At 37.8% G+C, this 72,089-nt stretch overlaps 1 protein-coding gene and 1 long non-coding RNA gene across 3 annotated transcripts; one reads left to right on the forward strand and one right to left on the reverse strand.

The window, feature by feature from the left end:
• Positions 1-20,422: 20,422 nt before the first annotated feature.
• On the reverse strand, positions 20,423-29,419 carry LOC134474074 (uncharacterized). 2 transcript variants are annotated; one of them, XR_010044666.1, is made up of 3 exons: positions 28,866-29,419; positions 28,298-28,399; positions 20,423-20,637 (listed from the first exon to the last, which is right to left on the reverse strand). It is a non-coding gene; the product is annotated as an uncharacterized LOC134474074 (long non-coding RNA). The 2 variants fall into 2 exon arrangements; XR_010044667.1 differs by lacking the exon at positions 20,423-20,637 and adding an exon at positions 24,260-25,784.
• A 10,025-nt stretch (positions 29,420-39,444) lies between these two features.
• Cabs1 (calcium binding protein, spermatid associated 1) lies at positions 39,445-41,453 on the forward strand. The gene has a single exon (XM_003467539.3). The coding sequence runs from the start codon at positions 39,512-39,514 to the stop codon at positions 40,616-40,618; it is 1,107 nt and encodes a 368-aa protein (XP_003467587.1). The 5' UTR covers positions 39,445-39,511; the 3' UTR covers positions 40,619-41,453.
• The last annotated feature ends 30,636 nt before the right edge of the window (positions 41,454-72,089 follow it).

Here is a 72,089-nt window from a genome sequence, read left to right on the forward strand (position 1 = left end):
TAGTTCTTGTTTCCACAAAACTATATTTCTTTTTAAATATTCTATCACTGTGTAATCTGGAATATAGCAACACTAAGCACAAAGCTAATGCCATTTAATTCAGTTGGATAATCGTATTCATAAAGGATGCTTCCACAATAATTGTATCACCCATGAGAATAAAGACACACTGTTCATGGATTCATGACCCATGTAGTGATTGCCACTGATGTACTAAAATATGTTCCAGCTGTCACACATCATCATCTCAGGAGGGTGTTTCCCAGCCCCACTCACTTAGCTTCCTTCTGCTGGATTCCCACGAAACCAAACTTACTCATTGACAGAAATTTTGTTCAGTAGGATAAAGCTTAACAAAGAGATGGTTATTCTCATGCCAAAGAATCAATACTGAGAAAGATGGGTGCTCATTTGGCCTGGCAGAATCCTAGAGAGAATAGAACATAGATGAATTTCATCAGATTTGGCCCTAAAACTTTAAGAAGCCACCTAACTTGAATTTTGATTTTCTTGGATATGAATGAGAAACAATAATACTTAATCTTTAGGAATTCTCAAACGACTGCTTGTAGTAGTGATCTGGCCTATACAAAGTACACACAGAAGGTTAATTTTTCTCTCTCAAATACTTTTATTTTCTCAGCAATAGACTTTTAGCGAAATTCTGAAAAAAACAAGAAAATTGTCATTCCACTTTACATATTTGCAAATGTGTGTTACTGTGCATGTGTGGGCATAAAAGGAGAAATGAATGAATGAATAATGAACGAATGAATATGTATCAGATGGCCCTAATAAAATTTGGTGAGTATTCTAATATTCAAAGTGGAACACAATTCCAAAAATCTTACCTTTTCGAGCATTTAATAGTGTTAACACGTACAATCTGCTGCTCACCCCTGTGGAAGAGTAACCCAATAATCATCTTGCATACTTTCATTTTAGTTTTTACCCTTTTCTCTAAACCAGTGTGTTGAATAAATGCAGGTCTGAGTCACTGACTCATCTCTTAACATGGAACATGAGGATTCAAACACCAAGATGCACGATTTTTTAAGCCTGGCTATTCAGCAGTTAAGAATATTGCATCTCAAAATCCCAAGCATTCATGCAGTCATGTTTAAAATTATGAGGTAATGCAAATCAAATACTTAGAATACACCCAGAAACAGAGCGATTACTCAAGCTTTTCCTTTACGGAGGAGGAGGAAGGAACTAAAGAGTAGACACTGAGGGACGATGAGAACAACTCAGCCTTTCTATTCAAGACTAGAAAATTGGGAAAACTGCAAAGTCAAGCCTCAAGCTGTAATGAGCCCTAGAGTTTGGCAATACGAGGGGATTCAGCAATGAATAACATGAAAACAGGGTGTAATGTACTCGTACATGATATATTTTGGTTCCTCTTTTATTCCCAATCCTCTCTTCTCTAATTACACAGCTTTGTTTCCATTTTACCATTTTTTCCTTTCCTCTCTTCCTTTCTCTTTTCCCCTTTCCCCTACACTAGCTATTTCCTTTTGAAAAGTTTCTTCCATTTTTACAGTATCTACTGTGCATTTTGGCCCTCATTTACTATTTCAGTTTCTCACACCAGGGAGAGACAATGTGATGTTTACACATGTGAGTCTGATTTATTTCACTTAAAAGTATCACCTTAAGTTGCAGCCATTTACTTTGAAATGTCTCAAATTTATCCTTCTTAATATCAGGGTACTGCTCTGTTGTGTAAAAAAAAAAATCCCACGTTTTCTCTATCTGTTCTTCAGTTGATGGGCATTTGGTGTGTTTTCAAGATTTAGCTGTGCTACTATAAACACGGTGCACATATATCATATGTGGTATGATGTTTCCAGTTCTTCTGGGAAAATACCTAGAAGAGGAATAGCTGGGTAAAATAGGACCTCTAATTCCTTTTTTGAGGAATCTCCATACTGATTTCCACAGCTATTTTATTATATGTGATAGTATACACAAAACTTTTTATGAACAGCGAGATAATATAGTAACCATTGTTCATTTTCTGTTAGTTGGTTCTGAACACCCTGTCATACTTTCATTCTCTTGAATGGTTTTACACTGTCTTGCTATGTTTGATACTATAGTGTATGAATGTATACTCAAATATGTCAAGGAAAGAGACACTATGGTAGCTACTGTTGTTATGTCGAGTTGTCTTGCTATAAATATGGGTACACATATATTACTGTGGTATAATGTTTTCAGTTCTTCTGGGAATATGCCTAGAGTGGAATAGCTGGAACAAATGGGACTTCTAATACCTGCTTTTTGAGGAGTCTCCAGACTGACTTTCACAGTGGTTGCACTAGTCTACACTCCCACCAACAGTGCAGAAGAGTTCCTTTTTCCCCACAGCCTCTCCAGCATTTGTTGTTGGTAGTTTTCTTGATCATGGCCTTTCTTTCTGGAGAGAGATGGAATCTCAGTGTGGTTGTAATCTGCTTTTCTCTGATGACCAATGATACTGAACATTTTTTCATGTATTTACTTGCCATTTGTATTTCTTCATCTGAGAACTGTGTATTCATCTCAGATGCCCATTTTTGGATTGGGTCTTTGAATAATGGGGGTCTGATTTTTTAAATTCTTTATATGTTTTAGATAGAAGTCCTTTGTTTGAGGGACGGTTCAGTAACATTTTATCCCAGTGTGTGGGTTTTCTTTTCACTATGCTGGAGATTTCTTTTGACGTGCAGAAACTTTTTAATAAGGAGTGATCCCAGTTATTGATTCCGGAAAGTATTTCCTGTGCGGTTTGAGTCCTGTTTATGACTTCTCTACCTACCCCTATGTTTTCAAGGTTTTTACCCAACTTGTCTTCCAATAGATTTAGTGTTTCAGTTTTAATACTCAGATCTTTTATCAATTTAGATTTTAGTTTAGTATATGGTGATAGGCAAGGATCTAATTTTAGTTTGCGGCATATGGAGAGCCACTTTTTCCAATACCATTTATTAAAGACACTGTCATTCTTCCAGTAAACATGTTTGGACTCTGTCAAAGATAAGATTGTTGAGTGTGTTTGTAGTTGTGGTTGTATCTTCTAATCTATTCCATTGATCTTCAGATCTATTTTTATTCCAGTACTATGTTGATTTTATTACAGTAGCTTTGTATTATAACTTCAAGTCAGGGATTGTGATGCCTCCTGCCTTGCCTTTGCTGCTTAGAACTGTCTTTGCTATTCTAGGTCCCTTCTGGTTCCAGATGAATTTTAGGAGTGATTTCTTTAGATCTATGAGTATGTTGATGGTATTTTCATTGGGATTACATTGAATCTGTGTAACAATTTTGGGAGAATGGCCATTTTCAAAATATTTATTCTTCCAATCCATGAGCAAGGATGTCTCTCCATTTTCTGAAATACTCTTCAGTTTCTTTTTTCAGTGTATTACAATTTTTCCTATATAGATCTTTCACTTCTTTCATGAGAATAATTCCTATATATTTCTTTTTTTTTTTTTTTTTTTTTTTTGGTTGCTAGTGTGAACCGTGTGGCTCCCCTTATTTCTTTCTCTGTGATTTTATTGTTAGTGTAAAGGAATGTTATTGATTTTTGAGTATCTTCATTTTTTGGCCATTTAGTATGATACTGGCTGTTGGTTTGCAATAGATGGCCTTTATCATATTGAGCTAAAGACCATCTTTAAGATTTTCTCATGAATGAATGTTGCACCTTATCAAAAGCTTTTTCTGAATTTATCCAAATGATCATGTGATTCTTACTCTTGGCTTTATTGATATGCTGGATTACATTTATTGACTTACATGTGTTGAACCATCCCTGCATACCTGGGATGAATCCCACTTGGTCATGGTGTATGATCTTCTTGATGATTTGCTGCATCCTATTTGGCAATATTTTATTGAGGATTTTTACATCTGTGTTCATTAGGGACCTTGGTCTGTTTTTTAGTTGAGTCTTTCTCAAGTTTTAGTACTAGAGTAATATTTGCTTCCAGGAATGACTTAGGAAGGATTGCTTCCCTTTCAATTTCATTGAAGTGTTTGAGGAGTGTTGGCATTAGGTCTTCTTTGTATTTCTTGTAGAATTCTGCAGTGAATCCATCTGGGCCTAGGCTCTTCTTTGTAGGTAAGGACTTAATTACATTTTCAATTTCATTAATAGAAATTGGGTTATTCAGCAGTTTTACATCCTCTTGACCTAGCTTTGGTACTTCATATGTTTCTAGAAATCTGTCCACTTCTTCTGTATTATCAAACCTTTGAGCGTAGAGGTTTTCGAAATAGGTGTTAATGATCTTCTGAATTTTTATAGAGTCTATAGTGATTTCACCTTTTTCATTTCTTATTACATGAATTTGAGCTTTTTCTTCCCTTTTTTTAAATAAAGTTGGCTAGGGACTTAACAATTTTATTTATTGTTTCAAAGAACCAACTCTTTGAATCATTGATTCTTTGGATTATTTTTCTTAGTCTCTATTGCATGAATTTCTGCTCTGATTTTTATAATTTCCTCTCTTCTTTTGGCTTTGGGCTTGACTTGCTCTTTTTTTTTTTTTTTTTTTTTTTGATGTTTGAGGTGTAGCATCAGGTTATTTATTTGTGTTCATTCTGTTTTCCTGATGTGGGAACTCAGTGCAATGTATTTTCCTCTGAGGACGGCTTTCATTGCATCCTACCAATTCCGGTAAGTTGTATCTGTATGTTCATTTGCTTGTAGGTATTGTTTAATTTCTTCTTTAATTTTCCCTGTCACCCACTGATTACTCAAGAGTGTGTTATTCAGTTTTCATGTGTTTGTAGGATTTTTGCTGTATTTTTTATCATTAATTTCTAATTTCAAAGTGCTATGATCTGATAACATGCAAGGGATAATTTCAACTCTTTTGCATTTATTTAAATATGTTCTGTGAGCTAATATATGGTCTATTTTAGAGAATGACCCATGTACTGCTGAGAATGTGTATTCTGATGTTGTTAGATGGAACACTCTGTATATGTCTATCAAGTCCATTTGTTCACAGGTGTGATTCAGATCTTTTATTTCTTTGCTGATTTTCTGTCTGATTGATCTCTCCCTTGGTGTTAATGGTGTGTTAAGGTCTCCTGTTACAATTGTGTGACTGATAATTTGATTTTTCATTTAATGCTTATTTTATATAACTGGGTGCTCTGGAATTTGGTGCATATATATATAAGATAGTTATCTCTTTCTCTTGAAGTTTTCCCCTAATGAGTATGTAGTGACCTTCTTTGTCTCTTCGGATCATTATTGGTTTAAAGTTCACATTGTCTGCAAACAGAATGGCTACTCCTGCTTTTTTTTTTTTTTTTTTAGTTCCTGTTGTGTGAGGTATTGTTTTCCATCCTTTGACTTTCAGTCTGTGAGTATCCTTCTGGGTTAGATGGGTTTCTTGTAGACAGCATATAGTTGGATTTTGTTTCTCACTCCATTCTGCCAGTCTGTTTCTTTTAATTGGTGCATTGAGACCATTTACATTAATGGTTATAACTGTTATAATGTTGGTTTATTGTTTTGTTTTGTTTTTTTTATTGGTACCAGAGATCAAACTCATGACCACGCGCTTGTAAGGTGGCACTTATGCTGCTGAGCTAAATCCCCAGCCCCATGTTGGTTTATTGTTGCCATGTTCTCTTTCTGCTATTGCATCTTTATCTTTCTGTTTTGTTTAATTATCTGCTTTGCTTAGTGGTTTTTCCCTAAGTGTATCTAAACTGTCTTTCAATATTTTTTTCAGGTTTGGCTTGGTGATCAGCTGTTCTTTGTCATGGAAGTATCTTATTTCACCATCAATTTTGAAGGACAGTTTTTCAGGGTACATCAATCTAGGTTGCAAATCATTTTCCTTTAAGATCTGGAATACTTCACTCCATGCTCTTCTTGACTTTATTGTTTGTGCTGAGAAGTCTGCTGTGATTCTGATGTTTTCCTTTATAAGTGATCTGTCTTTTCTCTCTGACAGCTTTTAGTAATCTATTCTTGTGTTGGATTTCTGGGATAGTGATTATTATATGTCTGGGTGTAGTTTTATTTTGGTTATGACTATTTGGAGTTCTATATGCTTCACTGAACCTGATGTCAGTTTCCGATCTCATGCTTGGGAAATTTTCAGCTATTAGTTCTCTAAATATCCTCTTGATGTCCTTTTTGTCATCCCCTTCTTTTTCATTAATCCCTATCAACCTTATGTTGTTTTTCTCTGCATCATCTTGCAGGTGTTGAATTGTTATTTCCTGATTCCTTGTTATTTTTAAAGGATATTTCCTTTCCTGTTCACTAGCTACAATCTTGCCTTCGAGGTCTGAAATTCTATCTTCACTTTCATTGAGCAAGTTTTACAGCTTTCAGTGGAATTTTTGATTTCCTGTATATCTCTGTGCATCTGCTTTATGTATTCTGTTTGTTTCTTATATTGCTGATCTAGGGATTCTTTTTGTTTTGTTCCTCCAATTTTTAACTGTGTTTTCTTTAGATATGTTTAGCATCTTTTTCATTTTTTTTATCATTTCTTCTTTTACCTGGGAGATTATTTCTTGTTTGAATTCCTTTAAAGTTTCCTGGAGTTGCTTGTTTATTTCAGTTGCTATTATGTCCAATAGTTGAGGTGTATGGCATATATTGTCTTCTATATATATCGGTCCTAAGGTTTCTTGGGATGGGCTGGAAGTTTGAGATGGTAATTTGGTCTTTCATTTTGTCATTTTCCTATATTTCTGTGTTTCAAGTGTTATTCAAAAGCTTCCTCAGGGTCTGTTGGAAATCCACTTATATGCCCACAGCTCCTGGGACTCTGGCACCCAGTTCCCCCAGGCTGCCGGACCTCTGGAACTGGTGGCCCTCACCTGCTTGCTTAAAACTCCACAGTGCCAAACAAGCTGGGCTCCAGAGGATGTGGGAGCCCACCTACTTGCTTAGAACTCCACAGTTCTCCAAGCACAGCTGGAACAGGGAGGCAGATGCAGGTGCCCCAGACCACCCTAGCTGTTCCAGTGCACCCAGAATGCTTGAGGTTTCCAAACAAGCTGGGCTCCGGGAAAGTGCATGGAGCACTTACCCCAGGATGCCGGGCCTCTGGAACCAGTGGTGCTTGCCTGCTTGCTTAGAACTCCACAGTCCTCCAAGCACACGGGGAGGTGCCCCAGACCCGCCCAGCTGTTCCACTGCACCCAGACGGTGCAAGGGTCCCAAACAAGCTGAGACTCTGGGGCAAGTGGGTCCCTGCCTGCTTGCTTAGAGCCCCATAGTTCTCCACAATATCTTATTTCTAATCTTCATGAATGCTATCATTCTGTACCTTCTAGTAGAACAAATTCACTTACATTTCTGTGTCCTGTGTGACCTCCTGGAACATCACACAGCAAAACTATTCCCTGATACTTAGCACAATTGAAGGTACTCAGTGAGTGTTAGATAGAATGTATTCATAAAACTTTCAGATTTCTTGTTTTCAAACAGAAATCCTTCTTCATGTGTCTGAAATATATCAACAAACAAGTAAATAGCTCCTTCTTGTAAGAAAGGAACCTTAAAATCAGTATTTAAATGTTAACAGTTCTACTCAATTACGTTACACAGCATAGCCACTTGAATAATTTCTTGGCTACTTGTACTCTATCAAAATAGCAGGACCAATAAAATATCAAAGCATGAATAAAATTACATGTGATGAAATAAGTACAAGCATCATAAAATATATTGTATATATTAAACTTTTAAAAATGTGTCACATATTAGGAAACCAAGTTCATCAAATATTTATTCTTTTTTTTTACAATGAGTCAATACACATAACAAAGTTTTATGAACTTTGTAGAGAAACAATTTGTCCTAATCATCAATTCCCACAAATCTTAAGCTGGGTATGTAATGGTTGATACATTGCATCAATTTGAGAATTTTAGAAATTTAGCTGAGTGACTCAGCGAGGGGCCAGGTTTTCACTTTGTAAACATCCTGAGCTTGTGCAACAAGAGGGCATAAAGATAGTGTGAATGCCACACCTGCCCAAGGGTGGGTAGCCTCCATACCAAATAAGGGAGGAGAAGAGGCCAGCCCTCCCAGAATTTTTGCTTTTGCCGCTCTTGCTGTCTTTCTTTGCAATGAACTGTTGTCCCTGTTCCATGCCATCCTGCTTTGGAGCCAAAAAATTATGGACTGAAACCTCTACAAACAAGCTAAATAAACCTTTCATCCTTAACTTTGGGTGTAAGGTATTTTGTCACAGCAACAAGAGAAAAGTAAACAAGACAGAGTACTAGAAGAAAATGTCCTGAAGAAGGAAATGGTAGCAGGTGATAATGAGAATAAACTGTCCTGCAGGGTTTGACACAAGTCATCCAACAAGATTCTACTTGCACAATATGCCCTTCAGGGTCTTACAATGGCTGCCTTTGTCTCCACAGTTAGTGATCAGGAAATCAGCAAATTATTCTTAACAATTTATGTTTCCCCAGCACAAGATCAGATTGTTCACAAGTGGGACTCAGAGCCTCGGTCATGGAAATTCTGCCATCATGCCTGCATAATCTGGCTGAAAATAAGAGCCAGCTTTTTGAGCCACTTGGCATGCCCTGGCCAAGGAATGGACTATGTCCCTTGGCCACTTACAAGGACAAGTTCCTCAAATATCTGAATAATGACTCTGCTCTGTTAAAGTCAGTGATCTCAATTAAACAATGAGAGCAACGTCAAGAAGACCAAACAGTCTTCAGTATAATATGGTGAATTAATGTCATAAGGACCAGTTCCTGACTTTCAAGTTATTACAAACTTTGAAGGGCACTGTCCAACTGGACAAAGGGAGAAATGCATAACAACGAGGAGGGCACAGAGTCAGTTACAGAGTTTAGGATCATCGGGAACTAAGCCTCCTCAGAGCTGGGGAGGCCACGCTGTGGAGTAATTTACTGTCTTCTTGCTGGGCTTTTCTCCAAGTCTTTGATATATGTTCTTAACTTTCAGCAGAAAACTTTTATTTTATGTACCTCCCATTATGTTATTTTAACTTCCTGGGTGTGTGGGATAAGATCCTGCCATTTACATTTAACTACCATATTTATAAAGCAAACATACTCAAGTTAACTGGCTACTCCCCTAGTGAATTCAGGTAATATCTTTCATGCAGCAGACATCTTTGATGGTTGTATTAGCAGGACAGTGTGCCAATAAACCTGTTAATCAAATCTCCCTTTTCTCCTGTGATCTAATGTTGGCATGTGGGCATAGGATTCACTGAGGTACTGTTTCCCAGAGTGTTTCTTGAAACACATATCAATAATAATAATAGAAAATAAAGTACATATTCATCCTTAAAGTATTTCACTTGATAATTTACAATATACTTGCACATAACATCCTGGAAAATTCCAATTTAAATTTTACCTAAATTTCCCAATTTAAATGACCATAGTATAATCACCATCTAAAATGATAAATAAAATGTAATGTACTAATGTACCCATGAGAGATTTTATTTTACAATGTGATCTGCTATTTTCAGTAGGTAGCACATTCATGTAGACTTTACATTAGAAGATGATTCATGGGAAAGAAAACAAAGTTACATAATTTGTTAATTTCCAAAGAAACTAGCCACAATTCCCCCAAAATCTTCCAGATTTTGCTCGTGTTTAAAAAATGACTGTAGTCATTCTGCAGTATCTACAGGAGTTGGTTGCAAGATAGCGCCACGCTAACCTACCCTCTAGAAATACCAAATTACACAAATACCCAGGTTCCTTATATAAAATGACATCATATGCACAAGATCACGAATTTGACTACCAATACCAAAAAAAAGCATCACATTTGTACATAATCTGTGTACAATCTCCCATGTAGATTAAAGAATCACTAGATTACCTATACTTTGTAATGCATAGTATAATGCAAATACTAGCTAGATGTCTGTGACCCCAGCACTCAGGAGGAGTGCTCCTGAGGTAGGAGGATCGTTGCAAGTTCCAGACCAGCCTGGGCTACAAAGTGAGTTCAAGGCCAGTCTAAATAGCATAGTGAGGCCCTGTCTCAAAAAGACCAAAAACAAAACAGAAGACACTGATGAAGGAGCCATGGAAGGTTTCTCTGAAAAGGAGACATTAGGCTGAACCCTGAGAATGAAAGGGGGATCTTAATGAGAAGAACCAGGTGAGGACATTCCAAGGACCATGAATAAAAGTTGTTGGCTCAGAAAAGAGTTTGGCACATTGCACTGTAGTTAGAGAAAAGTCCTCAAAGCAGACATACAGTGGGAGCACAGTGGTACACGGTAAGTTGAGAGGGTAATAAAGTCACAAGACACGCACAGGCTCACCGAGTTTGGAATGTATTCTAAGTGCCACAGGAAGCCACTCAAAGATTCCAAACAGAAGAGTAATTATAAAAGATACATGTCCAGAGAATAAACTTTTTATAAATATATGAAGGTTAACTATAAAGCAGTGAGTGGATATAAAGAGGTCGAGATGGGAATTCCTGGAACGGTCCTAATGGAAGATGCTGGTGTGGGACTCCAGCAACGAAGGTAAAAGTGAACACTGTCACACTACTTTCTAATGCAGGAAGACTACTACACTCACTTAAAATGGGACGTGCTTGTGGATTAAACATTTTGTTGTAATCATGGCCACATGAAATATTTAAAAGCTATTGGACACCGACACCTGGAATTCAGTAAAGTCAATAGCAAGTTGGTGGCATTAAGATAATGAGAGAGGAGTAAGTCAACTAAAATGGTCCTAAGGAGAGAAGAGCAAAAAGAGGGAGAGACGGTGGACTAAAAGCCCTCAGAGGTTCTTCTCAACTTAGAGACTGGAGGAAATAGAAGGAACTAAAAGTGAATTTGTGATCATCCAGCAGCTGGATCCAGAGTTGCACATCAGTCCCAGCAGTCTACAAGGCTGAGGCAGGAGGATCACAAATCAGAGCCCTGCCTAGGCAAGTTAGCCACAACCATACCTCATCTCAAAATAAAAAATTTTAAACGGCTGGAAAAGGGGGGAAAAAGCCTAGAATATACTCAGTTTTAAGGTTCCAGTTTAATCCCCAGTACAGAAGGAAAAATATAACCAGAAATTTAAGAAGAAAAAGAAATTTAAGAGAACATTATAAGCCAGATAGACTAAACACAATGCCAACAGTTACTATAAGCATGAGTAACAGGATCTAAGCAATAGCACTAGGTTTGGCTATAAGAAGTTCATAGTTGACCTGATGGCGCATTTTGAATGATGTTAGGGAAATGAAGGATCCATGGAATAAATATAGGACACAGCTACAACAAGTCTTAAGACCAGCTGGAGAAATGAAGCTTCATACAAGGTGACATTTCTCCTGATTAGAATTTACCTTTTATCTGTGTTCTTTTAATGGCTCCAGAAGCCCTGGGAGCCTAAATTTTTGAACTAAAGAGCATAAATTTTTGAACAGACTAATGCCAAATCTTGTTGCTGTTCAAATAAAATGAAACAGAAGAAAGAAAAGCACATGTATAAGAGCATCACAGGAAGAGAACACATGTCAGATGTGAGAAATGCCAGCCAGACACCAGGGTGTCACCAGTAAAAAGGAAAGCTTCAGTCAAGAGTCACTACTTGTTATAAAATGACTTCTGTCAGTGCTTCAGATATTATCTTCTGAGCTCACAGTGGCCTCTTCCCAACTCCTCAGTGTGAACGGTCTTATGGATGTATGGGTATGACCAAGACAAACTGCAGGACCTGGGGCTTGACCGGGAAGTTCTGCTGGCTCTTTTCCTATAACCCAAGGATGTTTCAGGGGCAGACTTTGCACCCCCAAATGAATATATCACAAGACCAAGGTGACGATTTGTTTCAGATTGTAAAAATTCTACCTTTCAGGACCTTGTTCAACCATCTCATTTTCCTAAAGACACAGTAGCTAAGATTTCTAATTCTCCTTTTTTAAAGGGGAGGGGGTGGGTGTTTGGTTTGGTTTTGTTTGGAAAACACTAAAATATTTGGATATCTCCGATTTAGAGTTTTTTTAGTTATCTCAAAATTCATTGACCTTAATTCAAAACTATCTTTCCTAGGTTGCCTTTAGATCAATGTATATGAAAAACATCCACTGTCGCTAGAATTCAAGTAAATGTTAATGAGCTCATAAGGGTAGGGATGTTTATCACCTTTGATTACAAGTATTTATAAAATGCATAAAATACTGTATGTGTTCAAAGAATAATATCCAGTTTCACAAAGCCCCTAAAAGAATGAAATAAGTATTTGAAGTTAATGGGCTAATCTCACTGCTGAAATGCTTTTTCTCGTAGTTAGGGGCAAGAGTAGGGAAATTTCTAGCTTGTCCGATTGTTTCTGAAATATATTTTCTTTCTAAAACAACACTTTTGAAAGTATTATTAATCTGTGGCACTTGTGAATTAAATAATTAAACACTCATTTTAAAATCAGTATCACTGCTAAATCAATGGCTATAGATTAGACCATCTTCATAATTTGGGGACTGATCAAACCATAATCTTCCAAATATCCTTGACTTAGACCACAAAATGAAATGTGATTGAACCATTCAGATAGCATGGCTGTCTTACACCTTTTGTAGCATGTTTCCTCAGTTTTGAAACTGTACCACGTCTCTGAACAGCAGAAACTAAGATTCTGAGAAACAGAAATTCTCAGCTTACTCTGTGCAGGATTCAACAGTGTTCCCAAGTTTCTCATGAAATAGACATGAAGTAGTTCTGAGAACAGACAATGTACAGAAATAGCTACAATGCTGACATTATTTCTTGCTTACATACTGGCAGTTCTACATGGTTCCTGTAAGTGCTTCAACTTCACACTCTCACAGCCAAAGTGAAGCCACAGCGAATATCCCTCCCGGAAAACCACAAGTGAAAGAAAATGTTCTCTCCATAATTAGGCAGGCAGATTCTTTACTTAGCTATTTCTTTCCAAAATATCCACACTATCGGTAATATCCAAATGAACTGCCCTTGAAACAAAAAATTATTCCCAGTTTAATATTTGACATCCAAAGTGGTTAACCAATATTATTTAGAATATCTTAAAAAATAGATTTAGAAATCTTAAAAAAAAAAAAGCTCACTCTTAAGAAGTTAATAAATCAGAAAGTGTACGCTCATGCTCGCATCAGGAAAACACTGATGAATATATGCCACAGCCTAAATGCAAGTGACTCCCCACTTCACATCAATTACAATGCTTCATATAGGGATTAAATCATGAAATGGTACTCTTGGGCATGTAACAGAGGGTTTCTGAAATCAATAGTTGTAACAATGGAAGATAACAACTACAGTCTCTACTAGATGTAAGATCACTTAAATGAAACATTTAAAATATGAAAATATTATGTTTTGCTATTTTTTCATTTTAGCAATAGCTTTGACTTCAACTGGGATTACTTGAGTAAAGTGTGTGTGTATTTTTAATTCTATATTTTTAAAAAGCAATAAATTTTGTTTCTTTAAGAAGATACGTAAAGTCCTTCAAGCTTTCTAACTGCTACTGCTATTCCCACCTCTGCATTTCATCAACTGAGATTGACCCAAAGATAATCTTGCTGTCGTCAGATCTCTCCTTCTGCCGTCGTCATCCGGTTGGGGAGGAAGTAGGAGGGAAATAGAATGAGGCTCGGGATATTAATACCCCATGGTTGGTCCCCAGTTATTTTTCTTGATCTTCTCTACAGCTGAGAAGCCAACCAAGACCTTCTGCCAACCAAGCCCAGGCTGGCACAGGAAAAAGGTAAGAGCTCTGATTGGGATGTATGTCACCAAGGCTACTCTAGAATTACATTTTCTTCTTTGTGGCCTTCTTGCTAATCTTGAATCATCCAAGCATCTCTCTAATGTTCATTTCTAACCTAAACCTCTGATTTGGGATAGCGTTATAATCAAATGTATTTTCAACTCTAGCTTAAAGTTATGGTTTGATACTGGCTAAATTAGATATCATAAATTCTAAATAAGAAAGTGCTTAAGACAATAATCCTAATCTAGAGACAAATGTGGAGAGCTAACTATTCAGAAAATAGAACCTATAATAATCCAGAGTGTTTCATAAATTACTTTCCAATGTTATTTCCACCTAAAAGTTATGGTTTACATTTTGGCATAACTATTGTTTTAAAGTATTCTTTTATATGCTCACAAAGCTGCATTGTTATATAAATTATGTCATCTCCTTACCAAGTGATGAGGGGGAAAGTTTGCTGGTTTAAGGAGCTGAAATGTAAAGCTTCATTTTACCCCTACTTTTTATTCATACTAAAATGGAAGAACTACTGTCATTATATAGAATGTTTTTGACTCTGTTATAAATATGTTTTTATGTAAGTTGAAAAGGAATCTATGATTCACCATGGAAAGATCATTTTTCAATCAACAATTTTAAAAGGAAACTGGGAAATGAAGAACACATAAGGTGCATGTGTCTCCTTTGCTTGTTCAAATTGGATTCTACACAAGCTCTTCTCCATTTAGCTGCCTTCTTAGAGATGTTCCAAAGTCAGATGAATACACGGTTTTTCTCATCACCCTAGAATTACCTGAGAAGGAGAGAGAAGCAGAGTCCTGTGTGCTGTCCTTTCCTCACCCAGCACTGTGATTCTATGACTCTTGCAAATCTCAGTTTGTGGTGACTCAGATTTACACAAGTAGGGAAGTATCCATAAGTCTAGCAATGTGCGGTTGGTATTTACTTCCCCCAAACACAACACGTACTTTAATATCATAGTTTGAAGGGTCACATTATTTTCCAAAAACATATTTTATTAAAATCAAACAGGCAGGTGTGGTTACCACATCTTGTTGAAAAATATAATTAATTTATTTCTCTGCATACTTTAGTCAAATACACCAAAATTATCACATTTGTCCTTTTTTATAAAGTTATTCATATCACTTACAATTACTAGAGAAATAGATTTAGATATCACAAATGCAGCTTTATGACCCTCTATCCTTTGCTGCATTTTGCACACTCTGTTAGATGTATTATGGATCACAGAATTTCACAATACCTAATTCAAACTCTTGTTACAAGTAAGAAATGTGAGGTCTGAGAAAGGGAAATTTAATGACAGTTCAATGATTCCTCAAAGCAAAGCGGAGTCACTCAGTCTCTAGTCCACAGAGACAAAAGCTGCCTGCTATTTCAAAGCCATCACTCACTCCTCACTCATCATTTAACTTCCTACTTTTTCTGCTGTAAATTTTTCCCAATCTTCACGTAACACTTCAATAAAAATGCCCATTGATATTCCAAAGCTTTCTCCTTTGCATGACATGTTTACTCACTGAAATGTTTGTAAGGAAACCTCACCTAAATGTCATCTTCTACAAAAGAACTTCTTGCTGTTTCTCTTAACTGAAACTTTCTATGTGCAGAAAACCATTTTTGTGCCATTTTCCACTTAATCTCCTCTTAGAGTGATTTGTACACATTCCCACTCCCATCCCTGCAATCAGTGCTATTTGTTGGTAATACCCATATCACACTCACCTTGATATCTCAACATCTGGCTTAGTACTTCATTCCTCGTATGTTCTTGGTGTGTATTAGATGAACAGATGATTAAATTTGTCATGTTTCATAAATATTACCAAAAATAGAATTTTAAAAATTTTACTCCAAATTTCGTGTTTCTAACACTAGTTAAAATATATTTAACTAATATATTTTTCATGTTAGTTGAATCTATCTTTAAATCTGGCTTTATTTTTCTAAAAGGGAACATTATATCCAAATCACTTTGGAATTATCAGTAACAGATTCTCACAATTTAACGTTTTCTTTAAATCTTTTAGGTGCAATGATGAAATCTTTTCTTCTAGTTGTGAATATAGTGGCATTAACTCTGCCTTTTTTGGTGAGTTAATTTTATTTAACCAATTAGTAGTAAAACTAAGAAAATTTTATTTAAGGACTCTATACAAATTCATAAATGCAGTTATACTTCTTGTAACAAATTGCATGCTATCTTTGTACTTCTATTATAAAATTTAAGTAACATTCTTTCTAGATATTTATAAAATTACCACAATTAAGGAATCACATGTTTTCATGTATAGAAAGTCTTTCAAATTCCTGTTCTATGGCCAACCATACACTCAGTGGAGAAATACTGAAAATATTTTTAAATTATTAATGTTCTACTGCTAATTCATTACAAATAAAAAGAGACACCAAAGTTCAGGATCAAAATTTCTCTAATTAAACAGTCATCACTCCTACTCCAATCTCTGTAAGGAGTTAATCTGTAAAAGGTCTGCAGCTGGGTTCAGTTTTCGAGCACTTCCCGAGCCTGGCACTTCCTCCATCACCAGCTTCTCCCAGCCTGTGCTCCTTCTGGTCCCTCACCCAGCCTCCTCCTTCCCAGGAATTTATGTTCATAAACGGCTCCAAGATCAGCTGGCACTGCCTTGATTTAATGTGTTTAAAGACAGACGGAGAAAAAAGTTCTATTTCTTCTTATAATGTCTTGACACACTTTCATTGTGTTGTGGCTATCGGTGGATTTTATTTCTTTCAGGAAGTCCAAGCACTGTGTTTGCCAAGAGAACAAATAACAGCTAATGTCCTCCTGTAAAGACTGTAACATCTGGAGGACTTGCTGTATTTGTTATTAAGTTTAGGTACGCTTTTAAGTTAACATATGTTACATCAGGTAAATTACTGGATTCAAAACCGCTTTAAAATGTGTATTACGAAGAAATACACTTCTTTTCCTTTCACTTTTTCTTTGAAATTATATTTTGCTGTGACCACCTGAACTTGAGGAACTTGGGTTTCCTTGTGAGGTAACAGGAGCAAGTTTGAATCATAAAATGAGCCACAACTCCCAGCAAGGCAGTAGCTTTTCCTTGACCTGAACTATTTTATCTCTAAACTTTTCTACACATTTTCACCAAGGTTTCAACCTCAAGGGACATAAACCAAAAATTCAAAAGAAAAATGAAAAATTATGGACTTCATTTTCTCCTTTCAGAGGTGACAATTACACAAATTAAAAGAATGTGATACCATATTTTATATGATAATTTACGTTTTGCCAAAAGTTAAAATGAATATGAAATGTAACAAAAAAGTAAGCTTTGTCTTGCTTCTTTTAACTTCCTATTTCTTGTTACCTTTTTTTTGGTAACTTTTCAGGCTGCAGAGGTGCAGAACCAGGAGCAACCAGCAGTAAGTTTATTTCTGTTGAAGACGTGGACTCCAAAATGCATTCTGCAAAGGCCAGTGACAGAGAGACACCTTCTGTTTATAAACTAAATGAGCATTTGATCCCCTACAAAATAATCTAATCTTTAAAAAATCAAGAAACTGGGCCAGGGATTTAACTCAGTGGCACAAGTGCCTGCCTAGCAAATGTAAGGTAGTGAGTTCGATCCCAGGTACAAAAAAAAAAAAAGAAAGAACAAGAAAAGAAAAAAAAAGAAACAAAAGTGTACTACTTTAACCAAGAGATAATATGAATTTACCTCAATGTTCATCTAAAGTCTTGGCTCTATGGTGCAGCCAAAGCCGCATATCTTTGGTTTTAATGTATATTTAGTAACATGAGAAAACTCTTTCAATGTTTAATATTAGGAGAAACCAGAAATACAACTAAAGGTTAATACTTCTCCTGTCCACTTTTAAGACCTTGAAGTAATGCCCTCTTTGACCCATCTCAGAATGCTTCTTGTGTGTGTGTGTGTGTTGTGTGTGCGCATGTATCTGTCTGTCTGTCTGTCTGTGTGTCCATGTGGATGACTCCTTTTAGTTTCCCAAATATGCAGGAGTACCTTAACTGTGTTTCTTTTATGAAAAATGCGTGTTTGAAATATAATTGTTGATTTGTTTCTGTTCATTCATGAAAGTCTACTGACACATTTTTGTGAGTGCACTTAATTGGTAAACAGGCAAATAAAAGTAGAGGCCCCTTCTAATCTTTCTTCCCCCTTCTGAACTTTCATGGAGAAAATTAAACTTGTGATAAACTACCTCATCTAATTTGGTTGACATGAATACTATTTTTGTATTATTGAAAGTAACATAAGAAATCGTGAATTGAAAGTGAGTTGCACGTATCCATATCTTATAAAATAATAATGACTGCTAGGCTTCATACTACCAATATTGCATTTACTCAAACATCAAATATTATATTATTTCAAAAAATGTTGTTTTACAGTATCTCTACATTTTGCTCTTCAATAATATCTTTCTGCATGGTTTATTATTTTTTTCAGTGTTGTGGGAATGATGAAAGACTGTTTGAACAAAAAAAAGTCCTGTATCTATTAAGCTATCCTGTGCTGAATAACTACCTTCGTACTGCACCCAGTTACTACCAAAATAGAGCATCTGTACCAATTAATAACCCATACCTGTGTCACCTGTATTATGTACCATCTTTTGTGCTTTGGGCACAAGGCCAAATTCCCAAGGGGCCGGTCTCGACAGACATCCACCAGTCCACCATGCAATATCATCAAGCCAAACACCCTTCATTTATGGCCATTCTGTCAAAGAAAATTCTAGGAAAAGCCACCATCCTTTCTACTGATGCCATCGCTGCTCCAGAGCAAACTCCAGTCTCTGCTGCACAGCCCACAGTGAGCGCTGGGGACACCCCAGAAGTCTCCTCACAGTTCATCGATACCCCTGACACTTCAGTCCTAGCTGAGGAGGCCAGAGAGAGCCCCGAGGACACCCCAGAAATCTCAGAGTTCATCAATGCTCCTGACACTGCAGTCCCAAGTGAGGAGCCCAGAGAGAGTGCTGAGGACACCCCAGAAATCTCCTCAGAGTTCATATTCTCCCCCGAGACCTCCACAGGCCCAGCCATTGCATCCATGGCATAGAAGCAATACGGAGACAATACAGGTAAATGAGTAAATATAAAACAAACATCCAGAAAACAAGAAATGGATGTGTGAGTACCATCATAAATCTAAAATAGGACAAACCACTTGGGTTATGGAAGCAGACCAAATAGACTAATTTTAATTTAGAAGATCCACACAGTACTGATCAATTGTGTTTCTGCAAGAAAGGAAAACTAACTTTACAAAATGAAGAAATTTATCCTGACAATAGAAACAAACATTCCTAGAATCTATTTCACCCTATTCACATACAAACAATAACAGGTGAATGAAATATTAGGTAACAGTCTCGTGGTTTTTACCCCCAAATTTTCTTAGCTCAAAATACAGAAGAGCCTATGAGTTTCAATAGGTTTTAATTCTACAACAATCCTCGAGAATTATAAATTCTGGTATAAAAGGGTGAAAGGAGATGATGCTCTTCCCATGCATTTCTGTATCTCAGACACTATTCATGGGAAGACCCATCAAGGAAGCATCACAAATTCACCCTGAGATACACCTGTGTGGGAAATTTAACACTTAGCTTGAAAAATACTAAAAGTATACTTTGAAAATAGTAAATGTAACACAATATGTTACTTATTATTTTGATCAGTAGAAAATAGCAGGGTAAAGAATAATTTGAAACTTTTCAGAAGCTAAATAAGAGAAACATTAATAAAATTGAAATTTTCACAAGAACTGTGAAATAATTTTGAAAGAAACCTTTACAAATTTGTTTCTTTGAAACAAAGTTTTTAATCAATCAGGCTGTCTGGTTTATGAAACGAAATCTCACACAGTGATCAGAGATCTGCCAGGAGAGCACAGCCCTGAACAGCCTCCGCTTTGTGACTTCTCCAACTTGAACGAGTCACTCTCTGCTTCGCACACTCTCTCTCTTTCTCTCTCTCTCTCTCTCTCTTTCTACCTCTCTCTCTCTCCCTCTCAACTTCCGTTTTTCCATAGCATGTGTTAAAAAATATAAACTGGGTAAATATTTGACTTATATAATGTTAGAAAGCAACGTAAGGGGCTGGAGATTTAGCTCAGCGGCATAAGCACCTGCCTTGCAAGCAGGCAGTCGTGAGTTCGATCCCCAGTACCGATAAAAAGTTAAAAAAAAAAAAAAAAGCAACGTAAGATAATAGAATCAACATGATAGCAAGTGATTTAATAGGTAGTTATGTACTTTATATATCCAAAATTATTATTTTCTTCTGTGTTTCTAGTGGAGTAATCATTACTCAGAAATTATGCTTTTCTAAAGCCTCGTGAATCTGGTGTCCAGAATTAAAATAACTATCTATCAGTTATAATGAAGCATCAGTTATAAAGAAGTCTTCTTTAAAACATAAGATGGGGTCTTTTATTTTCAGCTCACTATATGTCCATTTTAAATATTTAAACTGAAACATTAGATTTGATAAATTCCTTGAATACACACATAAGAGAAAAATCATGGAAACAAAATAAAGTTACATTAGCGAACTATTAGCACACTATGGACTGTTTCTAAACTGTCATTATTTTTTGTAGGTTTTGCTGAAACCAATGACAATTTCAAACCTTGCTTCAGCCATTTTTCATCTTTATTCAAGAGAAAATGTGATGTTCACAAATTCAGCTCCTGTCTCTTCTCCCTTTACACTTCATACTCATGTCATTTAATTTTTATGATGCTTGCACAATAAAGTCAACTGAATGCAACTGAATGTCTTAACTTCAGAAGGGACTGTGGAGGTGGCCTCAAGGCTCTGTAAAGCTTTACCTGCAAAGGAAGCACAGTATGAATTTGAGCACACAGTTTGCCCGCAGGCAGGGATCACAGTTTTGCTGAGTCTTCAGTGTGACCCACAATCTAACAGTGCTTCATAACTGTTTCTAGGCTACCACTGGAACACTGAAACTTCCTAAGCTGTAGAGACCAGAAAAGAACTAAACCATGGTGTCTCAGCCCAGATGAGGACCGCAGAGGGACTCCTGGGAACATCAAATTTCAGGATCCAAATGTGAGGCCAGCACACTCTCAAGAGCAAATTCCAGGCAGAGGCAAGCTACAGATGATCACAGCTACAAATACAGATGCATCATGAAATGTTGGAAATTCATGGAAATCCTAAGTATGTGTGACCAGTTTCCTCCAGGCTAGAAGCCACAGCCTCGCACACAGTGTGTCTACACACCATTTGTTGTGTCTAATTACACACACACACACACACACATGCCTGGGAGCTTCTATGTCTGAGATCCTCAATCACAAAAAAAAAAAACTAATGAGTTTTAAAAGTTTAGGTACATGGCATAGTTTTTCCCTTAAACAAACATTGCAAAAAAATCAGTAGGTCACTTTTGTGCTTGGTCCATAAGCACAAAACTGACCTACTAAGTAAAACCACTCATCTATATATATATGTATATATGTATATATATATATATATATATATATATATATATATATATATATATATATGTTTTCACAAACATTATAGTTAGCAGTTTTTTACAGGCTTTTACCTGCTCTCTGTCTCAAATGCTAGCATCACAGCAAGAGGTATGGCCAGGAATGTAGTATACTTTAGCACCGTCTGCTATCACCACTAACAATGTTGTTAATTTCTTGAAAAAGTCATACATTCAAGTGGTAAAGTTTAGTTTGTTAGTTTTTAAAAAGTCACCTACTGCATACAAGGTATTATGAAAAGTGTGGAGATATGAACAGTAACAATATTTAGCAATAGTAATTATTAACAATTACATAGCACACACTTTACACCATCAACCTTCTATTTCTGCATATTTAGTGTGTACCTACAGGCTGCATATTTTTGTTGTGGTAGTGGTGGTTATAAAGCTTGTGCTTTCAAAAAGCTGCTAACCCTATACTGCAGAAAGTCTCAAGGACACAACTGCACTGGAAACCAGCACTTAGCAAAAAAATCCGGAAATTAATTATAAAAACTAAACAAAAATACCCGTTTTTCAAAAAAATTGTAATAATATTCATGTTAATAAATAATTTAAAGCAAAGCCTATGTTGCAGATTCATGGGATAAAACAAAGGTACAGGAAGAGGTAAAATACTGTCTCAGTTTGCAGTAGTATGTGGGCATTACAACAGACTTGGCAAGTTAAGTCTATTTATGTACCCAGAAATTAATAAAATGGATTCCAAATGATACATAAAAATATAAAGACATCTTAGTTTTAAAACAAAATATATTTTTCTTTGATAAAATGAAAAAGAAAATACTTATAATTAAAATTTATAATCTAGGCCCAGAGATATAGTTCAGCAGCACACCTGACTGGCAAGTGTGAGGTCATAAGTTCAATACCCAGGATCAAAAAATAAAGAAAATAAAATTTATAATCTAGAAAAAAGGATTTTACAATACTCTCAAATAGATACTCGCAAGTTCATACAGATAAAACACTTAAGCAATAGGGATAAAAGCATCTTTATTGACATTACTCATTGTCGTTACTAATTCTTTAAAACATTGCATGGTCATAAAATTTCATGCAGAAAATAATATTGAACATTGCAACACAAATTTTATTGTCCTGTACTTGTTACATCTTATGCAATGAGACTCACGTGGAACCCTTTTGAGCATGCATGTAATTAAATGCTGGGTAGCAGATGTCACAGTCAGTATGCATTTTAAATGCCAATTTTGGGTTTATACAGAAAGTGTACATAGAAACTTTTATTTTATTAAATACATAAAATATAGAAAATATATTTGAAATAAACTTTTTAAATTTAAAAGTTGCTAACGTAAAGTCTTAAAATACATCCCAATTATATATCCACACTAAATTTGATAAAAGTCAGATTAATGAAATCCCAAGAGTGCTAGATGATTGCAACAGTAGACAAGTAGAATTTCCAGCAGAATGAAGAGTTAGTTTTTGAAAAGTTAAAATGGTCAAAGGAAGTAGTGCCCCCAGTGCGAACTATTTAGTTGAACAAAACATTCCATTCTATCATCACTTTCTCCAATTCCAAGGTAACATGTGTATCACTGAATTAGAGATAAAGAACAAATGCTTATCGAGTATTACATTATTTTTCCTTCATGAAATATCTGATTAAATATTAAGTCGTCATTTTCTGGTTCATTTTTTTCTCTTTCTCCTCAGAAAAACAAATTAGAGATAGAAGATAATTTTAGTTTCCTGGCTAAACTGTTAATATATGTTGATAACCACTCACTCATTCCTAGCACTTTAAAGATTTCCAACACTATCTGTGCAGGTGATACCGGGGAGGGTTCCTTTTAGTAGACACGTGATTTTAGTTTATCTCTCCCAGGGATGCACTAAGTCACGTGTGAGATTTTATATAAACTCTAGTCATTTTGTTTGCATAAGCTTGATATGTGAAGAGGTTGTTCTATTTAAAAATTAACATTCAAGAAGTTTTTCAAGAAATATGAACTTCTAAATTATACTTTACCATTAGTTAAGGATACTTCCTCCAGAATTAACACCTTCAATGGAATTATGCTCTTATAAGCAAAATCATTATGAAAATAAGATTTGTCATGATGAAAGCTAGCTTTGATTATCATTCCATAGTTATTTTAAACTATGAATATTTGTTTTATGAAACCAAGAACGTAACTGAAGGGACATAATACAGCCAGAACCATCTTCATAATTTTTCTATGCCTAACAGCTGATGAAATCTCAACGTAAGAGTTTTCTCTTATTTTCAGTCACCTGAGAGTATCAGAAAGTTTAGTGTTTTCTCTCGTTGCCTTTGTATCCAACCATGATTCTGAAGAAATGCTCCTAGAGTGAGATCAGAAGTAGCTATTGAAATAGCAAAATACACAAGTTTGTACACACAATCTGCCTAAATTTGTATTCAAAGCTTATGGACACATTTGATATTACAGTTTCTCCAAGGCTCCACTCTATGGGTGCAAGTACTTATATCACCTTAGTTCTGTTTTTAGATTTTAACACTTTTTGTTGAGCTGTGTGTTTTTTAGTTTTGTTATTTAAGGTCTTCAACTTCTTTCTGGAGGTATGTGCTCTAAATTTCTTTGCGTGTAAATATAACCCAGAATTTTTCTATAAATTACCACTGATTCATTGGAAAAATACCTAATTCAATTTACACATATGGGATACAGATAACTCAAAATACAGCATCACCAGTTCATAGTATATCTTCATTCAGTTGTGTTTTTGGGTTTTTTTTTTTTTTTTTAATCTGTACTGGGGATCGAACTCAAGATTGCCTGCTTGCAAGGCAGGTACTTATGCCTCTGAGCTAAATTCCCAGCCCTCCATTCAGTTGTTTTTAACACATTTATTTCAAAAGAGAAGACAAGAGCTAGGGGTGCAGTGGTAGAAAGTGGTCTTAGCCTGTTACAGGTGCAGAGCCCTAGCTTCAATTCCAGAAGAGCTCAAGAGCGAGAGAGAGAAACGGAAAAACAGTAAGATGTACACGTCAGGACTCCTACATGAAAGTGAACTGACTACATGAAAAAAGCATTAAATTTATACATCATAAATATATTTTAACTCACCCTTTAAGTTTCACTGTTAGCTGTATTTTAGGTGAATATCCCATTATTGCACTTCATCATTGGTAGGCAGGGGAGAGTTCAGCCCCTGTCCCATCAAGGGGATCCAAATTAGCACACACTGAGGTCCCTTGTTTACCTAACACTAGGTGTTTGCTTATAACCTATACACATTCTCTTGTACACTCTACATCTTGTGTAGATTACATGTAATGCCCAATACAGTGAAAATGGTATGTAATTAGGTACAATATTGTGTTGTTTGGAGAATAATAGAAGAGTATATGTGCTCAGGACAGCTGCAATTTTTTTCAAACTTTCTGTATTTATGGTTGGTTGAATCCACAGATACAGGGTCCACAGATATGGAGGGACAACTAGATATTTTAAATGACATATGTGTAAAATTTAGGAATGTATGGGATTTTTTTTTAGCCCACAGGATGAATACCAAACAATGTTTAAAGTATAATTTTGTTCAGTTCAGTAACCCTTGCCTTAGATTTCAAATTAATGGAGTTGATTCAATACTCTCTTTTTGTCCTTTAGAAAGTATATGTCCCCAGGAAGAGAACCAAGAAGCCAACTCCTTCCATAAGCCAGTGGCAGCCATGTGGGCCAAGAGGAGAACCAATCAGCCAATCCTCTCCTGTGAGCCAGCAGCAGCCATGCAGGCAGAGAGGAGAACCAAGAAGCCAACCCTCTCCCTCAGCCAGCGCCCGGGTTAGGAGACAAGAAGAGCTGCGCTCCCCTCCCCCAGCTAGCAACCAGCTGATTCAGAGGAACACAGGCAGAGATGATAGCTACTGAAGTAAAAAAACAACTTGATGTTTGTATTGTTTGACTGGCTTTGCAGGCCTAAAGCCAGTAGTCTGAGTATCTACCTAAAGGATAATAATATGCAATATAGCAACTATGGGGGATTTCCTTCTGTCTTGTTTTTGAAATGCAATGTTGTTCTCACTGTTTTGTTTGGCTCCATTTTATTAATTTCCTTTAAAATAAAAAAATCTAAAAATTAAAAAAAGAAATTATATATTCCCAGTGTTTTAGGGAAGAAATGCTAGATTTCAAATCCTCATTTTAAAATATTAAATAACAATGCTGGCATTAAAGAAAAAAGTGGTACACACCTGTTATCCCAGGACTTGGAAGGCTGAGGCAGCGTTGCGCAAAACTGAATCCAGGAAAGGAACGACACCAGAGGAAGTTGAGAGGCAGTGAACAGCTTTATTTTACACCAGGGGTCCTGGCTGGAATAACTTCCAGCAGAAAGCTAGGCAGTGGGTGTCTGTGAGCCAGCATTTTTGTATGAGGCATACGCAGGGATTACAAAGGCAGAGCAGGACAGCCTGGCACTTCTTCTGATTAGCTAGCAGAGAGAGATCATCAGTTATAGGGCTAGATTGATGACCACAAACCTGAGTACAAGTAGACATCCTGAATATTCAGTCAAGCTATCATGGTTACAGGCGTCAAGAAAGCAGTTACAGAACCATGAAAAAATTACAGAGCTAGGCTGCTTCAAAGAGAATAAAGTCTTTAAAAACTTTCCTGGTACAGTTTTCCCTTTCAGCAGGATTGCTGCAAGTTCAAGGCAATCCTGGGCTACACAAAGAGTTCAGGGGACCAGCCTGAACTACATTGTGAGACCCTTTCTCCAAAAAAAAAAAAAAAGCCAAAAAAATTAAATAACATACTGTGCATCTCTTACACCAGAGAGATGAGAAGGCAACCCTCACTCGGAGAGTCTCGGTATAAATGAGAAGGCCCCCTGACTGTGATGCTCTCCAACTACCTTAGACTGTAGGTGATGTTTAGATGGTGGCCATCCAGCATAGGTTTATGCAGTTAATTGAGCACAAATTCCTCTGCAGAGAAGCAAGAGAAACTGCATAGCAATATCATAAACTAATACATAGCCATGAATAAAAATAAAGATGGTAATGAAATAAAAATAAATAGAAATGATATTTTAACTCTAAAAGGAAAATAACAAATATATTCATTTTAATCTATTTACTGTAGTGAAAACCTGAAAACCAGGTTTTGGAAATCTAGGAAATCAAAGAAGATAGAGACAACGGCCTAAGAGGAGGCACTGGAGGCAGGAGGCTGATATGGAACAAAGTTCTAGGAGCTGTTCAGAGAGCCAGGCACAAGGCAGCTCCAAATTCCATTTCACATGGTCTGCTTTTCTGGGACATAGCTGTTATCTGTAGGAAACTTGACATTCCGAGTTCTGTAAAACTGCTGTTTAGGAAATCTTATGACTCACACATTTTTGCTTTATTTTCCAAGGGATGGGATATTCTTTTAATTGCTAGTATACAAAAGGCATCTTTCCTCCAGAGAACAGAGGAATGCAGTGAAGAGTAACCCTCCACAAGGACTTGGGGAAACAAGAAAAAGTAAACACACCATTCAACGAGGAAGAGGTACCACTTTCTGGAGAACAGTTTTGGATCCGTTAAGAGGTGTTAGTCACCGGAGTCAGCTAAGGGAAAGCTAGGGGAGCGTTGCCAAGGCATTGCTCAGGTGTGTGACTTACAAAACTGCTGATAATTTTAAAGTGAACTAAAAGCAAGTGAAACTAGAGGGTTTTTTTAGATTATCTGGGGGAACAAACCTATTAAAGAATGGAAATGAATCTATCCTGTGGTAAAACTATGAATCATTAAAATTATGGTTAAAGAATTAATATGTAATAGAAATGAATGCCTATATAAAATTTGGGATGTGAAAAATATTTTATAATCACAAGATTAAAATTAAAATATAATTAACCTAATTTTTAAAGAAAGTATTAAGGTCATGTGATAATAGAAGTTTTTGCTATTTCAATTTGTTTCCACTTGGAAGGGCACTGGTGTTGAGACAGGGTCTTGCTGTTTAGACCATGCTGGCCTTGAACTCAAGGCAATCCTTCCTCTGCCTCCCCATTGCTGGGATTACAGGCATGTGCCACCACACCCAGCTCAGGTTTTTGTCTTAATTTTTTATCTTATGCATGATTCCTTTTGAGAAACAGAGCATGTAAAACATTTAGCAAAATTAATTAATTAAAAGTAAGTAAATAAGTCTGTCGAATATGTAAAAGGTGATACTTTTAGTGCTGATAATTTTAAATGATGTCTTACATTTTATAACAGCATGTCAACAAGGATATGCATATATATTCTTATTCAAATGAGTAAAAAATGTATTAAATTGGTAAAAAATAAAGAAACTATTCAAGCTACATTGAGCTTATAATTTATTTTTAACTGTAAACCACAGCAATCTGTCTCTCTGAAATGCATGAAAGCAAACATCTCCTTGTCGGGGTGGGGCTTTGGCTTGGGCTCTGGGGCTAAATACGAAGACTAAAGACCCAGAAATTTGCATCAAGTTGAAATTCCCACCAGCCTAGCTTGCAGGTGTGCTGCCCAGTTGGCTGGGGTCTGACCGTGAGCCCTAGCTGGCAGGAAACCAGAGGTACTGCTGTTCCAAGTGCTGGCTGCTGCCAGTGCTACCTGTGTGATCTTCTCTAGCTGACCCAAGTGGCCCGCCTGTGCCCCCGCTCCCTGTGTGTGCATCTCATGAGAAGCACTGGGGATGCTGGGGAACCAGGTCTCTTTTTCCAGCAGAGACCGTGGCCCAAGCGTAGCTGCCTGCTGACTTGGGTGAAGGGAAAAGGCACCATGTTCAGAGTGGCACTGTTGATAACAATAATAATAATAAAGTGGAGCTGTGCCAGTTTTAGTCTCAGGCTTTTCCCCGTCTATTGAAATTCTTGTACATATCTAACTTAAAATACACTTTGGCTTAGTCACTGTATTCATTGCTAAGACAAAACACATGACACCCACAGTTTAAAAGGAGGAGCGGTTTATATTGGCTCACATTTCGTAGGTTCCCGTCCATAGTCGGCTGGCTCCAAGGTGGGGCGTTGTGGCAACAGGACCTGGCAGAGGAAAAGCTTCTCACCTTGTGGCAGCCTGAAAGCTAGGAGAAAGAAACGGGAAGTGGAGAGGGAGATACACTCTTTCATGCCACACTCCCAATGACTCACCTCTTCCAGATCAACCCTACCTCTACCTCCAAGCTAGCTGTAGTACCCCATGCACTGACTCCCTCACAACCCCCCTCCCTCCAAATGTGTGAACCTTTTGAGGGCCAGCCAATTAGAAACCATAACACACTTAAAAACAAAGCACCTTCCTATGTAAAGAGCACATCAGTTTCTATAACTAAAATGAGAACATAATATGATAACTGATCCACTATCTCACTCAGTAATAGCTTCTGTTCTCTCCTGCAATGTGTGGAGTAAGCAGCCATGAGCCTCAAAACTCCAGGTCTCTAGGGCTATTTCCTTTCTGTACTGACAGACAACTAGCAAGCTGTTTATCCTCAGATTCTAGGAAAAGAAAACTTTTGAGCAGTCATCACAAAAACAAAATCTTCGTACCAGTCCTAAGAAAACTGCACTGATTTCTGCCGAGAATGGCTGATGCCTCCGTTCAATGGTGTAGGACCAGATACCCCACAAGCAAAGTTCAACTCTGAAACCGTCAGTCAGTCAAAAACTACTCGCAAGATGATAGTAACAGCAACGCTTTCTTCAGCTATTTAAAAAAAGTCAAAAACAAGTCCAACCTATACTTGCTATGAAACAGTTACAACTTACGACTACAGCAGCTGCCAAAATACCTCTGGGAAGAATGTCCTTAGAGACTGAAAAAATTCCTTTTCTGTGCCATACAAGAAAAACAGTTACCCAGCTCCAAAAGGAAAGAACCAAGTAAATCTAAAGGAGCTCTCTTTCAAGAAAAAATTTAAATCAGGCAACAACAGTTAAATCAGTTCCCCCCCCAAAAATTTGCCTTCAAAAAATTCTACCTTTAAAAAAATCCAAATAAGCAAAAAATAAACAGTTAACTCCATTCAAGAATAGACCAGCCGAGACAGCATCAGTAACAGCAGCTTTCAAAGCTGAAACAAAAAGTCTAAATAAAACCAAAAAGACAGCACCCACCCCTGCCCAGGGAGAGCTCATTCAGCCAGGAGCATCACCACAGAAAGGAAGACATCTGCAGGAAAATCTAAAATGTTAAAAAAAAATCTGTACTTTACCTTCTGAGAAATAATCAATCTAATACACTTAAGCCAGTACTAAACACTCTACCAACCACTATGAAAGACTGGATCAACAGAGCTCCTTGTTTAAACTTCCAGGAAGCAGCCAACCTAGGCAGGAGGAGGCAAACCTCCAGTTTCCAAAAACACTCTGGCTAAAGAAAAATGTAAAGACTAAGAAAAGAACCTTTTCTCTAAATCTATCAATAAACAACTAAGTCCGTTACTAGTTAAGAGAAAAGCATCTGGAAAAAGTAGCAAACTAAAAATAACATAGAAAGAGGCTATCAACCTCTGCCACACACAAACCATGGACCTACTCAACCACAACCAAGATCTCCAGCCATGAGGAAGGTCCAGATAATGTCTACAGCTGCCACAAAGCAACAGGAATGGCCAACGGCAGACCACATCTGGCAAAGCCTAAAACTATAAAGCTATTGAAAGAGAGAGAGAAAGACAGAGACAGAGAGAGAGAGAGAGACAGAGAGACACACAGAGAGAGAGAGAAAGAGAGAGCACTAGCTCACATCTAACAGCCCATCTCAGGCTAAGCACATCCCAAAAACAGATTGAACCTTCTTAGGAGGATGAGAGACAGCTTAAATTCCTTCAAGGGTTAAACAGATCGCCTCAGTTAGCAAGAAAAAATGGAAGAGTCTTAATGAAAGAAATATATATGTGCCAAAAAGAAAAGAAAAAAGATGGAGATTGAAGACATCCAAATCCAAAGGACCTAAATCTGTTCAGGAAAAGCTCCCACAAAAAAAGAAAACCATTCTGGGAAGCTGCAAAGTCTTTTCCACCACCTTCTCAGGCCTCTACTCCTAGAGCCCCTTTATGTCCACTTGCTAAAAATCCATTCATCAAATTAAACGTCCTAGTTCACAACCAAATCGGTCATGTACACAAGTGTCCTTGGAAGACTCATCAAATTTTGCCCACTTTTCCCAAGATTATAACCAAATTGCTACATCTCCATGCACATCATCACCAAGCCACCATCACCACGCCGACCAGTCCAACAGGCATTATGACTGAGGCGGCTGATTCAAACCATACCTCAGCCTAACGACTGCCAGACATCCCACTGCTAACTCACTCATCACTAACTAACTCACCACATTCAAGAACAAAGTATCTATGTCAGCCTCTTAACTGGTGCAAGTGCCACCCCTAGTGAATCAGATGCAACAAGCAGCACACCTGAAACTGCCCCAGATGACTCCCAACACAGCCCTGGTGACGTCAGCCACCACGCCTCAGCAGTATGTGCTCATCAATAGGGCCAGCCTCCACGTGACACACCCAGCATCCGCGCCAGCCTCAGCAATGCCTCAGTGCAACTCACACCCAGGAGCATCTGCTTCCAGGGCCACAACTACCAGTGTGGGGGCCAGTTCCACACCTCCGCTAGCCTGCGCCTCTGCCCGCCGCAGCATCTGATCCTACCTGAGAAGACTCAGAAGCTGGAGTGCACACTAAAGGTGATGCCACTCTCCGGGCCACAGGTGCTTCTGTTACACCTGAGTGGGCCAAGAAGAGTCCAGGTTCTTGCGTACAAGGAAAGAACCATGAAGCATACCTCTTGCTGTATACAGTGCTATGGTTTTTGAAGATCGTGGTACAGGGGAGAGAGCAAAGGGGAAAAGGAGGAGTATGAGGAACACCTGGTAACTCAGGCTTCCAGTATTTTTTTAAGTGAAAAATTTCCAGTGCGTTTTATTTGTAACGTGGCCATATTCAAGATGTTGTGGGAAGCATCTGAACTGGCTGAGCTCTCAGTAGCAATGAAAGGCAGGACTTCTTTATGCATTCTTTTCCCTTCTCATAAGCAGAAGCAATCTTTGATCATTAGCTATTTCAAAAACTTGTATGATATGCTTTAGCTTTCTTTGTGTGCCGTTTTCATGTTGAATCTCAACATCTTCCTAATAATGTCTCAAAAGTCATTGAGCTCTGACTCTTATCCTGATGCTTCTTCCAGTGTGCTCTTAGCTGTGAAGAGCTGAGGGCTGACACCGTTTAACTCATCATGAGCCCTCTCTTTCTCTGATCTTGCCTCTTGTTTTGCAGAATCTATGGTAGTTTTCAAATTGTCTGTTTTTATAACTGCCTTGTTTTAGACTTTTGTCAACCATTTCCTGAGATTTTTAATTGCTGTGTCTTGACAGTTGACTTTTCATAGTTTTATTTGACGATTTCAAATCACTGAAGTTTCTGGGTTTTGAACTCCAGTCTTAGTGTTGTAGCAACTTGCAAATTCTGTTGAATATTCAATAACATATCTAAGCATTTAAACTTGCTGTGCTTATCTGTCAAGGAATTCTGTTCTGCAGAGTTCTCCTTTGAAGAAATTAATTCCTTCCTGTCCAAGGCTAACTTCCCCTGAAGAGTCATCAATAGCAATGTTTCCTTCTAGACATTTCAAGGGTCTGTTTGGTTTCTTATAATTTTCTCCAGTGTGAGGGGATTCTTGAGCAGCCTCTTCATCACCTGATATAGCTGCTTCTGTTGCTCAGGAACCTTCTGAATCTTCTGCTCCTGGCCTTCAAGTCTACATTTTCACTATGGTTCATTTGCACCGATTTCTTGAACCCTTTCCTTCACAGCATCCTCTGTGGCTGGGGTGGGGCCACTGCTGTCTCTCGGAATAGCAGTCTGCTAACTGAGATCCTGATATTGAGACTGAGAAATTTTAATTTCCCAGCTGCATGAGGTCCATCAGCTGGGAAGGTCCATCTAACTCATGTTTGTTTTTCCTCATGGAACAAATCTCGCTGAGATTTATCCTAAATTCTGCAGATCATTTGATCCTTCAGAGTGAATAATGGCTCTCTCAGACTTTCTGGCCAGGAATGCTTTGTCCTTATCCTTCACTAGAAAAATATCCAAAGAATCTTCTTGTCCCTTTGTATTCACAGGAGGGAATCTGCTCCTACATGGCAGCTTATTCACCACAAGGTCTGCTTTTTGCTCTGCTTTCTATTTCAGCCAGATGTACTCTGAGATGGTTTTCTAATTCAGTAATTCTTTTAGTTAGATTCCAGTTGTGTCTTTCAAGACTCTGAATACTGGAGTTTTTCAAAGACTTAATTCTGATGAGGGAAATAAGTTCCTGGAGGCCTTGCCATCAGGGACATGGTCTGGAATGACTGGTGTTCTTTGCACTTTGCTATTTCAATCTTTGTCTCTTGCAATGAAGTCTGTTCTCCGAAAAGTTTTCTTTAGAGAGTTAGCTCAGTTAAAAGATTCTTGTTTTTCCTCAGCAAACCAGCAAAAGTAGGATGCACTGGGTCAGCTGCCTTTGTGAAGCTCATGCTCAGGTTCCTAGTGGTAACCACTTCAAGAGGCGATTAAAGAAGCCTTTCCAGTGATCTCGGTGGACCCTCCAGTGGATTCAGGAGAGTGAAACTCTCAGTCAGTTTCGTGTCCAGTACAAATTTATGTTCTCTAATATCAAAGAATGAATTTTAGGAACAACAGAGGCTAAGAGCAGAATATAATTATTGAGAAAAAGAAAGCTTCTGTCTGGGAGAAAGAAGGGATCTGAGCGGGTTGCCTGGGCTTCCAATATTTAAAGGGTCTGAGCCTCTGACTCCAGTGCCTCCCACTCCACCTCTCACTGATGTGTGTTGCAATCTCCTAGGCACAGTTATGGATCATCATTAGGGTGGCACTGCGCTTATTGCTAAACGAGGGGAAGGCAGCTGCTGCCTCAACCTCCCTGCTTCTGAACAGCTCTGCCAGCTCAACAAATGTCTCTACAGCTTCAGCAAACACAGGTACTACGTCTCCTGCTGTTGCTGCCACCACCGCTGCAACCACATCATCCACACCTGCTGAGGTCCCTAGTGCAATGCTATGCTGCCACCAGCAGCAGTTCCAGAGCAGCCACTCTGCTTGCTTCTGCTGCCATGGAAATGCCTGCAGCTTCTGCCTCTGCTCTTCTGGGTCTGCCACAGCTGCAACCACTGTGTGATGAACTCACCACACAGTCACACCAAGTTCAGCCAACACTCATGTAGTGCATCTGTCACTCAAACGACAGATGACACAGCTACCTAAGCTGCCAGTGAGTGAAGAAACCAACAGTTGGCGGATGATGCAGTGACTGTAGCTTCCCCCACACCACTTGGTACAGTCACAGCTGGTGCCCCTGATTCCACAGTCACAGAAACAGACTTCACATTTGCCTTCAATTAATTCCCACAATTGCTGGATCCTGACCCCAGCACTGATGAAAACAATTGTCACCAACTCAGAAATAGCTGTCACGACCAGTGCTCACTCCACAACCTTAACCACCAGTAACACAGCTGCTGCTGGCGGCACAGCTAAAGCAAGTAGCCAGGGCAACTGAGTAAGGACTTTGCCCTCTGACTGCTGCCTCTGTGCCCAACTTGGTCTTTTTCCTCAACAAGAATGATTTTAATTATTATGTTTTAAATTTAAATTCAGTTAACTCTGGTTTCCTATAAGTTTCATTTGTTGTTCATTTTTTAAAATACTTTTTAAATAAGTTTCTTAATGAATACATATTAGTACATACTGCTTACATTCCTTGTGGGGAGTTGATACGTGGACCTAATACCTCTTAATTCTTTTTCTCATTTCCTTTCCTTTCTTTTCCTTTCCCCCCTCCATCTCCTGATCCCCTGCTTTAAGAAAGACCTAGCTCCCTACTTTCTAATATCTATAATTCAGTTCATAAATGCTTCTGTCTGTAAACAAGTTATTTTAATTTGGCAAAATTTTGTTTCCATTTGTGAACTCTGAATCCAGGGATGAACACAACAGCAGCCACCTTTAACTGTGAAATAAATTAAATTCATGATTCAAGGTACCACTGTATTTTGCTCTTCATTTATACTTTTTGGTCACTCTAGGTTAAGCCACCCAGGTTTAGGGAGTGACAACCCCAGGGGAAGACTTCCACAGAATCAGCAGATATCACAGCCACCGGAGCTGCCACCTCTCCAGATGACAATGCCAAAGCTTCACTCAGGAATGCCACCGTCCCTCAGCTTACTCCGGAGCCTTAAAATCTGGCACTTCTTTTATATATTCTGCTCCAAGGGAATCACAATTCCTATAACAACCACTTGTGCAGCTCCCACAAGTATTGAGAGTACACTCGGCCTCAGAGGTTTCAATAATTGCCAGTGCTGTGCTAAGGACAATAACTCCTGACCTGTTAGATATCAGATGCACCAAGTTCATGGTCTCACAACATGGAGGCCTGAAGTCTTAAAGCAAGTGTACTGAAAATAATAAGAACAGCTCCAGGCTTTCTAGGAGGTCCCTGAACAGGTGGTCACTGATGCATGTTTAATTTACACAGCAAAGTACATTGTGGATAAAATGTGGCCACACTGTAGTCAACCTAAAAGATTACTGGTATAGCTGCTTAGCTAATATCAACCAAATAAGGAAATGGGCCACATAGCAAGGTACATGGAAAGAAGAAAGGTATCCCTGGAGAGGGCTGGGAGCGTGGGTCCAGATGTTCTGGTCCCCACCTGTGTGTCTGATGCCTGTCTGGGCTCGCTGGGACAGGTGTGCTAATCACGTAGAATTTCAAGTGACCATTCCTCTCCAGGGAAGCCTGGCAATTGTGTCTGCATCCTGAGATCTTGCTCTCTTCAGATTCACCTGTAGCCATGTGTCTCATGGTTTGCACTGACTTCCTCTTGGGTCTAATCTCTATTTACTGTTTTCTGTCATAACTTAGCTGTCTATAGTAGTACCAGTGTCCCAGTTACTGCCTCCACTGTCCAGTGACCCTCGCCTCTGATGCTGAACCTGGTTCCTCAACTACTACCACTACAACCCTTGTGGAACAGACAATGACCACAGCCACCACAAATACAGCCTTAGGAGGAGACACCTCTGTTGCTATTAACAGCACAATACTGCAACCTGTTACAGCTATAGCCAGTAAACTGGCAATGGCCATTATATTACTTCTGCATAGTGAAGGCCATGCCAGGGTTCATCTGCAGCATTTCAAAGGACAGAAACACTGAGAAAACTGGAAAGCCTATGGAAAAGTAAGTGATATATTAACACCCATAAAGGGGGACAAAGAATTAAGTCTTTTTCCATTATAAAAATTTTCAAGATGAAATAAACATAATATGCAAAGTCTTTTTTTTAACACCACTTTCAAATTTGAAAACCAGGAGGCAGAAATTTTAGCTGTCTTAGACTTTGTAAAGACCAACTGGTGCCATATTGGAATTCCACATCTGAAGCTGGCAGCTTACTTGAAACAGAAATCTGTGACATACAGTCTCTCATTGAATGAGCATTCCATTCTTAAGTACAAATTTTTGCACTGGCTTTCCAAACAATTTCATCCATTCCTAGAAGAGTGATATTTAACATCATAGGAACAATATTTTCAAGATACTAAAGTGATATCAGTATAGGTGTTCAATTGCTAACTCGTTGCTTTGATCTAATGGTAATAAGAATACATGTAGACACTTTGTATACTAACATTCTGCCTATTTGTAAGAAAAATTTGATGATGGTCTTGAATGTAATGATGAATATTTGGTATTTGCTCCAATGTCTAATAAAAGAATGTTAGCTGCAACAAAGTATTAAAAAGACCAGGGATGGGGAAAATTGAAGAAGCCTAAAAAATGTAAATGACAAAAATTTGAACTTATTTGTTTTTCTATTTGCTAAGACCTGTATTTTGCAATGACTGAGAGTTATTTACATTGTGTGAAAGAAACCTATATATTTTGTAAAGTTTTAATTAACAGTAAGTAAATTTTAGATGTCTTGGAGTGGAAAAGGATAGCAAGGCAACTGAGTCCAGATTGAACCCCTGTATTATTTGATTAAAGTACCGTTACACTATGCCTTGAATAAAAAAGGCCTCAATGTCAATAATTAAATTTAGGTTTACATGGGTATTTTAGAGTATGCATCAATGAATAGCCTCAGCAGGTGATACTATAAAGGGGATTTGATTCTATGTGTATAGATTATTAGCCTCAGAAACTAGATAAAACTGCTATATTTACCAGTATCAAAATGATTAAAGGGGAAAAAAAGTCTATTAAAGGAAGTGGATGCCTACGAGGTCAGCAGCGTATTTATACAAATCATGCAGAAAAAAAGTATTCTTACATTCATTTTAAAATACTTTTCTTTTCCTGTGTTATGAATATATTTTTGAGATGCAATTCCATCCTTTAAGAAAACTATCACCTACTAAGATGAATCCACATGTAGATAAATAAATAACAATATATGCAAAGTGCTAATACAGTGAATTAAAATTTCATTGGAAAGCAGAAAAAAAGAAGATAAGTTCAGAGTTGCACCCATACCTGAGGGATTCAAGCATATAGAAAAATGACATTTGCTTTCCTTTATTTTGTTTTGGGATTAACTCAAACCCAGCAGAGGTGATGATTTTTGTCTCCCCGCCTTAACAAAGGAAGGAGATCTAGAAGCCTGAGTTTCTTCCCTGAGTTTAGGCTTTCTAAGCTGGCTTTGTCTTCATGCACTGTTGAATGAGGCCAGTGGAAGTTAAAGCTGGTTGAAAGAAAAGACTACTTAGAAAGTCAGTGCTGAATTAATCAGAATTTTGGAGCCATTCTTTATTCAAACACAGACTCTTTGTTTAGCTTTTTTGTGTAGGAAATAAAATCTAATTGCTGGTGATAAATCAGTCAATACGGATTATAACTATGCTTCTGAAGCAATTTTTGAAGCTTTCCTATAGCCAAGGAGTCCCTCCAAGCTACATTGTTCCTTACAAAGTGAATTTCACATCTGAGTACTCAAATTTGCTTGCAGAAATAATTACTATTATTCCTACCAATAAAAACATCTCCACCTTACCCAGAGATGATTTCCCTGGTGGAAACAATTATTAGAGCAGCAAATACTGAATTCCAAGCTTCAGAAACTACAAATGTCATTGCAGAGTCCATTGTTGAAATAGAAAAAATATTATCTAGGTTTCAAAAAATTTATCTTCCACCACAAGCTAACAAGCTTGAGGAAGACATTTTTTTAGGGGCTGATATTCCTCAGTTGCAGATGAAGACACTTATCCTAAAGAATATCTCTAAGGAACTTACACTGTTTTTAAAAAGTACATCTGAGGTTACTAATGACTCTTCCATAAAGCTTCTTCCTTGGGACAGAGAAGTGGAGACCCCACAAGCCAACACATTCTTTAAATATAGTGATCTCAGTCATGTACCAACATTCCAGCCACTGGAGGAGAACATGTGGATGGTGGCATAACAGTTTTCAAAATCAACTTCACTAGTTTCTTTCACTGTTCCTGAAGATGGAAATTACTTGTAAGTGCAGATATTGAACATAAATTTTCTTAGCAACTCTATAATAAATATAATCACAACTGAATGTTAAGAACTGTGTTTTCTCCAATAAATTTTTAAATCTGGAGACATATAAGCTTTTTCTAAAATAGAAATTCTACTGTCCTTGAGAGCTACCACTTGTCTAATAGTTGATTCTTTTAAATTGCACCCGATAATTCTTCAGATGAATCACAAGGTATTTGCCACTCAAAGCCTTAGCAGGGGACATCACTGTGAGAGTAGCATTCACAAACCTGGTTCTGAGGACTTCTTTGCTTGTCAGGCATCCCTGAAGACCATCAGTGTGCCTTCTTGTAGTTTAGTAAGAAATCTCTCATTTTTGTTAGTATGTTCCCCCATTTTTACATTTTTAAAAAAGGCTTTTACCATGAATTTGGGGGGAAAATAGAGTTTTAAAAAGGAATAATCACTGAATCAAACATCCCAAAGATCAGACCAAAAAAAAAAAAAAAATACCTATTAGTCAACTAAGATTTTGTTACAGCTGCTGGCATAAGGCAGACATACTCTAAAAGACATGTCCATAGAAATAATCTTGTACAAACAGAAAGGAAAACATGATGGAGGGCAGGAGGAGGATGAGGAAGAAAAAAGAAAGAAATGAGCATGAAGATGCCTCCTGCACACGGGTGGACTCCCTGTGATGTAATCCTTCTGGACTGCAAATGTGTACTAATCAAAAAAAGTAAAACATGATAATTTCCTGAAAAAGTATAAAATGTGACAATTAGTGGATATACACTCCAGCAGATGAAACTACCACTTAAATAAAATAAAACTTATCTATGGAATCTGATTCTCTGTCTATAAGTCAGATAATATCCTTGGTGGCAATCAGAGATTATACTATATTTTCTAAAGAAGTCGGCCTCAACACTGCTAGAATATATGCAGTCCTATAAGGATTTCATCAGATGTGTCTGTATATACTCACTGTGAAGTGACTCCTAATAATCCAGTAACTAACATTTTATTTTTCCTACTGAAAATGTGAGACTTGTCTCTCTGAAAAAAAGAACTGACTGGTCTGTATGTTACTTCATTTTCTTCCTCAGCTTCACTCACTGCCTAAACTGCCATTAATATTTTTTTGGGGGGGACATTTAAGTACCATAAATCTCAATGGAAGATGGTTTCACATCAAAAAGACACGTTACTTCCTTGGAAGACAAACAACCTTAAGATAGTGCTGATAATCCATGGCTTCTAGAGTTCCTACCGCTGACCCCAAGCCCACCAAGTGCCACCAGGCTCTGCTCTGTCTGCTTCCAGCTCCCCTCCAAAGGTACACCCCTTGTAAACAGAGACCCAGTCAAGCCTAAGCTCCCACATATGAAATACTTGGTGTGAGTTTTATTCTGTAATCTTGGAGAACTCTGATATGTTTTTCATCTAATACCAATTCTCCTGCAAGCAGATATCCAATCATAGCAAAGAAACCACCAGCAGCACAGCAGTGTGCATGCCAGCCCTGGGGCTGATGCAACAATCCCCATGATGACCAATGCTCCAGTCACTGGGGTAAGCACTGCAGCCCAACCAAGGATGCCACTAAGCCAGAGGAAAGACCGGAGGGGTGTACACTGCCATTTAGCCCATGGCTCAAGATGGACTGCCAAAAATGTATCCCCATCCTCCAACAGAAAGCAGTAAGGTACCAGCTGAGGCAGCCGTGTTCTTCGGGGCTGACAACACAGTTCCTAAATCAGAAACAACGATCACATCAGAAGGAGATCACATTACTTCAATAAACGACTGTATGCTAGACAGTGATTTTTCAACAACTACAAGCAACAAGATTGCGTCTACAAAGGAAAGACAAAAACCAGAAGATGAAGTTGAGGCGCACATTAAGTCATCAGCTCCTCCAGAGAGAGAAGTGACCACTCCCACTGGCACTATGAACACCACAGCTAAGGAATATCACTCTGAAACTTTCATCCCAGTTAACGTTAGCAAGGGGTCATCACCAGTCGCTACTGTCTCTTTAATAGATTTTTCCACTATAACAAAAGAGGATATCCTCTTGGCTGCTGTTGATGTGGAGGATGAAGAACCCATGCAGCTTGCTGAAGGCTCAGACGGCCTGGCAGAGAGCACTGACAGCCCTGCTCCTGCCGCCAAGAAAGAGGCTGACACTGACAAAGCCACTGATTCTTTTTTTCCTGAGGCTGAAGTGTTCCCCTCCACTGAAGGCAACTTCTCCTCTATTCCTGACATTACAGACCTCACAGAAGAGAGCATAACTGAAGTAAACCTAGTAGTCTGCCAAAAGGACCCCAAGACTGTGGTTTCCCTAAATGACACTGATGAGGAGAAGTTTATCACTGTGTTTGAACTGACCGCCTCTGCTGAAAAACACAAAGGTAACCTGGAAGAGACTCTCAGTGATGAAGAGGCCACCGACGAAGTTGGTGTTTGGATGCAGAGACACAGAATAAAGGGAGCAGACACCAATCCCATCCTGCTGACGGCTGCTGAATCCAGATACGACTTCAGGGTCCCTGCGTCGGCAGCTGTGAACATCACAGGAGATTCAGCTACTGACACCATGGAAGATTTGCCTGAAAACAATACAACAGAATCTGTACCTGAAGACACCGAGACACTTTCTGACCCTGCAAACTATGAGGAAGACACCTCCGCAGCCGAGACGGGCATCTTTAAACTCCTGAAAGAGGACCCAGATGAGTTCATGATGTGAGAGCAGGAAAAGCCGTCAGGAGTAGAGCTGTGCACTGACCTAGCAGCCAGGCCATACAAGCAAGAAGTCTTTCCAGCTGGCAAAAACCTTTCAGGAATGTGGCCATTAAGGCAAGTATTAGACTTAGAAAATGCAGGTGTGTACAAGAAGAGGTCCTACAGCAGGGTGTGTTATGGGAGTGTTAACCACCAGCTGTATGAGAGCTTCCCTAGTGTCACAAAGGCTCAGTGATCTAAAAGTTACTTGTTTTAGTGAAAACATCCCATTCTGGAGACGGCACTGATGAGCCCACTTCCTGTGATGGGCAATGGTGTACGCCACTTTAGCTAAGCCTCAGTATTATATTTTACTAAGAATTAAGGATATGAAGGGAATCAAATTAACGCCTAGAAATTATTATAGTATTGAAAGGTATCCTAAACAATTTCTTCAGTTGTGTTCCATGAGTGGTTCTCTTCTATTAAAAAGAATATTTGCAACTCTCATTATATAAAAAGTAAACCTGTTCAGTAATTGTTTAACATTCATATGTAAGAAACAAGATAAGGCTCTTGTCTTCTACTGAATGAAAATTAATACAAAGCGATATTTCACAAATGTGTTCAGTTGTGTGAAAAATGCCTTTAACATATGAAGCAAGTTAATATTCTTTATCTTAATATCTGTATCCTGAATTTTTGTCATTTTTTCAGGTCCTAATATTGAATACTGTAAACTTCTTATGTTCTTGGTTAGCAGTTCAAGGAGATGTATCTTCATTCCTTTTGGACACAGACTTTTTAGATGGGTCTGTTTTCACTTTACTGATCTCAATAAATCATTCAAGTGCAACATATTCATGTGCATAGGTGTGTTTGATATTCCAGTACCTGACTCTTAAGACACAGGCAAAATTAGCATTCAGTGTGACAGATGTGCACAGTGCATAATGTGTGTGGAGCGTGTGTGGAGTTGGGTGGAGCTGATTCATGTGCAGAACAGATTTCAATTGCTTTTTGATTCCCTTTCCCTTCCCTCCCTCTGTCCTCCACCCTTCTCGTATCCCCTGGCCCTCTTCTGACATGTTTGCATTCCTTGCATGGCTCATGTGCTTAACCTAGCCCAATGCTTTTTACCAGTCTCCTGTCCTTCCCCTCTCTCTGCCGCCCTCTCTTGGTGCCCTTCCCCTCCGAGAATGATCTATCTCCCTGCCTTTCACCATCTATCCTTCATTTTATTTTAATTTTTAATGTTGTACTCTCATACAAGAGAAACCAAGAGATAGTTAAGCTTTTGTGTCTGATTATTTCACTTGACGCTATTGTCTCATGGTGCATTGACTGTCCTATAAATGACTCAAGTTTACTGCTTCTTTTGGCAGACTAGTATTTCACCACGTGTAAACACCACATTGTCTTTATCCATTCAATTGTTGGTGAACATATAAGCCCCTTCCAATACTTACCTGTTGTGAGTTAAATTTTTGTTTAAAGAAAAACTTAGCTCTGATAACCAAAAATAGAAACATTCTATATTCATAATGTCATTATAGTAAGAAGAAAGAAAAAAATCAAAACACTGGCTGAATAGCAAACATTATACAACAAGAGGGGCACTATAGAGATTTACATCACTGTATAGAATATGAACTAGAATAGTGACAGTAGTACATTAAAACTCAGAAACAAAACAAAAATATGATGTAGGACAAAATGAACTACAAAACCGTGAGCTATCATAACTAATCTTGCTCAAACAAGTAAATATTAGGAAAACTTAAGTTGGAATGCTATTTAAAACATTTCTCTAAAGTATTTTTTCATGGATTAATAAAACTACAAGATAGCTGATATCTATCCAAAAGACACTAAGAAATATTAGCACATAAGAAAAAATTCACTAATTTGATTCCATGAATAATTAAAACTGTATCCAAAAATAAATGTGCACTATACCTGACAGGTAATACTATTATTCTATAAATAGCTTCTACAGGGAAAATACTTACATGAGGAGTAAACAACTGATTAATATTTTACCTGAGCAGTGGAGATAAACAACTGATGAACAAATTCAACACATAAAAATATTCAATAGTCAAATTCAAAAAAATGTAACTAAAGCTATTGCATACATTTAGTCACTTAACAATTGGCAATGGATTGTTTTTTTGTACAGGGGATCAAACTCAGGGCCTCACACTTGCCAGGCAGACACTGCCACTAAGCTACATCCCTGGTGCAATGATCACTTAAAAATATTCATTCTTGACTAATTTGCTAACCTGCTTCCAAATTTCTTCAATCTTTCTATAAAACTGGAAGGCAATTGGGCAACTTATATAACAAGTATTAAAAATGTTTAGTTTGATCCTAGCTATTCTAGGATCTCTTAAGAATTTTATTTCTTAAGAATTTTTTTTAAAAAATTAGACATCAAGAAATAGCTGTTATTGAGCACTTAGTACAGATCAGGATTCTGTGTTTAGATTTAGAATCACATTCATCTTCATGATAACCCTAGGACATAATTATTTTACAGTTGTTACTTGCCTGACATTTGACTGTATAAAATGCAAGGTTTTGAATATGCAATTCTTGAGATTCAAGGAATAGGTAGAGACCTGATTCTCAATTGAAGTGAACAGAAAGGACCCTTTTCACACAGTTAGTGTTAGCTTGGACCAAACAGAACCTGAGAGACATCACTGGCCCAAGGTAGCCACGCTAGTGAGGGGCAAAGCTCAGCTCTGTTGCTCTGCACAGCACCAAAGCGCCAGTTACCAGTCACACCGCTCTGTGTGAACAGTGACTCTTCTCTTCGCACCAATCTGTCCTCCTTTCTTCAACCCCGCCCCCAGCCCTTGATCAGCCTCCCCATTGCTCTATAGCTGGTCCTCTCACCTCTAGTCTTGCACCCTCACATTGCACAGGCCCCTCAGCACTCAGGTCTTCCCTAGAGCCTTTAACTTCCTGCCCTAGCTCAGTGCCCATATCCCTTAGCAAGCCATACAAGTCCCTATATCCCCACCTATAATCACATCACAGCACATCTGTCCTCCCTTCCCTGGGTACACTCTATAGGAAGATTTAACAGCAAGCCCCCTAAAAGAGACTACACCTACAGAGCAAAAGAGCTCCTAGCACATAGGATACACTCAATCAATCATTGTAAATGAATCCATGAAGAAATGAATGATGGTTTTTTAATGCTAACATTAAAGTATTACTTCTCATCCACCTTCCAACTCCTGCTACAAATTGTGCTCCAGATTTTTCTGTAACACACACACACACACGCACATGTATGATGTATGTGAAACAGACTCCACTCCTGACTCCCACAATGAGTGAGTCGCTCTGTGACCCAGGTGCCTTGAGAGTCACGCAGGAGGAAGCACATCAGTCAGTCAGGAGGAGGAGGCTAAGTCATCAGGTGCCTGGGAAATGAATACCCAGAAAGAACTTCAGTCTGAAAGCATTTAGTGCCGGAAGCTGTCGATCCAAGATATCTTAAGTCCCCATATCTTTTTCATGCTCTTTCCCTCACATCCTTTGAACTCTGAAGCACAGTTGTTTGTCCATATGCCCCAAGCACTACTTTTCTAGTCACCTAAGTGATCTGGTGATTTGGTTCCTATCCCACTGTATACTTTCTTCAGTCATACCCTATAACACATTGCAGAGAGTTAGCAATTTAGTATGATTCTATTTATGATTTTGCTACTTAAGAAGGTATTATATGTGGTCAGCAGAAACTGTACTTTAAATTTTGAATTTTAATCTTGTTTTAGCCACCTTCCCCACTGCTGGGACACATTATCTGACACACTTAAAGGAGGGGAGGCTCATTGGGTGCATAGTTTCCAGAGCCCGGTCCATGGTTGGCTGGCTCTAAGGCAGATGCTCATGGAAAAAGAGCATGGTAGGGAAAACCTGCTGAGTTCACAGCAGCTAGAAAGCAGAATAGGGAACAGCATGAGAGAGGAAGGGCCAGAAACTAGACATAGACCCAAAAATCACACCCCCATGACCCACCTTTCCTAACACCCTAGGCAGCCACATGCCCATCAAGTTAATAGTTGAGCTTGATCACCACAGATCTTTGCCTAGCTGATGAGAGCAGTGTGATACCTTCCCACAATGCTAGGAGTGGAGCAATCATCCAGTCATCTATGCATTTACAAGGTAAACACCCTGTGCTAGGCTAGGACTGCTGCAAAGATAAGTAGCTTAGGTATGTTAAATATAGTCTCAATGATATTTCCAACTTACGATAGAATCTAATTCCAACCTAAGGCAAGGAACATCTGTAATTTTTTTTAATAAAAGATGCTTCTGTGTGACAAGACATTTTCATCTACAATGCATTAGACATCTTTGCTATTCCTGAGACCCAATACACTACACTCACAAAGGAAGAAAGAAAAAGAAAGTTTCTAAGAAAAAGATTCTTAGTTACTTTTCTCATGTTGTGAGACAAATTACCTGATACCCAAAATTAAAGGAGGAAAGGTTTATTTAGCTCACAGTCTATGGAGGTTTCAAGCCATAAAGGGCTGGCTCCAAGGTGGAGTGGTTTAGGAGAGGGGCAACCATTTATGGTGGCAGTGGAAAATAACAAAAGCAGCAAGTGAGAGTGGAGAGACAAGCTTCTTCCTGTGCCTTATACACAGCCAGTCCACTGGGATGAGGGTGGTACCAATCCAATCTGTGAACTGATCCAGCAATCACCCACCCATAATCCCAGCATCCTTAATCTCAGCATTGCACTACGAATCAATCACCCACTCTAGATTGAGCCAGCTCTGGAAAAAAACCCTTATGACTGCATGAGGCTTAAGGGGGACATCCAGACACAAACCATAGCATTGTGTCCCTGTCCCAGCAGTGACTCATGCACAACCGTTTATGCAAAAAGCATTCAGTTCATCTTCAAGAGTCGCCAAAGCATAACAGTTTCAGCATTGCTGAAAAGTCCAAGTCCAAAGTCTCCTCTGATATTCAAGGTAAACTCTTAGCTATGAGCCCCTGTACAAATGAAAAGTTAATAAAACTACTCCAACATTCTATTCAAAAAGTTCATGGCAAGATGTGAACTCCGAAGACTTTGGGTGACTCCACCTCCATGGCACTTTCAGTTCTTGTAGCCCCAAGAGGCTTCTCTCTTGGCCTGCTTTGCTCCCTCCTTATTGTTCCTCAGACAATCCACATTCCTGGTTTCTCTAAACTTCTGGAATCTCCACTGTACCTCTGCTTCACACACACACTTCACACACTGCCCTCAGAGGCACACTGCCTGGCCTCCCAAGGCCTTCTGAAATCTAAATGGAGGCCTTCCTGAGGCCAAAACTTGCATTATTCACATGCATGCAACCAGCACCATGTGGATGATGTCAAGGTCTGCTGCCAGCTGGAGCAGTAACCAGGCTTCCTTCTTTCTTTTCTGTAGAGGGCAAATGCCTGGATTGCTGAGCACCCAGAATCAAATGTCAAGGAACAAATTATTCATGCTCAAAGAATTCTGGAAAACAGTTCACCGGGACTCTTTTTTGCAATTTTGAGGTTGCAAAGAGTAGAGTCCTACTGGTTTTTTGTGATGCGTTCAGGCCAACTTTTCTATTCTTCTTTTCCTTCTCAGCAACCAAGATCTCCTTTGTTCTGTTTTTGCTTACTAGAACTCCCTTTCTGGCCAAATTCACAATGTTTTACATCATTTTGCTGGGAATTCTTAATTCTCAACATAAATCTGGCTAAAAGCCCCCAACTGTAGCCATGCCACCATCTCAACATTTGACTGTCTTGAAATTTCTTATGCCACATTAATTGTTCCACAACCCTTAATCTTAGACTCAGGCAAAGCCTCTGGACAAGAGGAAAATGCAGACAAACTTTCTGCCAAGCCCTAACACATATCATCTGGAGTCCAACACTCAGTAAAGACTTTCTTCCCAGCAGAAACCTCCCGAGCCTGGTCTTTACTGGCAGCATTTCTATCAACCTTCTGGTCTTCTGAGGTCTGACCAGAATCCTCCACATAGTACAGCTTAAGGTATTCTCCAGTGCAATTTTTTCAGTCAGCATCTCTAAAACTTTCCAAACCCTTCCCACAAGCCTTTCCCAAAGGCTCCAGAACCACATGGTCAGGAATAGCCACAGAAACAACCTCACTTCTGTGGTAACAAATTCTGGTTTAGTTACTTTTCTTGTTGCTGAGACAAAACACCTGATGCTCATAGTTAAAAGAGGAAAGGTTTATTTAGCTCATAGTTTGTTGAGATTTTAGTCCATTATCAGTTGGCTCCAAACTGGGTAGCACATGTCAGAGGGGCAACTATCCAAGGTGGTAGCAGGCAGAAATATCAATGAGAGATGAGAAAACAAGCCTCCTTCTACCGCCTATATTGCACTAAGTCTCCTAGGACAATGGTGCTGACAATCAAATCAATGAACTGATCCAGCAATCACTTAACCCCACCACCCTTAATTCTAGCATTGCTCTATAAGTCAATCACACACTCTAGATTCAGCCACCTCTGAAAAAAACCCAACGACTCACATCCAGAAAACATAATGAGCACAAATAAATAACTTAATGTTATACCCCAGGCTTCTAGAAAAAGAAGAGCAAGTAAAACCCAAAGCTCATAGAAGAGAGGAAATTAGAAAGCTCAGAGCAAAAATTAATGCAATTGAGATGAAGAAAACAATACAAAATATTAATGAATCAGAGACCTGGTTCTTTGAGAGAATAAAATTGATAAACCTCTAGAAACCTTATCAAGAAAAAAAGACAAAAACTCAAATTTATGCTATAGGAAATGAAAAGGGGGAAATTACTACAGATCCCAAGGAAATTCAGAAGATCATGAATACCTGCTTTGAAAATCTTTACTCACATAAGGTGGAAAACACAGATGAAATGGACAGACTTCTAGAAATGTATGAATTATCAAAGCTGAAGCAAGAAAATATAACAATTTTGAATAACTCAATATCAACTACTGAAATTGAAAATGTGATTAAATCTTACCAACAGAGAAAAGCCCAGGTACTGATATATTTACAGCTGAATTCTATAAGAAATTTAGAGATGATTTAATGCCAATACTCTTTAAACTTTTCAATGCAATTGAAAGGGAAGCAATTCTTTCTAATTCATTCTTGTAGGCAAGTATTACTCTAATACCAAACCCAGCAAAGAACCAACCAAAAAAGAGAACTATAGCCAATCTCAGTAATGAACATCAGTGCAAGAATCTACAATAAAATACTGGCAAATATACTGCAGCAAATCATCAAGAAGCTTATACATCATGATCAAGTAGGGTTCATCCCAGGAATGCAAGGATGGTTTAACATACACAAATCAATAAATATAATACACCACATCAACAGAGCCAAAGACAAACATCACATGATCATCTCAATAGATGCAGAAAAACCTTTGATAAAGTTCAACATTTGTTCATGATAAAAACCCTATAGAAACTTGGAATATATATTATCTACCTCAATCCGATAAAAGCCATTTATGACAAACTAACAGCCAACATCATACTAAAAGGACAAAACTGAAATGTTTCACTCTCAAATCAGGACCACTCCCATTCAATATAGCTCTGGAAACATTAGCCAGAGCAATTAGATAAGAGAGAGAAATAAAAGGAATAAGGATAGGAAAGGAAGAAATAAAAATATTACTATTTGCAGATGACATAATACTCTACATAGAAGATCCCAAAAACTGTATCAAAAGACTACTGGAGTTAATAAACAAATTCAGCAGTGTAGCTAGACACAAAGTCAACAGTCAAAACTCAATAGCATTGCTGTACACAAGCAACAAACTCACTGAGAGACAATATGGAAATGACACATTTCACAATAGCATCCAAAACAATGAAATACTTGGGAATCAAGGTAACAAAGGATGTAAAACATCTATATGTGGAAAAACTATAGTACTATAAAAAAGGATATTTAAGAGGGTATCAGAAAATGGAGAGATATCCCTTGTTCTTGGTTAGGAAGAACCAATACTGTGAAAATGGCCATACTCCCAAAACTGCTTAATGTAATCCCAATCAAAATACCATTAACATACCATACATATCTAGAAAAAACATTCCTAAAATTCGTTTAGAAACAGAAAAACCTATAATAGCAAAAGCAACTCTGGGCATTATAGGCAAGGCAGGAGACATTCAATCCCTGACTTGAAATTTTACTACAAAGCTACTGTGATAAAATCAGCATGGTACTGGCAAAGAAATAGGCCAGAGGATCAATGGGCCAGACTAGAAGATTCAGACACAGCTACAGAGACACTCAGCTACCTTATATTTGACAAAGGGACTAAACATATTCACTGGAAGAAAGCTTTAATAAAGGTTTCTGGAAAAAAAAACTGGCTTTCCACATGCTGAAGTCTGAAACCAGATGCATGTGTATCACCATGCACTAACCTAAAGTCAAAATGGATCAAAGATGTAAATATTAAAACATAAATACTAAACCTACTGGAAGACAAGGTAGGTAAAAATCTTGAAGACACAAGGGTAGGCAAAGAGTTCATGAACAAAATGCAAATCCCACGGTAAGTACTTGAAAAAATCAACAACTATGGTTTAATCTTATTTAATGCACCAGAAATTGAAACAAAGGCCTGTGTCTGCTAGGCAAATACTCCATTTCTGAACTACATTCCTGGCCCTATCTTTTAAAAACAATAGAGGTGCTGCCGGAGGAGGTGAGTTCCTGCACACCATCCCAAGCCCGAGAAGAGTTTAAGATCATCACTCTCAGTGGTTAAGGACACGCCCATCTTCCAGCCACACTAGACTGGCCTCTGCAGGTTTTGGGCTTCCCTGGGCCACACCCAGTGACCTTCTTTCAATCTTGTGGACTGTGCTGCTGGAGGAGGAAACTGGGCTGACGGCAGGGATGAATACCTGTTCACCAACCTGAGCCCCGGGAGATCATCGCTCAGATCATCGCTCCCAGTGGTCAAGAATGTGCCCAGCTTCCAGCCACACTAGACTAGGCTTGGGAGGTTTTACAGGCCAACTAGATTACACCCAGTGACCTTCTTCAATCAAGGGAGTTGAAACCATGCTAAGCGAGTTGCAGCATATTGGTCCTTTCCTGGGAAGAGCTTTGGATGATCATTCACAGTGGTTAGGTGCCCACACAGCTTCCTGGAACACTGAAGGTGGCACAGGAGATCCTGTGGGCCTGACTGGACCATGATCATCAAATTCTGCTCAGCCCTAAGGCATAGAAGAAGATTTCCAACACACACAGAGAAATCCTCAGAACACTTAAAACACAGAAATATAGGAAAATGACAAAATGAAAGACCAAAACACAGTCTCAAAGCTCTATCCCATCCCAAGAAAGTCTAATAGCCATGTACATAGAAGAAAATATATGCCATACACCTGAAATACCTGAAATAATAGTAACTGAAATAAAGAAGCAACTCTAAGAAGCTTTAAAGGAATTCAAACTAGAAATAATCTCCCAGGTAAAAGAAGAAATGATAAAAATAATGAAAGAGATGCTGAACACATCTAAAGTGGAAACAATTAAAAAATAAGAGGAACAAAATAAAATGGTAGAATCCCTGGATGAACAATATAAGAAACAAACAGAAGAAATGGAGCAGATTCAAAGAGAAATACAAGAAATCAAAAATTCCATTGAAAGTTTTCAAAACCACCTCAACAAAAGTGAAGACAGAAGTTCAGACCTCAAAGACAAGATTGCAGCTAGTGAACGAAAATGCAGCTAGTGAAAGAAAAGATCAATTAAACATAACAAGGAACCAGGAAATAACAATTCCACAGCTGCAAGATGATGCAAAGTAAAACAACATAAGATTGATGGGGATTAATGAAAAAGAAGGGGACAACACAAATGATATCAAGAGGCTATTTACAGAAGTAATAGCTAAAAATTTGCCAAAAATGAGAATGGAAACTAACATCATGATCAGTGAAGCACATAAAACTCCAAAGAGCTATAATCAAAATAAAAATATACCCATACATATAATAATCACCATGCCAGAAATCCAACATAAGTACAGAATATTAAAAGCTGTTAGAAAAAAAGACAGATCAACTATAAAGGAAAACCTATCAAAATCACAGCAAACTTGTCAACACAAACAACAAAGTCAAGAAAGGCACAGAGTGAAGTATTTCAGATCTTAAAGGATAATGATTTCCAACCTAGACTGATGTATCCTGAAAAACTGCCCTTCAAAATAGATGGAAAAATAAGATACTTCCATGACAAAGAACAGCTGAAGAACTTCACGATCACCAAGTCAACCCTACAAACAATACTGAAAGACAGTTTAGACACACATAGAAAAAAAACACTAGACAAGGCAGAAAATTAAACAGAATGGAAAGATAAAGATGTGCCCAGCCGGCCAAACTCTTTTCTTCACCTGGGGGCCAGGCCCCAGCTTCCTGTCTGGACGAGTAAGTTCAGCGAAGGCAGGGAACCCTATCCCAGCCCAGCAGAGCCCTCTTCCTTGCCTAGGGACCAGACCCTGGCTTCCTGTGAGGATGAGCAAATCCAGTGGAGGCAAGGAACCCCATCCCAGCCCGGCGGAACTCTCTTCTTCCCCTGGGACACAGGCCCTGGCTTCCTGTTGAGATCAGTGAGTCAGGAGGGGACAGGGAATTCCGACCCAGCCTGGCTGACCTCTCTCCCTCATTTAGAACAACACTTGAAGCTCGGAAATATAGGAAAATGACAAAATGAAAGACCAAAATGCAATCTCAAACAACCAGCCCATCCCAAGAAAGTCTAGGAGCCATGTGCTTAGAAAATATATGCCACATATCTGAAATAACTGAAATAATAGTAACAGAAATAAAAAAGTAACTCTGGGAAGCCTTAAAGGAATTCAAACTAGAAATAATCGCTCAGGGAAAAGAAGAAATGATAAAAGAAATGAAGGAGATGCTGAACATATCTAAAGAAGACACAGTTAAAAAATTGGAGGAACTAAACAAAAAGATAGAATCCCTGGATGAACAATACAAGAAACAAACAGAATATATAAAGCAGATGCAAAGAGATATACAGGACATGAAAAACTCCATCGACAGTTGTAAAGACCACCTCAATGAATGTGAAGATAGAATTTCAGACCTCAAAGACAAGATTGCAGCCAGTGAACAGGAAAGGAAAAAGCTTTTAAAAATAACAAGAAATCAAGAAATAACAATTCAACACCTGCAAGATGACGCAAAGAGGAACATAAGGTTGATAGGGATAAATGAAAAAGAAGGGGACATCTTAAAGGATGTCAAGAGGATATTTAGAGGAGTAATGACTGAAAATTTCCCAAACATGAGATTGGAAACTAATATCAAGATTAGTGAAGCATATAGAACTCCAAATAGCCATAACCAAAATAAAACTACACCAGACACATAATAATGGCCATCCCAGAAATCAAACAAAAGAATAGAATATTAAAGCTGTCAGAGAGAAAAGACAGATAACCTCTACAGGGAAACATCAGAATCACAGCAGACTTCTCAGCACAAACAATAAAGTCAAGAAGAGCATGGAATGAAGTATTTCAGATCCTAAAGGAAAATGATTTCCAAACTAGACTGATGTACCCTGCCAAACTGTCCCTCAAAATGGATGGAGAAATAAGATACTTTCATGATAAAGAACAGCTGAAAACCTACGTTATCACCAAGCCAACCCTGCAAAGAATACTGAAAGACAGCCTAGATACATTTAGGAAAAAACCACTGAACAAAGCAGACAATTAAACAGAACCAAAAGATAAAAATGCAACAGCAGAAAGATAACATGTCAACAATAAACCAATATATAACAGTTATAACCATTAATGTATATGGTCTCAATGCACCAGTTAAAACAAGCAGACTGGCAGAATGCATCAAGAAACAAAATTCAACCATATGTTATCTATAAGAAACCCATCTAACCCAAAAGGATACCCAAAGACTGAAAGTTAAAGGATGGAAAACAATACTTCATGCAACAGGAACCCCAAAAAAAGCATGAGTGGCTATTCTGTTTGCAGACAATGTGAACTTGCAGCCAATAATAATCAGAAAGAATAAAGAAGATCACTCCATACGGGTTAGGGGAAAACTCCAAGAGGAAGAGGTAACTATCATAAATATATATGTACCAAATTCCAGAGCATCCAGTTATATAAAACAAGTACTAGCAGAAGTGAAAAACCAAGTTAACAGTAACACAATTTTAACAGGACATCTTAACACACCATTGACACCAAGGAACAGATCCACCAGACAGAAATCAGCAAAGAAATAACAGAACTGAATCACACCTGTGAACAAATGGACTTGATAGACACATACAGTGTTCCATCCAAGAACATCAGAATATACATTCTTCTCAGTGGTACATGGGACATTTTCTAAAATAGACCACATACTAACTCAAAGAACATATTTAAATAAATGAAAAAGAGTTGAAATTATCCCATGCATGTTATCAGGTCATAGCACCATGAAACCAGAAATTAATGATAAAAGTAACTGGAGAAATCCCTCAAACACATGGAAACTGAATAATAGACTCTTGAGCAATCAGTGGGTATCAGGAGAAATTAAAGAAGAAATTAAACAATACCTACAAGCAAATGAATATACAAATACAACTTACTGGAATCTTGGGATGCAATGAAAGCTGTCCTCAGAGGAAAATTCATTGCACTGAGTTCCCACATCAGTTAAACAGAACAAATACAAATAAATAACCTGATGCTACACCTCAAAAAGCTAGAAAAAGAAGAACAAGTTAAGCCCAAAGCCAAAAGAAAGGAGAAAATTATAAAAATCAGAGCAGAAATTAATGCCATAGAGACTAAGAAAACAATCCAAAGAATCAGTGAATCAAAGAGTTGGTTCTTTAAAAGAATAAATAAAATTGACAAGTCCCTAGCCAACCTTATTTTTAAAAGGGAAGAAAAAAGCTCAAATTCATGCAATAAGGAATTAAAGAGGAGAAATCACTACAGACCCTATTCAAATACAGAAAATCATCAACACCTATTTTGAAAACCTCTACTCTGAAAGGTTTGATAACAGAGGAAATGGACAGATTCCTAGAAGCATATGAAGTACCAAAGCTAGGTCATGAAGATGTAAAACTACTGAATAACCCAATTTCTATTAATGAAATTGAAAATGTAATTAAATCCTAACCTACAAATAACAGCCCAGGCCCAGACGGATTCACTGCAGAATTCTACAAGAAATACAAAGAAGAGCTAATGCAAACATTGCTCAAACTCTTCAATGAAATTGAAAGGGAAGCAATCCTTCCTAAATCATTCCTAGAAGCAAATATTACTCTAGTCCCAAAACCTGAAAAGGACCTACTGAAAAAGAGAACTACAGACCAATCTGCCTAATGAACACAGATGCAAAGATCCTCAATAAAATACTGGCAAATAGGATGCAGCAAGTCATCAAGAAGATCATACACCATGACCAAGTGGGATTCATCCCAGGCATGCAGAGATGGATCAATATACATAAATCAATAAATGTAATACACCATATCAAGAGAGCCAAAAGTAAGAACCACATGATTATTTCTATAGATGCATAAAAAGCTTTTGATAATGTGCAACATTCATTTATGATAAGAACCTTGCAGAAAATTAGAATAGATAGTCTTTACCTCAATATAATAAAGGCCATCTATGACAAACCAACAGCCAATATCATATTAAATGGACAAAAATTGAAGGCCTTTTACTTTAAAATCAGGCACAAGACAAGGATGTCCCTTATCACTGCTCCTATTTAATATACTACTGGAAATACTAGCCAGAGTAATTAGACAAGAGAAAGAAATAAAAGGTGTAAAGATAAGAAAAGAAGAAGTTAAGCTATCATTATTTCCATATGACATGATACACTATATAGAAGATCCCCAAAACTCCATTGAAAGACTGCTAGATATAATAAATAAATTCAGTAATGTAGCTGGATATAAAATCAATACTCAACGGGCTGGGGATTTAGCTCAGCGGCATAAGCACCTGCCCTGCAAGCAGGCAGTCGTGAGTTCAATCCCCGGTACCGATAAAAAGGAAAAAGACAAAAAAAAAAAATCAGTACTCAAAAATCAATAGCATTCCTGTACTCTAGCAACAAAGTCACAGAGAGAGAAATAAGAGAAGCCACACACTTCACACTAGCAAACAAAAAAATAAAATATCTAGGAATTACTCTCACGAAAGAAGTGAAAGACCTGTACAGGGAAAATTATAACACATTGAAAAATGAAATTGAAGATGATCTCAGAAAATGGAAAAACATCCCTTGCTCATGGATAGGAAGAATAAATATTGTGAAAATGGCCATTCTCCCAAAACTTTTATACAGATTCAAAGCAATTCCGATAGAAAAAATACCATCAACATACCTCAAAGAACTCGAGAAATCATTCCTAAAATTCAACTGGAGTGAGAAGAGACCAAGAATAGCAAAGACAGTTCTAAGCAGCAAAGGCAAGGAAGGAGGTATCACAATCTCTGGCTTGAAGTTATACTACAAAGCAACAGTAGTAAAATCAGCATGGTACTGGAACCAATACAGAGCTGAAGACCAGTGGAATAGATTAGAAGATACAATCACAACTACAAACACACTCAACCACCTTATCTTTGATAAAGAGGCCAACAGGTTCACTGGGAGAATGGCAGTCTCTTTAATAAATAGTGCTGGAAAAACTGGCTTTCCATATGCCAAAAACTAAAACTAGACCCATGCCTATCACCATGTACTAAAATAAAATCTAAATGGATCAAAGATCTAAATATTAAAACAGAAACACTAAATCTATTGGAAGACAAATTGGGTAAAAACCTTGAAGACATAGGAGTAGGTAGAGAATTCATAAATAGGACTCAAACTGCATGGGAAATACTTCCCAGAGTCAATAACTGGGATCACCTTCTATTAAAAAGTTTCTGCATGTCAAAAGAAATCTCCAGCATAGTGAAAAGAAAACCCACAAACTGGGAAAAAATCTTAGTGAACTGCTCCTCAGACAAAGGACTTCTGTCTAAAACATACAAAGAATTTGAAAAAATTAGACCCCCAAAATTCAAAGACCCAATCCAAAAGTGGGCATCTGAGATGAATAAACCATTCTCAGATGAAGAAATATAAATGGTAAATAAATATATGAAAAAATGTTCATCATCATTAGTCATTAAAGAAATGCAAATTGAAGCTACACTGAGATTTCATCTCACTCCTGAAAGAATGGCCAAGATCAAGAAAACCACCAACAACAAATGCTGGAGAGCCTGTGGGGAAAAAGGAACTCTCCTGCACTGTTCGTGGGAGTGTAGACTAGAGCAACCATGTGGAGGTTAGTCTGAAGATTTCTCAGAAAACTGGGACTAGAAGCCCCATTTGACCCAGCTATACCACTTCTAGGCATATTCCCCAAAGAACTTAAGTATCATACCACAGTGATATATGTGCACCCATGTTTATAGCAGCACAATTTGTAATAGCCAGATCTTAGAAACAACCTAAGTGTCCATCAACTGAAGAATGGATTAAAAAGTTGTGGTATTTTTATACAATGGAGTACTACTCAGCTATAAAGAAGGATCACATTGAGACACTTATAAATAAATGGATGCAGCTTGAGACCATACTCATAAGTGAAATAAATCAAACTCACATGTATAAATACCAAATAGTTTCCCTAGTGTAAGAATTGATAACAATACATAAAAGTATGTGGTAATCATGATTCCCAATAATATTGGTTTGAAACCATATAATGTTTTCACTCATTAATTGCAACGGTTTTAACCTGGATTGTTTGATTTTAGTATCTATGATAGAATGAATAGCTATTTTGAGGAAAACAACACAACACAAAAGCTAGTACTGATTTAATACCATCTTGTTTTGAAGTCCCATCAAGCTGTGGTACATCCATTTCCACTGGTTTTAACATGATGTATCTTACTATATTTCACTATATGCTATAGTATAAACAAAATTCTTTGTAGGCAAAGAGATAATATAGAAACTGTTGTTCATTTTCTATTAGCTGGTTCTAAATACCCTATAATTCTTGCATTCTCTTGAATGGCTTCACACTGTCTTGATATGCTTGATGTTATAGCATACGAAGTTACATTCAAATAATTCAAGGAAAGAGGCACTATGGTGACTACTATTATGTTAGATTATCTGATGGTGAAACACAATGAAGCTTGAATTGTTGGGTTCTGACCTGCGTTGTTCTGTTACAATGTCCTCTCTTATCCCTTTTTTTATTTTATCTTATTTAATTTTATTTAAGGAGAAAAAAAAACATAAAAGGGGTACAAATTATACAGAATTTCAGAAAAAATAAACAGTAGGAAATCACTAGTTAATTACATATTGTCATCTTAGAAATAGTTGTTGAAGTTACAAAATTAAAGCATATAGAGGGGACTTTCAAACAGTGAGATTGCAAACAGTTTTGTTCAATGATCCAACAAAACTCAGTAATATAGTTATCTATCTTATACACTTAAATATATATGCAGTTATATCTTTTAGAGAACTTTCTTTTCCTTTCTTTTATACAATGACAATTACACATTTTGGGTTTTATTACTCCCACAGCTATTACTTTTTTATGAAGAAAGTAAAACCAAATGTGACATACCAGGACAGAGTCAGTCAAATCAAAAGGATGGACATAATATATAATGTAAAAAAAAATACAAGGTGATTAACAATGGTTACCATAATGCCTCTTGTTATCTTAAAAAGAATTGCCTATATCATCAGTTATAATAAAATTGAACAAAACAGTAAAGAATAAGACAATAAAACCAAAATATTGGAGACATTAGAGGACTTCAAAAGAAGATAACAGTCAACCACAATGGGCATCACAATGAATCATATTGTCGTCATAGTTGTGCCTATACTTTCAAACTTGGTACTATCAACCATAACAAAATAGAGGAGAATCAGTCCAAACAAGATGGTGAGAGCAATACAGAGTTTCAAATCAAGTTAATAGGAAATCAAAGTGGGTTACTATAATATATCCTGCTATTTTTTATTTATTTTTCCCTTAATTAAAAGGATAAAAATGAAAAAATAGATAATAAAAAGGAGATTGAGATTAAAAAAACAAAGAGGGCATAACAACAAAACAGCGCAGGTCAAAACATAACCATTTAAGCAAAATAGTGTTTCACCACAAGATAATCTCGACATAATAGTAGTTACCATAGTGTCTCTTCCCTTAAAATCTTTGGGTATAACTTCGTATACTGTAGCATCAAATGTATCAAGACAATGTAAAACCGTTCAAGAAAATGACAGTATTACAGGGTATTTAGAATCAACTAACAGAAAATGAACAATGGTTTCTATATTATCTCCTTGTCTATAAAAGTTTTTGTTTATAATATCACATATAATAAAGTCCAATAAGATGCAACACGTTAAAACCGATGGAGACAGAAGAACAAAAGCTTGATGGGACTTCAAAACAAGAGAGTTTAAATCAGCACTACCTGTTATGTCTTGTTTTCTCCAAAATGGCTGTTCTTACTATCCAACCTTCTCTGCCTCATTTCTGTTGAGCTCTTTTTCTGTCATTAGTTGTCAGTTTGTCCTCTTCATTTTGCTTTCTGCTCCATTCATTGTGGCTGCTCTGCCACTGTTTCTGAAATCTTGGTATTTTTCATTTTTAGAATATCCTGCAGTAATCTCTGTAGAGTTGAATTGGTGGCTGCAAATTCCCCTAGTTCCTCTTTATCCTGGAAGCACCTTGTTTTTCCATCAATTTCTAGGGACAGTTGTGCAGGATATATCAATCTTGGCTAGAGGTTATTATCTTTCAAAGCTTGAATTATTTCCCACCATGCTTTTTGTGATTTGATGGTTTGTGCCGAGAAGTCTGCTGTAATTCTGATGGATGTTCCCTTGTAAGTGATCTGTTTCTTGTCTTTGATGGCTTTTAATATTCTGTTCCTATATTGAATTTCTGGAATTTTGATTATTATATGCCTGTTTGGGTTGTCGATGGTTGGGGTCCTTTATGCCTCATACATCTGAATATCTTTACCTTTTGCTAAATTAGGGAAATTCTCCTGGATTATTTCTGTGAATAGATTTGTAGTTCATTTGTTTGAGTCCCTACTTCTTCTTTTATGTTCTTAATTTTTAAGTTATAGATCCTCTTATCATCTTCTAGTCTTTGTATTATTGCTGTTTTATTTTCTTATTATTTTTAAGAAGTTTTACATTTCATGCTCCCACCTTACAAATCTGTCCTCCAGTTCTGATAATCTATCCTTAGTTTCTTTCAAGCTGTTATGCCAGCTTTCAATAGAGTTTTTAGTTTCCTGGTAATCTCTTTGAACCTACTTCACGTATTCTATGATTTCTCTATTTTCTCCATCAAACAATTCTCCCCTTTTTTTCTGTTCTTCCATTCCACCATCTGTTTTTTCTTGGGCAGTGCTTAGCATTTCTCTAACTATTCTACTTATTTCTTGCTTTATTTCATTAAATACTTCATTTTTGAACTCATCTATGAGGCTCCGGAGATTGGGTTCTGACCTGCATTGTTCTGTTACAATGTCCTCTCTTATCTCAATCTCCCCTTTTTTAAAATTAATCTATTTTCTCTCATTTTTAATTAAGGGAAAACTAAATTTAAAAATAGCAGGACATATTATAGTAACTTTCTTGGTTTTCCTATTAACCTGATTTAAACTCCAGTATTGCTCTCCCCATCTTGTTCTGTCTGATTATTCTATATTCTATTTTGTTTGATAGTATCAAGTTTGAGGGTATAGACAACCACTCTGAAGGCAATAAGATGTACTATGATCCCCATCATGGTTTGACTATTATCCTTTTTCTGAAGTCCTGTAAGGTCTCCAGTGTAGGTTTTATTGGTCTTCTTCTGTACTGTTTTGATCAATTCTATTACACCTGATGATATAGGCCACTCAATTTAAAAATAGCAAGAGGCACAGGGGTAACCATTTTTGATCACCTTTCTATTTTTGCATCATGTACTATGCCCATCCTTCTGTTCTAACTGACTCTGTTTTGCTTAGTCACGTTTGATTTTATTCTCTTCAAAACAAGTAATAAAGAACCGTGGGAGTAATAAAACCCAAAAAGTCTAATTGTTATTGTAAAAAAGAGAGAAAAGGAAGGTGGGCTAAGGGATATAACCGCAGGTATGTTTGAGTGTGTAGGATGGAAAGCCATATTACTGAGCTTTTGCTGGATCATTGAATGGAACTGTCTACAATGTCACTATATGAATGTCCACTTTATATGCTTTAATGTTGTAATTTGGACAACTGTTTCTGGGAAGATAATATGTAACCTATTAACTGGTGATTTCTTACTGTATATTTTTTTCTTGAAATTCTCTATTACTTGTACCCTTTTACTGCTTTGTTTTTTTCATGTCCTTTCTTTTTTTTCTCTTAAATAAAAAAAAAGAAAAGAGAAAGATGCAACAGCAGAAAAATAACATATCAACAATAAACCAATATATAACAGTAATAATCATTAATGTAAATGGTCTCAATTCACCAATTAAAAGAAATAGACTGGCAGAATGAAACAAGAAACAACATCCAACCATATGCTGTCTACAAGAAACCCATCTAAACCAAAAGAATACTCACAGACTGAAAGTCAAAGGATGGAAAACAATACTTCACGCAACAGGAACCCCCAAAAAAGCAAGGCTGGCTATTATGTTTACAGACAATGTGAACTTCAAACCAACAAAGATCAGAAGAGATAAAGAAAATCATTACACACTGGCTAGGGTAATACTTCAAGAGGAAGAGATAACAATCTTAAATATATATGCACCAAATTCCAGAGCACCCAGTTATATAAAAAAAAGTATTAACAGAAATGAAAAACCAAATTAGCGGTAACACAATTATAACAGGAGACCTTAACACACCACTGACAGCAAGGGACAGATCAACCAGAGAAGAAAATCAGCAAAGAAATAACAGAACTGAATCACACCTGTGAACAAATGGATTTGATATACATATGCAGAGTGTTCCATCAAACGTGATCAGAACGTACATTCGTCTCAGCAGTACATGGGACATTCTCTAAACTACATACTAAACCACATACTCTAAACCACATACTATCCCACAGAACATGTTTAAATAAATGCAAAAGAGTTGAAATTATCCAATGCATGTTATCAGATCATAGCACCATGAAACTAGAAAGTAATGATGAAAGAAATTGTAAAACCCCACAAACACATGGAAATTGAACAATACAGAGGAAATTAAAGAAGAAATTAAACAATACCTACAAGCAAATGAATATACAAATACAACTTACTAGAATCTATGGGATGCAATGAAAGTTGTCCTCAGAGGAAAATTTATTGCACTGAGTTCCCACATCAGTTAAACAGAACAAATACAAATAAATAACCTGATGCTACACCTCAAATAGCTAGAAAAAGAAGAGCAAGTCAAGCCCAAAGCCAAAAGAAAGGAGAACATTATAAAAATCAGAGCAGAAATTAATGCAATAGAGACTAAGAAAACATTCCAAAGAATCAATGAATCAAAGAGTTAGTTCTTTGAAAGAATAAATAAAATTGATAAGCCCCTAACCAGGTTTATTTATAAAAGGAAAATAAAAGTGCAAATTCTTGCAATGAGGAATGAAAAAGGTGAAATCACTACAGACTCTGTGGAAATAAAGAAGATCATCAGCACCTATTTCAAAAACCTCTACCCTCATAGGTTTCATAATACAGAAGAAATGGACAGATTTCTAGAAACATATGAAGTACCAAAGTTAGATCAAGAAGATGTAATTTCTATTAATGAAATTGACAATGTAATTAAGTCCTTCAAAGAAGAGCCCAGGCTCAGACAGATTCATCGTGGAATTCTATGAGAAATACAAAAAAAGTCTTAATGCCAACACTCCTCAAACTCTTCAATAGAATCAAAAGGGAAGCTATGATTCCCAAGTCATTCCTGGAACCAAATATTACTCTAATACCAAAACCTGAGAAAGACCCAACTAAAAAAGGGAATGACAAGCCAATCTCCCTAGCAAACACAGATGCAAAAATCCTCAATAAAATATTAGCAAACAGAATGCCGCAAATCATCAAGATTATACACCACAAACAAGTGGAATTAATTCCAGTCATCCAGGGATGGTTCAACATATGTAAATAAATAAATGTAATCCACCATATCAATAAAGCCAAAGTAAGAATCATATGACCATTTCTATAGATGCAGAAAAGCTTTTGATAAGGTCTAACATTCATTCATGATCAGAAACTTACAGAAAATTGGAATAGATGTTCTTTACCTCAATATGATAAAGGCCATCTATGACAAACTAACAGCCATCATAATGTTAAAGAGCAAAAACTGAAGGCCTTTACCATAAAATCAGGCACAAGACAAGGATGTCCCCTATCACCACTTCTAGTACTGGAAATACTAGCCAGAGAAATTAGACAATAGAGAGAAATAAAACGAGTAAAGATAGGAAAAGTGGAAGTTAAATTATCATTATTTGCAGATGACATGATACTCTATATAGAAAACCCCAAACCAATGCTATAAACATGGGTCTTTAATTCTCAAGATGATATTTAGAAGGGGAACAACTGCTTCAAATGGAATGCCACAAAGCTTGGGAAAACTTTATCAAATAATAGAACCATTGTTTCTGTACAGAAAATATGTATCTTCTTAAAAATTTCAGTATTTATAAAATAGTAGCTTAAAAGTTACTAAATGCATACCCTTTGATAAGAAACAATACATAACTTTTGTTTACTTGGTGTTTTATTGTTGAAATAAACTTTGTTAATAACTTTTGGGCTCAATATTTTGCTTTTAATTTGATAAGTTCCTTTTCTATCATAGATATCATATATGCCATGGATATGCCATAAATGTTTACCCTTTGATTAATATTTAGCAAATTTTTAAATTTCTTTTATACTTTCATAACCAATAAATTACCTTTTGATGTTTTGTTGTAGAGGATCCTAAGAAAAGATGAAGGCTCTAAATTTTTTGGTTGTCATCCTGACCTTCAATGCTTGCCTCCAGGTAAATATAAAATATATTACATACATTTCTTCTGTTATTTGGGTGTTAATGATAAGGTGTACATTCCTATGCCAATGCAAAATGATACTACATTAATCTTATTTTAACTTTACTTTGGTCTAATGTCTTAGCTTAGCTTTATGGTTGTCTATACACCTTGGGATGTGATCTTTATATTTTTCTTTCTTCCATATGTATTAGAGGCCTCTAGAACTACAAACATATGTAAGATGGGCATTTAGATACTAAGATTCGACTTCTGAAGTAGCACTGCTAAATAAAATTTAGACCTTGGTAGGCTCTCCGTAAATAACATGTGTGAAATGGAAAACTGATTCTACAGAACACTATAACATAAATTTGCAACAATATGAAAAATTTCACATGGATCAAAGAAATTAAGAACATACAGATACGAGATTGAATTCCAACTGTGAATATCTTGTCGGTCTCACCTGTTTTTAGGTTTGTTTGCCAACACCTCCACCTAAGTTACATTACCTAGGAAGGCACACCCTCTACTACTGCAAACATAATCCCATTTAACCTCATAAGTGACAACTTCCTGCTTTAGGGACTGCTACTTACTCTGCCACCAGTTCTAAAATGCAACAAGGATCATTTCACATCTTGTGAAAACCCCTATTCCAGCGTTTCTGTCAATCATCCATTTTTCCCTTCCATGAAACAGGGATTGCTTTTCCTTACACCCAGTTCATAGAGATAACGGCTCCTAATAATCTCTAGCTTGGTGCCTGGGTGAATGATCATCACAGTAAAAGGGAATAAATCCCACACTACCTGGAACCTGCAGTCCAGTCATCAATACACTTACATAAATTTCCACCAAAAGAGAAATCCTTTTCCTAAAGGACTTTGGGAAAACAGAGCCTCCTTATTTCATGAAGTTTCTACTTTAAATTAGCAAAAGTTTCCCTCATTTTAGCAATGACACTAGAAATTTTTAAATTGTACTGTCTTCTCATCCTCACTCAGCTAATTACCTTTTATCTTCATAAGTGAAACACAATCAGTATTTTTTTCAAAATGTCACACATGCTCTGGATCTAATGTTGTCTGTGTGCCTCCTGTCTCATTACAGCCTGGTGATGCACATAAGCCAAGGTACCACAAAGTAAGTTTTCTTACATTTCTGATTTGCATTGCTAATCTTCAGTCATAACTAAAAGCTACTTAAGCCAAGGAGTCAATAAGATACAAACATTTTCTATTATTTCCCAAAGTAAGAAAATATTTTAACAGACAGCCGGAAAGTCACCAAAAATCGAAGTTTAAAAACCAAATGAGAATGATTCTGTAAGCACCAAAATCTTTCCTGCAAGTGGCTGACTGTTACATGGTCAGGGAGCGGAGTTCTTAGTGGGAGGGATGGTGCCCAGCCTTCTGTGCCAACACTTACCTATAGTTATTTCCTCGATGAACTAATGTAACCTTATAAATATTAAAGTTTTCAATAAGGAATATTTCTTACAATCCCACAAAGTGTAAAATCTGATTTCTTTTGTTAAAATCAATGGTGTTCATTTAAAAAGGAATAAAAGCTCAAAATCATCTGAATTTTAAAATTATAAATCCTGTGTCACTCTGTCATTTCTAACGTTCATAATCTTCACCTTTGTCAGAATGGAAGTGGACTACATACACGGTTGTGGTTGCTAAAATAGTCGTCTTGTTACAACCCTGCCTTTCTTTTCCCCACGCGAGACTTCTCTAGACCACTTCTCTACATGAAAACTTAAAATTTCTAATGCTGAGAAACCAGCATTTCCAGGTTTAATGACACAAATTATGATGCAGTTTAGACAAAAACAATTCCAAGCCTACCTTGAAAGCTTAGAACATTTTTGGCATCTTACTTCTTCTCTACCTTGTTTTTTACTCCCCCCCCACCCCATTTCTTCACCACCACCCTCTTACAATCCTCAGAGTGAATGAATTATGTGAAATAGATAAGCCTTGAACCTGAGAGGCATGGCTCAGGGACAGACACTTTCCTAGCATGCATGATCCCACTGTTTGATGCCAGCACACACACACACACACACACACACACACACACACACACACACACACAGGGGAAGGCCTTAATTATCCTTAATATGGCTAAGGGCAAGTATCTTTCTAGCAATGTCACCAGCCTAACAAAAAGCCTCCTTCCTCTGACAAAACATCCACCAATCTGTGCACATTCCATCCATCTCAACCGCAGTCATCCCACAGCATCACTGGGTCTGCTTCCCACCTCCGTGTACTCAGCACAAGGATTGGCTGTGAGAAGTAAGCAGCTGGGCAATGTGCCTGTTCTCACTCGCTGGGCTCTGATTGATACCACTATGCCATGCTTTCTATTGTTTACTTTAAAATAAATGTGTTGGAAATATATTTGGGATCTCACATATACAGAGTAACCAGAATCTCGAAGACAATTCAGACTCCAGGAAACAAAATGGAATGCTAGCACAGTTCTTAGTGAAGTTAACTTCTGCTGTGAACTGAAAAAGACCAGGAGTCTTCAGGGACGGCCTCCTCGGGTGTGAACTCGAGGAGTGGAGACCAGGTCATTGCAGTGGAGACCAGGTCATTGGTGCCAAAATCCATGGAGCACCAGACAGTCCTGATGTTTGCAAGTTTCATCCCCCAACCCCCAAACCTGGTCTGAAAGATACTGGCATGAGGGAGACATATGCCACAGAAGCAGACAGCAACTAATGCTTTGTGGAAAGGCACATCGAGCATCATATTTAACCTCAAGCTTTAACATCTGCTAGTAAAGATAAAAATGAGAGAATACAGCCTAATGGGAGATCTGAAGGGAATATCATGCTAAAGTCTGTCCAAAGGAAGGCAGTTAAATCAAAAAGTGCCCCCTGCCATTGCTGCAATCCACAGACAGGAAATTTTCATAATGAAATAAATTTGGGAAATATTGCATATCCCTAAAGTATGCTAAATATACTCACATTAGCAACTAAGTCCTGCAGAAAAGAAGTATGTCATATATTTCCCCAAGCCTGTCCATAGTTATCAGATCACCAAAACTTTTTAACAGTGTTTATCATAGATAGCAGCTTAAGAACATTTTTAATAATACTACTAAGTTCTGAAAACAATAAAAACATGCTTACTTTCTTGAAATTTCACCAAAGATCAAAATTCTGTGCAAATTCTATCAAATTACTTATAGAACAAAGTTAGAATAATTACATAAATTTAAATAATGTGATATGCATTTAAAGTTTATACTCAGTTTATGTATTTCATCTATGTGAAAATAATTGTTTTGTATTCTCTCTCTGAAGTCTCAGAAAAGCTTTAAAGTTCTTAAGCAAAAGAGTCCTGGACAGCTAAGAGATGTGCTACACCAGCAAAGCAACAGACAGCCAAGGAATTTTCAGCTGCTTCTTATAATCCCTCACGGCGCCCGTGCTTACCTTGGTCCTCACCGTAGACCTCACCATTTCCACCGCTCTAGTATCCCCAAGCCCCGCCAGCCTCGGCCACCTCATCGCCCATTCCGTCCTTACCTCCTCCACCCTAACCTCCAGCCCAGCCGCCCTTTGTGCCTACTCCCACCACCACTCAGACCCCCGCCTTTTCCTGACACTGGAGTTGGCCCTGGTGCTCAGGCACCCCCAGCCACTTCTATGCCTTCTCCTACAGCTGCCACTGTGGCCACTTCCACGGCTGCTGTCAGCACTGTGCCTTCCAGCACCCTCCAACCTCAGCCCTTAGTCAGTACTTCAGGGGCGGCTGCCACTCTGGCTATAGGGGCGGCCACATCAACCACAGAGATGATCATCACCCCAACCACAGAGACCACCACCCTTCTGGCCACATGGACTGCCACCACCCTGGCCACAAGGATGGCTGCCACACCAACCACAGGGACCACTGCCCCTGCGGTCACAGAGGCTGCCGCCAACCTGGCCAAAGGGACAGGCATCACCCTAGCCACAGGGACCACTGTCCCTCTGGCCACAGAGACTGCCATCACCCTGGCCACAGGGGTAACCATCACCCCAAACACCAGGACCACTGCCCCTCTGTCCACAGAGACCACTGCCACCCTGTCCATAGGGACAGCCACGACCCTGGCCACGGGGATGGACATCACCCCAGCTACAGTGACTGCTGCCATCCTGGCCACAGAGACAGCCATCACCCTAGCCACTGGGACCACCACCACCCTGGCCACAGGGAAAGCTATCCCAGCCACAGGCACTACTACCCCTCTGGCCACAGGGACAGCCATCACCCCAAGGAATGGGATCACCACCACCCCAGGCACAGGAAAAACTACCACCCCAGCTGCACAGCGCTAGTAAGTTCTACAAATGAGATTAAAATATCCAAAACCACAAGAGGATCAAGGCAAGTAAAGACTTTTTTAAAATGCTTTCCAAAATACTTCTGACTAGATAAATAAATCTGAGATATACCTAATAAGACAAGCAATTCTTGGCACAATTGAAAAGAAAGATGTACAAATAGTTTATAAATCTGCCATATGGGTTAGGAATGCATACTCCCCCTTTATTTTAAGAACTAAATTTCATTTCTTTAAAAGTAGTTAGGTTATAAATCCAGTGCTTACCAAAAAACACAATTAAAATGTTCACCAAATGTGTATAATATGTATGTGTTTTAACCATTAGTTTCCAATCTTAAAATGTTTCTGAATAACTTGCTTTAGAGTTTTCATATATTAAACTGAATTTTGACTTCAGTGTTCCCAGATTCCAGAGTGTTCATTTCTCGCAAGATAAATGTTTCTCTCACTTTTTCAGAACTCACCAGTTTTAATAAAGCAAATGAGAAGATGATAAAATTCAGAAAATGTTACAGCTATCCTTGACAACAGAAAAATAGGCATAATCTCACACACACACACACACACTATACTATAACGTGATCCTTTGGGAATAATATTGAAGATGACAGGCAACACAGTATGCTATTCCTATTTCTTAATATAGGACCTCTTAATTATGAATGAGTGTGAAAAATTACCCAAATTACATAGTATAAAAATCACAATAATAGATGGAAGTTGTTAAACACATAAAATAATTCTTGCATTACATGCACCTCATATTCAATATACTTTAATACTTGTAAGAATCTTGGAAAGTAAATGTCACTGACTCCATTTTTATTAAGAAAACTGAAGCTCTGAGAATTTATGTTACTGTCAAATGTCACAAGGTCATAAATGCCAAACCCAGACTTTAAAGTTCATTTAAATTAGGGGTGGTGGCACACACTTGTAATCCCAACATCCAGGATTACCATGAGTTCAAGACCAGCCTGGACTACATAGTGAGATTCTGCCTCCAAACAATAACAGCAAACTCTTCTTAGCACCAATGGCCATTTTAAAAGTCCTAGCCAGCAAGTGACTGTTCAAAAGCAGCTAAAGAGGGAAGAGCCTCTGTACTTTTAATTGTGACTTACAGGGTTGGCTTGAGTTAGGTTGGATTGGGTTTGATTTGGTGTTTTGTCTTTACAGATCCTGAAAAACTGAATGCTGATACACCTGTGATTGCTTCTCTCACTGTGTTTAACAAAAATATAGAAATGTGGATTTATCCTTTCTTCTTTGCTGCCCTTTCAAAACTTAAAATCTTTTAAAGAACTTGATCGAGTTATTGATTACCTGAGTGTTAGCCTCTGTTTTAGCCTCCATTACCCACACCTTCAATCCTTCCGAGGTTTCTATAACAGAAAATACGTGTCCAAGAGTTATAAAGCTACCCAGCTGCTTTCTATATGAACACCAGTGGATTCAGTACTGATCAAATAATTACACATGCATATATAATTATATTCTATATAAAAATGACATACCATCCAGTTGTATTTGTTTAAATTACATATATTCACACATTTCTCCCACATTATCTGCAGAAAAGTGTTTCTAGACCTCCCACAGATCTCCAGGTATGCACTCAAGTCTCTTATATGGCTATGAAACTATGTTTCATAGTTCACTTGTCACTATCTCCGTGCTGGAAGCCATCTCACAGGTCTTTCTCCTTCCATCGTCACTGGCCGCAAGCCATACTCTACGGCCTAATCATGATCAGAGTGGTGTAAGTAAAAGAAAAATCCTGAGTAAGATGTTTGACTAACTTAATTAGGTTCTGCATCAGGCATTGCCAGGCACGGTAGCGCATGCCTGAAATCCCAGCACTCAGGAGGTTGACATAGGAGGATTGTTGCAAGTTCAAGACCAACCTGGGCTACAATGAGTTCAAGGCCAGCCTGAACTACATAGATAGTCTCAGAAAGAACCCCCCCCCAAAAAAATGAAAGCAGATATCATTTCTTCACATAGACCAGAGACCCGCAGGGTGATTTCACCCCTCAGGATACACAGAGATCCTCTAGAATCTCTTGTGATCACAGCTGAGAGGACGCTACCAGCATCCAGTTGGAGGAAGCTGTATATGCACAGTGCAATCCCACATAACAAAGAACCACCCGACTCACTAAAAAATGTTCCAAGTGTGAGGGTTAGACCCTTGACCTAGACCAGTGTGCTGTTATGTTTAACTTTTAAGACAAAAGATGTTCATGTATGAGTTGATTTTTCTCCACCAAAGCCTTGGCATCAGGTTTAATTGCAACGTTGGCTCTTCGTGATAAACAAGTGAGCTCTGAGTTGAGGTTCGGGTGCTCTTCTCTCAAAGCTTCCCCACTGACCTAGACTCCACCCCATTTTGTGCTCTTCACAAATGCACCCTGAGACAGACACCGGGACAGCGAGCAAGGTGGGTCTCCAGATCACGGCCCGTTTCTCCCATTCCCTTCACGTGTGCCCATTGCCACACCATCTTACACTGCCTCTGGGCTTCCCTGTCGACATGTTTTGGCCAAGGACAACACTGTGTAAACCAAACTTCAGAAAATCTGGGTATTAATAGCAATGAAACTGGCGCTTTGGAACATCCTCCTCCTGAGGTTCTTCTCAGGCCTCTGGCATAGCTGGCCCTGTCTTTAAAAGGCATTTGGTTTTGGAAAACGTGAAAGCATGGGGCACCTTGATGACCACTGGATTACACCACTTCCCCCTTGCTATTCCAGCGCCTCCTGCCTAAGGGCAGACTCCAAGGGCACGGTCTATGTTGTATGCTTTGCCTTAGGTACAAGGGGACACTGGAGTTGCTGTAGGCCTTTCTAATAATCAACTGTGTTCTTCTTATAGTCAGATTTTCAAACTGTGTACAATTGCAGTCTCTCACAACTTACATCTATGTGTAATGGGAACCACAAGAAACTATTCACTTTGACCCCATCATCTTACCATGGAAGAAAACAACCCTCCAGGAAGTGAATGAGCGTCCCTAAAGCCACATCACGAGTAAGTGGCAACGTCACCTTTAGAAATGAGGATTTTTCATTTCCATTTCAGTGTGTGCTGCTTTTCTCCCAAGTAGAAAGGTGTTATTTAAGCCCTATCTTTTAGGCATGATAGGTGCATCTTTCATGATTTTCTTTGTTTTTAGAGTCTTTAATACCTTCAAGTAAATACCTTCTGTAGACTGAATGGTATGTTTAAGTAATGAAATGTATTAAACTAGCCTGACATGATCTTAGCACTAATTCTGAAGTTCTATCTTAATTTAAAACTAAGATGTTAATACCTTCCTGGCTTTGCCTTAGAGTTATAAGGCATATTAAATTTAAGCATTATTTTAACATTGATTGAACAGTAACTATATGAATGGTTAAATTTTCTAAAGAGCTCATGTAATTTGCTGAGAAAAATATAATCAAAGTCTTCATTATTGTTTTTCAAGACAAGACCTCATTATATAGTTTAGGCTGGCTTTAAACTCACTACATCACTCAAACTAGCCTCCTATTGCAACAATCCTGTCTCAGCCTCCTAGTGCTAAGACTGCAGGCATGTGCAACCACATCCAGCAATAATCAAATATGCCAAAGAGAATGTAGTTATGGCAAAGAAAATATGTTGTGTAAATTAAGATGAATCCAGGAATAATTTGTAAGGAAGATCCCAAAAAAGAATCTGAATTTGTTTGATTATATAGTTGAAATTATCAAGCTAGCAGAGATCTGATTTAGAGGACAGTTGTACACATGTTTTAGTTCATGAGCTGGGAACATCCAAGTTGCAGGCTGAATAACACAATCACAATTGCTCTAGTATAAAAGCTGGAAGGGAAAACAATATGTCTGCCCACAGAAAGGAAAGGTATTCTATTTAGCAATTACTATGTTTGCTGGACATTGTGCATTTTATTTAGCAATTATTATGTTTGCTGGACATTGTGCATTTTTTATGTAATTTAACTTTTATATTAACTGTGCCCAGTTAGAAGCTCAGGAAAAACTTTGTAGCTAACTTCTAAAATTTCCTGAATCTTTGCAGTGTGAATCTCCCAAGGGAGTCATTCTGCAGAAGTCAGAGCCACTCGTCTCCTCAGCCTATGAGCTCTGGTTACTCACGGAATCCTGCCAAATGACCTCAGTTGATAGAATAATTGTTCTCTCAAGCACCTAATGGGATCATCAACTAATCCTATACAACAAATATTTCCACAAAAAATTGTAAAGGCAGCCTAGAAACTCTAAACACAGTAAATATTTTTGGAGTCCATCAACCCAGAAAACAAATGAACTTCTGAAGAATCTACAAGAAGCACACTTACATCCTTTCCTAAGTCTACGGAAACAATTAAAATTTCTATATTTCAACTGAAATAGGTTAGCACGCAGGACAGTACACATCACATGTGTTACTGCCTTGCTGAGTTCTCTTCTGCTTAAATACCTCAGCAAAATATTTCCATCTGCATACAAGTCTCCCCAACAGCGGTAATAATGTGACTCGTTTGCCACTTGAATTTCCTGTCACCAGAAACACTAGTTCTTTTGGCTATTGTTCTAGAAATATCTCAGTCAGAACTGTTTAGAGCCATGAATTAATTGACGGTGCACTTGAGTGATGGTCAGTTTCACAGCAGATTTATGCTTACTGCCATGTGATCAACAACAAAGGTTAAAGCAATAATACCAAGTGTTTTCATATAATTTGTATGAAGTGGAGATTGCATGGCTTAATACAGAAAAACAATCTCAGAGCCTGGATGTATCAAACATACAAGGCTGTGAATTTCCAATAGATTTTTAAAGTAAAGATGTTTCAAACCATTCCCACAATAATTAAGAACTTCTTGTCATTTATTTAAATTTCACATGCAATAATAGCAAGCACATTTTAAAGTACAGTTCATGCCAGCTTTTCTTCAGC

The sequence above is a fragment of the Cavia porcellus genome, unplaced genomic scaffold (genome assembly GCF_034190915.1).
Source record: "Cavia porcellus strain 051 isolate PalLab524CR breed Dunkin Hartley unplaced genomic scaffold, mCavPor4.1 scaffold_30, whole genome shotgun sequence".
In the NCBI taxonomy this organism is placed as follows: domain Eukaryota; kingdom Metazoa; phylum Chordata; class Mammalia; order Rodentia; family Caviidae; genus Cavia; species Cavia porcellus.

What these genes read in the sequence shown, in the direction of transcription:
- Cabs1 (XM_003467539.3), top strand. Translation starts at nt 39,512, where the DNA reads ATGGCTCAAGATGGACTGCCAAAAATGTATCCCCATCCTCCAACAGAA.